Source organism: Equus przewalskii, chromosome 15 (assembly GCF_037783145.1).
Source record: "Equus przewalskii isolate Varuska chromosome 15, EquPr2, whole genome shotgun sequence".
NCBI classification, from domain to species: Eukaryota; Metazoa; Chordata; class Mammalia; order Perissodactyla; family Equidae; genus Equus; species Equus przewalskii.
The window spans coordinates 1,330,231-1,400,816 of record NC_091845.1 but is presented as its reverse complement, the minus strand read 5'-3'; the positions used below and the strand labels follow the sequence as shown (position 1 = coordinate 1,400,816).

At 49.5% G+C, this 70,586-nt stretch overlaps 1 protein-coding gene and 1 long non-coding RNA gene across 4 annotated transcripts; one reads left to right on the top strand and one right to left on the bottom strand.

Annotated features, from left to right (window-relative positions):
- The first annotated feature begins 21,922 nt into the window (after positions 1–21,922).
- Positions 21,923–54,266, top strand: PRR20G (proline rich 20G). 2 transcript variants are annotated; one of them, XM_070576445.1, is made up of 5 exons: positions 21,943–22,176; positions 34,331–34,538; positions 47,377–47,855; positions 48,584–48,642; positions 53,531–54,266. In XM_070576445.1, the coding sequence occupies exons 3-5, from the start codon at positions 47,593–47,595 to the stop codon at positions 54,145–54,147; spliced, it is 939 nt and encodes a 312-aa protein (XP_070432546.1). In that variant the 5' UTR covers positions 21,943–22,176; positions 34,331–34,538; positions 47,377–47,592; the 3' UTR covers positions 54,148–54,266. The 2 variants fall into 2 exon arrangements, with proteins under 2 accessions (XP_008537697.2, XP_070432546.1); XM_008539475.2 differs by lacking the exon at positions 34,331–34,538 and having other exon boundaries at positions 21,923–22,176.
- A 1,997-nt stretch (positions 54,267–56,263) lies between these two features.
- LOC139076083 (uncharacterized) lies at positions 56,264–70,377 on the bottom strand. Of its 2 annotated transcripts, XR_011527310.1 has the most exons (4): positions 70,091–70,377; positions 69,565–69,714; positions 64,479–65,371; positions 56,264–56,345 (listed from the first exon to the last, which is right to left on the bottom strand). It is a non-coding gene; the product is annotated as an uncharacterized lncRNA (long non-coding RNA). The 2 variants fall into 2 exon arrangements; XR_011527308.1 differs by lacking the exon at positions 56,264–56,345 and having other exon boundaries at positions 64,343–65,371.
- Between the last annotated feature and the right edge of the window lie 209 nt (positions 70,378–70,586).

Sequence of the window (70,586 nt, the reverse complement as noted above, 5' to 3'; positions counted from 1 at the left end):
ACTTTTGTCAAGTTCAATTGAGGTTTTTTGTCAAAAAATTCAATTAGAATTTTGGTTTAGAGAGGATTGACATCTTTACAACTTCGAGTCTTCCTGTCTAATAGAAAGGTCTGCCTCTCCAATTGTCCTATCTTATTTGATGTCTTTCAGTCAGGCTTTATAGTTTTCTTCACGGACTCCTTCACCTTTCTTAATTTTTTAGGCATTTTTATATTTTCAGTTACCATTGAGAATGACCTCGGCTTTCATCATAGTTTTTGCTGTTTACATTTTATATAAAAGAGAGGTACTGCTCTCGACGTGTTCATTTTATAACTCACTGCCTAGTCAAGCCACTTCCTGTTCCTCCTGTTTTTATATTTTCAGTCAATGGCACCATACTACCATTTTCAATGATAACGTTTTCTCCTCCTTTCCGACTTGTATGCGCCTTGTTCTGCGCACTTATTTAGTTGCGCCAGCTGTTCAGAAGAATGGTAAGGAAGTGACTGTTTGCTCTAAGAAACGGTTAACTTGAACCAGCCCTTAGTGTTGAACTTCTCCCTCCTTCAGCCGGGTGGGAGTGGTGGTGGGGGTGGGGGTGGGGGTGGGGGAGGTGGGAGGCCAGCCCGAGGGCTTGCTCAGCATTGGGGGGATGGGCTTCCGGACGCTGGTCTCTGCACTTTTCTCCTCTCTCCTTTCAGCCACATTTTGGGTTTATTGCCTGAGGTACTTATTCCAGCATTACCCTGTCTGATAGGGGAGCTATTAGCCACAAGTGGCTACCTAAATTTAAATTTAAGTTAATTACAGTGAAATAAAAGTTGGAATTCAGTTCTTCAGTTGCACTCGTCACGTTTCAAGGGCTCAGTCGCCACAGTGGTTCGTGCATCCTGCCCTGGACAGGACAGACATGGGGCCGTTCCCTGACGGCCGAGTGCTCTCCTGGAGCCGCTGCAGACGGTGCCAGCCCCGCAGCACGCGCTGCCCCCGGGAGTGCTCACGGTGCCTCTGGGCTCTCCACACCGCTCACTTCGGCTGGGCAAGAAGCACTCTTAAAGTTCTTACAGACTCCACGTCGGGTCCCCCTGAGCTGCCCTCACCTTCATCCCTCAAGCTGGAAAGCCTGGGGGAGGTGTTTGGTGCTGCTTTTCGGCGTCCCCCGAAGGTTGCCCCGCTCTGCTCTCCGGTCCTGGGGGCAGGGCAGTGTGGCCGTAACAGCGTTTCCTGTCCATGTGTTCCTTCAGAAACTTGCCTCTGCCCCATCAAGTGGTGGAACCTAATCTCCCTGTTGTGACTCGCTTGTAAGCAGTAGAGTGTAGAGGCCATGCTGGGCGACAGGAGGCCAGGTCTGCCTCGGGCAGTCGAGTTTCTCCTGGAGCCGGGCCCCCTTGGCAGCCCGGCAGCCGTGTTGTGAGGCAGCCCAAGCTGGTCTCAGGGATGAGGCATGAGGAGGCCCCGAGGCTGCACGAGGGGAGGTGCCCACTGCAACAGCAGCCGCGGCTCCAAGCCAGAACCTGGCGACCGAGCCTCCCCTGAGTTCCTGCCCCACAGAAAAGTGGGAGGCAGTAAGGTGACGGTGGTGGTTTTAAGTCACTAATGATGTGGATTAAGGCTGCCCCAGCTAGAGAAGCCCAAGGTGACCTGGCCTACATGCCAAACTATACGACCCAGTGAACTTTTTTTATGGTATGAATTAGGACTGCCCCAGGGAGAGAAGCCCGGGGCATCCTCACCTGCATGCCGATCTATATGGCCAGATTCGTATCTAAAGTTATATGACCGCACAATAACCAGACCCCATCTGCACTGAAATCATTTAATGACTTTTTACATCATCTTTTCTTTTTTTTCCAGTAAAAATAAGTCACGTACCCATGCCTTATAAAATTAGCCCTAACCCTCAACTCAGGGCAGCAGCAGGAGCTCTGACTGCCCGTGGGTCCTGTCCCCACACACCAGCTCTGCCTGCCCATGGGTCCTGTCCCCATGCCAGCGGGAGCAGCAGCAGCTGCTCTGCCTGCCCATGGGCCCTGTCCCCATGCCAGTGGGGACAGCAGAAGCGGCAGCAGCAGAAGCTCTGCCTGCCCATGGGTCCTGTCCCCATGCTATTCCACACTATTCTCTAAATAAAAGAGCACTACTGCCAGATCTTGAGAGTCTAAGAAATCTTTCTTTCGACTCCTCGGCTCACCGACCCCGCATCAACTAAGTGTTGGGAACTGGAGCAGGAGGGAGATGGGCGTGTGTGTGTGGGGGAGCTGGACGTCGGTTCCTGGAAGTTCCTGTTCTGCCCAGGGAGGCACGTGCCAGCGATCCTGGGCTCCCTTCCTCGTCTTCCACGCTCATTAACGGGACTCTGAGGCTGCTTCTGGTAGAGCAATAGCCGTGGCGGTTTTCTGTGAAGGACCGCGTGGCTCCTCTCTGCGCCTGGCGTTGGGCCCCTACCTGTTGCCACGGCAACAGTGACTGGCACCGCTGCCGCCATCCAGGAGCCCAGGCCTGCTCCACGTAGATGCCTCCTGACTCCCCGAATCTCTCCTCATTTCTAATTCTCAGCTGTTAGGATTCGTGGGTCTTCTCCGTTCCTTTGTGATTTCAAGAAGAAATCGCTTCGATCTTTTGCCTAGACTGTTCGGATTGGTGTCAAAATCACATTCGTCGTGGGTTTGGCTGCCGAGGCGCTCAGACCGGCTGGGGCTGACACCCCTCCTCTGTGGCTTCCTCCAGGGCGAGGCAGCACTTTGCGCCTTAGTCTCTCCCTCAGCCAGCCACGGGGCCCCTTGGGGAGGGCCGGGAGAGAGCAGCCTCCTTGAGCGTTCCATCACTCAGCACCGGTGTGCCCCTCATGAGGACGCTGGCCATGGTGGATGTGGAGGCGGAAGAAGAAAGCCATCCTGGGAGGGCTCAGAAATGCGGCGGGGATAACAGAGAAGCCGGGATTGGAAACAGGTGAGCTGTCGGAATGCGCACTGGTGCAGCCACTATGGAAAACAGTATGGAGGCTCCTCAAAAAATTAAAAATAAAACCACGTATGACCCAGAAATCCCACTTCTGGGTATTTATCTGAAGCATACGAAATCACTATTTTGAAAAGATTTCTGCACGCCCACGTTCACGCCAGCATTATTCACAATAGCCAAGGGATGGGAGCAACCCAGTCCATCACTGGATGAATGGATAAAGAAGATGTGGTATATGTATACAATGCAATACTATTCAGCCTTAAAAAAGAAGGAAATCCTGCCTTTTGTGACAATGTGGATGGACCTTGAGGGCGTCGTGCTGAGGAATGCATCAGACAGAGAGAGACAAATGACGTGTGATCTCACACGTGGACTGAAGAGGAAATGAGCGAGTGGAAATGGAGAAGTTTGGTGTTTGCGAGAGGCGGAGGCTTGGGAGTGGGTGAGACAGGTGAAGGATTTAATAAAAAAGGGAAATAGGCCAGACAGAGAGCAAGCATGAGCCAAGGGGAGGGTAGGCCAGGGGAGCAGGAAGCCAGGACCACCTAGGGGTGGGGATGGCGCGTCCATCCAACCATCTGCTGACTAACTGATGGATTGATCCATCACCCTTCCTCCACTTATTCATTCTATGTGTGTTTATTGAGCACCTACTGTGCGCAAGCCTCTTTCCTAGGTGCTGGGAGATAGCAGACAAACCCCCTTTCTCATGAAACTTATAGTCTGGTGAGTCAGTGAATAAAGCCCGACATAGAAATGCGAGTGCAGGGGCCAGGGGGGAGACTGCGATTTTAAACAAATTGGTCAGGGTGGACCTCACTGTGAAGATGAGGCCGGACAATGCAGAGGCAATGAGACGGAGGGGGCAGAAGGGCAAACGTCATGAGCGGGGCATGTTCAGCTTCTTCAGGAAGCAGCAAGGAGCCAGCCGTGAGCGAGGCAGAGAGAAGTGGCAGGAGGTGCGGCCAGAGCGGTCGGGGGCCGGGCTGGGGCTTTTACAGAGGGTGAGATGGGGGAGCAGGAGAGCAGCATGAGGGGACAGGGGTTTCCAGTTTGGTGGCCCCTGTGTTTCCTCCGCTTCTGGTAAGGCCCCCAGTGTTTGCTAGAGAAGGCTCCGGGGAGGCTGCATTCGCTGAGTGCATGCCCTTGCTGCCCACCCACACCGGGCAGGTGAGCTCACCGTGGCCAGGGAACCTGTAGGGACTAGCTCTCTTTTATGCAGAAAAGCTGGACAGAGAAAGTCCCTCATGGGCATTGTCGTGGGAATCGTAACAGGAGGTACTTCACACGAGGTGACAAGGACCACAGGGAGGGCACCAGGCCACTACCGTCCCTCATGTGCACATCTGGACAGATGTGCAACTAGCTGCAGCCCTTGGTGTTTGGCAGAAGACCGTGGGGGAGAGAGACAGAGACAGAGATGACAGAGAGCGCGTGAGAGAGCCGTCAAGGGCTCCGGGGGCCCGTCCTGTGCTCCTCCTGCAGGACTGCTAGTATGGGGCGTGTCTTCCCTGACACTCAGGCCCCACCAGGCTCCTCTCCTTTGGGCCCATCTGCTTTCTCCGATGTGGCTGACAGTGCAAGGGGTGCTGTGGACCTCTTCGCGGCCTTGCCTGGAGGCTCATCCTTCCCACGACCAGGGGAAGCCCAGCCTCGGGGGGCCAGGGTCCTTTCCCGGCTGCCGCCGACTTGCCATGCCGGCTTGGGCAGCTCTCTGGGCCTTCAGTTCCTCCTCTCCGTACTGGAGCTGAGGGTGGCCCGCCTGTCTGGGCATCTTCCCCTCGCAGCACGTAGCAGGGCCCAGGTGCCCTCTGGCTCTCTGTTCAGGGCGCAGCCTCACTCCTGAGCGGCCTCCACACCTGTCTACCCTTCCATGACCTGGCTTTGACTTTGACTCCGTGGTCTCTCTTTGGTCTAACCAGACTGTGTGGTCACCCCTTGATTTTAAACCTCCCGTATCACTCTGTTTTAGGTGTTTTTGCTGAAAAAGAGCATTACCTTTGGATTTTTATTTCTTTTCATGAGGGTGTTAACCCACCCGTGTGAATTGGTCAGAGCCACGTGTCCGCGTCGGGTGCCGTGCTGGGCTCCCGCTTCCTCTGCTTGTGGCCTGTCTTTTTGCCCCTGACCTTCACATTCTTTGATTTTCCCTCTGGTCACTGGCAAGGTCTACGTCTTCCGTTCAATTTGCCGGTTTATCTTTATTTTTAAATGGACATATGTGGTAAAAATGAACATCAAGAATAAATGCATCACTATTGATTCCTGTCTGTGTAGAAAGAAATTTGCGCATTTCCCTGCTTCCTCCCCACAGTTTTCACAGGTATAATCCAAGATTTTAGATCCAATTTTCACTTTTTTTTTAAAGATTGGCACCTGCGCTAACATCTGTTGTCAATCTTCTTTTTTTTTTCTTCTCCCCAAAGCCCCCAGTACATAGTTGTAGATTCTAGTTGTGGGTCCTTCTAGTTGTGGCATGTGGGACACCACCTCAGCGTGGCCTGATAAGTGGTGTCATGTCAGTGCCCAGGATCCAAGCTGGAGAAACGCTGGGCCACTGAAGCGGAGCGCATGCACTTAACGATTCGGCCACGGTCCAGCCCCCCCAGTTTTCACTTTTAATCTGTTTATTTATTTTATCATTATGCCTCTTCTTGTTCCAGAACAATTGTCACTACTTAAAGTCCCTTCTTTTCCAACTTAACCGTCCCATCCCAGCGCCTTGACTAGCTGGAGTATCTTTATCAGCCAAGTTTTCAGGAATGTTGTGACTTATGCATCTGGGATGAACTTTCTGTTGCTCTCACACATATGAACAGTAATTTGACTGGACATTGATTTATTTTTAAAAATTTACCTTTAACTTTTTTTTTTAACAACTGTTGCCAATCTTCTTTATTTCCCCCTCTGCTTTTTCTCCTCCAATCCCCCCAGTACATAGTTGTATATTTTAGTTGTGGGTCCTCCTAGTTGTGGCATGTGGGACACCGCCTCAACGTGGCCTGATGAGCGGTGCCATGTCTGCGCCCAGGATCCGAACTGGCGAAACCCAGGGCTGCCAAAGGCAGAGTGCACGAACTTAACCACTCAGCCACGGGGCCGGCCCCATTCCTTTAATTTTTTGAATCAAAATTCGGAGTGCACAGAGTTTAGTGTCACCGGTCATTTTGCCTGAGAGGCAGTGGTCCCCCCGCCGCTCCTCACTGCCTGCTTCCCCGGGAAGGTGCTTCCAGCCCTTGTCGCTGACCCTTTGGAATTTGTCTCCTCGCCTCTGTAGGACATGCTGATATCGTTACCTTTGATTTTAGGTTCTGTTCCGGGCAGTGTGTGTTGACACCCGCTGTGGCGGTGAGGGTTTAGCGCTCTTGCACACAGACCGTGTCCCCTCCCCTTGTCGTGCGGACATGCACATCCCATCCTTGTCCTTGCAGTGGGGTTAGTGCCACACTGAGACTTTCCACAGGGCTAAACTGTAACCTGTGGTCTTCTTCATTTCCTGCACAACTTTTCTATTCCCTGGCATTAATAACTGTCGGCTTAATTTTCAATAATCTAGTCATCATCTAGTCTAGTGATTTTCTATAATCTAGTCATCATCTAGTCTGTTAATTTTCTATAATCTAGTCATCATCTAGTCTGTTAATTTTCTATAATCTAGTCACCATCTAGTCTAGAGATTTTCTATAATCTAGTCACCATCTAGTCTAGTGATTTTCTATAATCTAGTCATCATCTAGTCTGTTAATTTTCTATAATCTAGTCATCATCTAGTCTGCTAATTTTCTATAATCTAGTCATCATCTAGTCTGTTAATTTTCTATAATCTAGTCATCATTTAGTCTGTTAAATTTCTATAATCTAGTAATCCCCATCTATCAATTTTCTATAATCTAGTAATCCTGTAGTCTGTTAATTTTCTATAATCTAGTCATCATCCAGTCTGCTAATTTTCTCTGCACTGTCACGGACCCATGTCCAATGGTCCTCAGCTGAGCCCTTCTCCTCTCAGAATCTTTGAGTCCCCAGCATTTCTACCATGCCCCCCTAACCCATTGTCCCAGAAGTCTGGGGGCCCACCGTGGCCTCTGAACCCTCCCGTCAGCACTCCTTTCACCCCGTTTTTGGGGCATGTTATTCTCCCTCCCTCTGACTCTGCTGAGAGAGAATTCCAGGTGGGAAATGAGTTTCCTGGAAATGTTGACGACGACATTCCCCTGGCTTCCAGCTTCCAGAGCCGCTGTGGGCAGTCAGTGCCAACAAGATGCTTGACACTTTGTGTGCTTTTTATATTTGTCTTGTTTCGCTGTACTCTCCCTCTCCAGAAGCTTTTGGGGCCTTCTCTTTGTCTTCAGTGCTCTCAGGTTTCACATCGTGTCTTGACGAGGGTCCATATCCCTCCGGTTTGTGGGTCTTTCCAATCTAGCATCTCCAGACCCTCCATTCTGGGACCTTCTGTGGGTTGTTTTCCCATTGGTAATTCTTCTCCTCTCTCCTCTCTGTTCTCTTCTGGAACTCCCATCATTCAGATGTTAGGTCTCCCAAATTGGTCCTCTAAATTTCTGATCCTTTTTCTCTCTCTGCTCTTCTTAATGGCTTTCCTCAACTGTATCCTCCAAACTCTTCTAATGTTGTCATTTCTGCTATCATATTTTTAATTTCCAAGAGCTTTTCATACTGGTTCCTTTTGTTTAATAAAATGCATAATGACCATTTCCTTTTGTGGTGAGAACAGTCAGGAGCCACTCTCTTAGCAACCTTCAAGTATGTAATACAGCGTTATTAGCTATCATCACCATGCCGTACCTTAGCTCCCCACAATTTTTTCGTCTTATAGCTGGAAGTTTGCACCCTTTGGCCAACATTTCCCCATTTACCCCAGCCCCCGGTAGGCCCCTCTGCCCTGTTTCTCTGTGTTTGAGTTTTCTAGATTCCATATATAAGTGAGATCATCCAGTATTTGTCTCTCCCTGTCTGACTCATCTCACTTAGCGCAATGCCTTCAGGGTCCGTCCAAGCTGTCACAAACAACAGGATTTCCTTCTTTCTCATGGCTGAATAATGTTCCATTTAACACAACATGTTTAAAAATTGTCTCAGTGTCTTTGGGACGTTGAGCCAGTGCAATTCAAAGGGTGTGATCATGAAAGTGTGTGCTTGTGCCACGCCTTCACTGAGGGTCCTCAGGTGGTTTAAAAAGTGTCCCATGACAGCTTTACCTCACATTTCAGCAAGAGTGCCCAGGCCCAGGTAATAATAAAACCTTTCCCCTCCGCACGGGGCCGTCTGTGGTGAAGGGACAGCAGAGTCCTCCTTTGGGTGATGTTTCTCTCTTCTTCCCCCATTTGGGGTGGAGGAGACGCAGGGTGACAGGCGCTGCAGTGAGACGTCATCGTTGCCTGCCTGGGCTGGCCGGCGCTGAAAGGCGGCTCCTTCCCGAGGAGCCTGAGATGCTTCTTTGCAGGCCATCCCTTGGGGGCCATTCTCTCAGGACAGGCCCTCTGGCTCCTACTGGGCAGGACTGAAAACAGCTTCTGGCTGTTTCTCTCTCCCCTGAGGCCCACATCTGGTCCATGAGAAACACTCACTTGTTCTTGCTCCCTCCATGTCTCGGCGTGGCTGCTGCCCTGTGAGAGACAGATGTGCTCGGCCTTTCTGAGACCCAGTAGGGCCCACAGGGCACTCCCATGGGAACCTGATTGCCCTTCCTGAAAGAGGGTCTCCCAAATTGTGCAAGCAATCAGGTCATCCAGGGGACGGCCCCAGCCCTTGGGAACTGCGGGACTGGCTGGTGACCCAGGTGTGGCTTTGTGTGAAAGTGTACGCTGGTTGTGCCTGGTTGGCGGGGGAGAGACAGACACATTGCTCAGCAGAATGAAGCAGAAGACTGTTGAGGCTTCTCTGGGAGACCAGGAAGTGGGGGGGCACCCAGAATGGAGAGAAGCAGGATAAGTGGGGTGGGGAGAGGGCTGAGTAGGGACAGGGCCGTCTAATGAGTGGTGCCAACCTACTTGCTGTGGTGCCAGGTACGCTTCCTCTTCACTTCCTGTCACCCAGCCTCAGCCCAGGGATCTCAGTCTGTGTCCAGACCGTCTGCTTGCGAGGAGAAGAGCACATCATTGGAGCAACCTAACAGAGTCCCTGCCACCTCCCCTGGCTCCTCTAAGGGAGGTGGGCATACTCTCATGTATCAGTGAACTATGGCTGGGTGACAAATCATACCATACCTGGTGGCCTGAAACAACAAACATTATTTCTTACAAGCCTCTGGGTTGGCTGGGCAATTCTGATGACCTGGGTGGGCTCACGCATGCATCTGGGGCTAGTGAGGGTCAACTGGGCAGCTCTGTTGACCTAGGTGGGGGTCTCTCACATGTTGCATGGCTGGCTGGCTGGAGGCTGGTCTAGGATGCATAGGACCTCTCTTCAGGGTCCTCCAGCAGGTCAGCCCAAGCTTGTTCATGCAGCAGGTGTTAAGTGTTCCACAAGATCAAGTGGAAGCTGCAAGACTTCTTGAGGCCCAAGCTCAGATCTGGCACAATGTCAATTTCACTCCATTCTATTAGCCAAAACAAGTCACAGGCTAGCCCAGAAGGGGAGGGGAAATGGGCTTCACATCTTGATGGAAAAAGTACAAAGCCACCTTGCAAAGGCGTGGATCCAGAGAGGCATGGGGAACTGGGACCAGGTTTGTGTCCATCTGCCACATCTTGCAACCTATAAGCAGAAGGGCCTGTGAAAACCTCAAGCTGCTGCTGGTCAGGGCCAGAGGCCATTGCTTCTTTGCCATCTGTGGGGCTTCCACCAGTGTAGTCTCCCGGGTGGGAGGCACATTTTATAGCAGAAGGAGGGCAGGACTCATGTGACTGACGCTGCGAAGCAGCCGCAGAGCTGAGGAGTCAGCAGGGCAGCCCTGCAGCAGCCGGACTGCGGGGCAGGACCAGGGCCCCGCGGCCTTCCGACGCGGGAGGACCGCCCACAACATGGCGGAGCGCCCGCCCGACCTCAGCCCTCACCAACACCGTCAGCGGGGGGGAGACGAGAGTGCCAGAAGAAGGGGGAATTCCTCCTTGGGCCTCGAGATGTGCTGGGCAGGGAACCGAAGGACTCAGGGCCCAGATGGTGTTTTCATCTCGTGTTCCAGCTGGCGGCTAAGGCTCGGGGAGAGGAAGGAACATATGGAGGTTGAACAGCTGGCTAAGTAGATGCAGTCGAAGAATGTGATTTTGGTTTTCTGGACCGTGGCTTAAGACGGGTTCTTGGCCAGGACTAATATTAACCATCTAATACCGTGCGTGTGTACAGAGCTTCACTGTCTCAAGTCACCTTGGTCAGTACCTGTGTTGTCCTCACTCCACACTAACCGGGGTTGAGGGCAGCTGCATTTTACCCATTTCGCAGATGGAGTCAGAGAGGAGAGGGCCCCTGCCGTGGAGATCTGAAATCGGCGCTCATCTTGCTCTTTCACGTGCTTCTAGTGAGAGTGGTGTGGAGCCAGGCTTTTCCCTTCTTGTGACCCACAGAAAAAAAATTTACATCCAGACTCAGGATATATATGTATGTTGCGTGTGTGCCGCACTTGCGCATGTATATGTGTGTGTGCGGGGGGCATTCGTGAAAAAGACAAGAGGGACATGAGAGGTGCCAACAACAGGGAGGACAGTCCACCACGTGCCCAGGACGCCCCTGTGTGAGGATGGAGAATGGGAGGTGTGTGCCGTGGGCAGGCCTGGGCGGCAGAGAAGCCCGCGTTCCAAGCTGCGGCCTTTCTTCGTCCCTGGTTTCCTCTCTGCCGCCTTCCTCCTCTGGTCAGGAGTCACAGGGTCCCTGGCCGGCCCACTCATGCGGGGTGTCGTCCTCTCGCCTTCGAGGGGTGGCTGCTGTTGTCGCCGTCCCAGAGTCCCTTCCTTCTGCTGCAACTGGCTCGTTGGTTTCATGACGCACCGAGGGGTTGGGGCCCGCGGTTTGGGCAGCGGTGGCTGCCCGGTCTCGCCTGCTGGGCTTGCCTTTCTCGTGGTCCCCTTCCTCGCAGTGGGTCCTGCTTCCCCATCATGGAGGTGGGGAACTTGACCGGGGCTGGAGAATGGAGCTTCCGATTCCCCTGGGCGTAGCTGGGCCCTCCGAGGCCGGGCGAGTTCCACCAAATCTGACCCTGGGTGTGCGCTGTTGTCTGTACCCACCAGCATCTGACATGAGGGTCTCTGACTGGTGAGCTGTGGGGTGTGTAGACGCCCAGCATCATGTGGCTCCAAGAGGCGGGGCAGTGTAGGCGCTCAGGCACAGTGCTGTCCCGCTCTCCAGGGAGGTCACCCACGCCCCGCGGAGGGGCACCGGCAGTGTCTGGTACCGGCAGTTACACCGGCTCTTCAGGGGTTGTCACTTTTGACCCCTCCAATCGGTTTCTGGCTGGTCCTCGCCTGCCGTGGCTGGGTGGGCACGTCGGGGCTGCCTGCCGTGCAGCTGCAGAGCGCGTGCTGGGCTGGACGGGGTCAGGTGGGGGGACGCTGGGGGCTCTCTCAGCCACACCTCCCCTGAAGGGGCCCTTCCACACGGCATCTCCCCGCACCCTCCCTCCACTCTGATGGAGACCGTGGACCTTCTGTGACAGGTGAGGAAACTGAGGCCATATGACCTGCCCCAGTCTGCAGCTCGTCAGCTGAGCACAGCCCCTCTGACGCTGCGACGAGGCTCTCCACGTCACTGGTGTCCCCCAACGTGTGGCGGCACCCAAGAGACACGTGAGGAGAGCCGTGGGCCCAGCATGGAATGCTTCCAAATTCCACAGTGAGCAAGGTATTTCCCTACAAATTATCTTTCAGGTCTTCTAATGGCTTCAAGCAGAATGCCTTGATTTGGTGCTAGAGTGTTTTAACACCTTTATAATACTTGCTAATCTCTCTTCTTCTAACAAAGAGGGAGTGGGCCTCAGGCTGAGAGTCTTGCCAGGCAGCGCTATCAAATTAGGGCTTAATAACATTATTTTGACTTCATTGTGTTTTCTTGTTCTCATATTATGGAAATTGAGGCTCCTTTCCGTTTATGAAGCGATATAAAGTTTTCTGTTAGGTATACGCTAAATACAAATAAAAGAAATAGAAAAATAAAAGAAAATTCAGGTATAAATTAAAATTAGCTAGTGTTTGAGGAAACATAAGTCCAAGAAAGTCTGAAACCAGAGTGAAAGGCAGGATGGGAGGAGGGCTTGGCAGGGTGCCAAAGTCCAGAGGGCGTGGTGACCACAGGCCAGCAGCTGCCTCTTCGAAAGCCAGGGGACAGGTGGCACCCAGGGACCACTCCCAAGGCACTAACCAGCCCACCACCACTGGTCCTCAGGGCTTCCTGACCGGCCCCTTCTCTGCCACCGCACTCCTGCGTGTGGACACAGCCTGGCTGGAGGGTCTGGATGTGGCTCCTTGTTTCCAGGACCTCTGGCTGCATCCATGACTGAGATCCGGGGGCCAACGAAGGCATCTCTGTCGTTCCCCCGCCACAGCCTGGGAGTGGGTGGGCCTAAGGCTTGAATCTGGGGAACCATCCATTTTCTCTGGATCTCTGGACGCTGGCTGTGGTCCTGGCATGCTGCCTGTCTCTTGCCCAGCCCAATCCCTCAGTCAGAATCTTGATAATTAGGGAGGAGCATTGCCCATCACACGCCCAGATCTAGACTCGGCCATACTCCGCTGCTGTTGTGCCCCCTTCGCTCAGGCCTGGGTTCATCAGGACCCCTCTGGGTGCTTAGACAGAGGTACTGCTATGGCTGATCTAACCAGGATGGAGTGAACCTGTTGGTCACTCACCCAAAGCCATCTCTTCCAGTCACCAGCTGCCTCCCCCGGAGCAAGCCCCTCCCCACCTGGGTTTTGCTCAGTGTTGTTAGAGCCCCAGATCTGTAGGTGTCCACTCTCCTCCATGAAGCCCTGGGGAGGGGTGGGTCTTAATTAGTCTAAGCCAATCACAGAAATTCCATTTACCTAGCCAGTGATTGGCTTAGGAAGAAGCAGCTGGCCTGATTCTGGCCATTGAGATGTGAGGTTGCATGTGTGATGCCTGGAATTTTGGCAGCCATCTTAGGCTCATGAAGAACATTAGCCTGAGAGAAATTTGCTGAGAATGACAAAGCAGAAAGACCGAAGGCTCTGGGTCCTAGGGCTTCTTCTTGGGTAGGACAGAGCCTTTTATATAAGCGACTTTTAGTTGGGTTTTCTGCTACTTGCACCCAAAAAGCAGCCCAACTAATACACACAGAGAGAGTGGGCGGTAGTACACTCAGGGAGCAGGTGCCAGCACCCTGGGCCACTGTCTGTGGCTGTCGGCCTCATCTCTGTCCCGTTCTCTGTGAGAAGGCCAGTGTCGTCTTCTCTCCTCTCTCCTGCAGCCTGGGGCATGAGGCTGGCTGTGGGAAACTCAGTTGGTGGGGGAGGCCTGGAACCTGTTCTCTCCTGGGATTCCAGCCCTGACTGTGGCCCCAGGAGTCCAGGGCTCTGGCTCCTTCCGGCACACAGCACAGCCTGGGGGCCTCGGCACCCCGCATTCCCTGTCCCCCTGCAGGGGCCTCCTGCCTCTGATGCTTCCCCAGCACGGGGCGAGGCCAGGATGCCCAGACCTGAACATTTAGTTTCCTGGTCACCATTTTTAAAAGTGGTTTTACAGCACAAAGTTTTTCTATTTCCTTGTAGGTTACTGCTCATGGATTTTTAACTGTTTCTTTAAAAACAGTTTTTTCCCCTTTGCTTTACTATTTTTCATTTGTTTTACTAGGTCTCGGGGCAGGAGATCCAGTGAGCCTGCTTTATTTTACCGTCTTTCCCCGAGTTTCAGCCTGGCGGCCTCTGTGCCTCCTCCTGAGCTGGCCACCCTACCCTGAGCCCCTCAGGAGGAGCGCCGGCTTGGGCATCTCAGAGGTGGGCCTCCCGCAGGCAGCAGGCTCCTTGCCAGCACCAGCCGGCGAAGGTGACGTGTCATCACAGCAGAGACCACCTGCCACCATCCCTGTGCCTGTGGCCCTGTGGCTCCATGTGATGGGACGGTTTTCGTGTGTTCTTGCTTGTTGTGAAATGCAGCAGGACTCGTGGGTGTAGCTCAGCATCAGCTTCACTGTAGTAAAAGGAAAGGGAGCAGCGGGGCGCCGAGGGCCGGGCCAGGCCGGAGTTGCCGAGTCAGGCGCACCTGGGCATGAGTTCTGGGTCCGTGCTTCCTGGCCGCGTCTGCAAGCGTTAAACAGGCTGTTGTGTAATTAAGGGACGGACACGGGCAAGCTGTGTCGTCTCCACAAGTCTCAAATCCTTTCTCTGTGGAACGGGGGCAATGATCACATTGCTCCTTTGGTGCTGTAAGAGGAGTAAAGAGATTGTGCGCGTGGGGCGCCTGACACAAGGCTTGGCCTGTATCCAAGTTGGGAATTGTCACTATTTAGAACAAGATTTAAAGAAATGCAGCCCTCAGGTACACTGATGTGCGTAATGTGTTAATTTACGATGTTTGTCAGTAATCATTGCTTCGTTCAATCCTGTGTTCTCACAGACTTGAGCAAAACCACACAGGTCTGGGCCAGAGTCTGGGCGCCCCCTCCCCCCGGCGCTGGGCCCACAGCCGCAGACCCCACCAGCCCCAGCTCAGTCTCTCCCCGGGGCCCCTCTTTCCAACTGCCCTGTCCTGTCAGCGTGACCCTCATCTCCCACCGGGAGGATGCTCTGCAGACTTTTCTCTTCCTCTCCTGCGTCTCCCGTGACGCCACACCCAACCCCCACAGCCTGACGGGCGCCCCCACTCTCAAGGATGGCAGCCTGGCTTCCCAGCGAGGGCGGAGAGCAGGGGCCACATCTCTTCTCTCCAGCCCAGGGCTGGCCATGCTGAGGTGCCTGAGAAAAGCCTCCTGACGGAGCCCGTGTGGGCTTCCTGACTGCCTGCTCTACGGTTGTCTCCCCTTCACTCCCCGTCCTCTCGCTCGTCTGAGTCTCCGTAGTGCTCATCTCCAATGGACGGGAAATGTTTACCATCTGTTTGTCGGTCGCCTGTTTGGGTGCAAGGGAACACCCGCACCGCGAGGGTGGTTCATCATCTGTTTTGTGCTCTGCTCTGTCTCCACCACCTGCAAGTTTCGCCTGGCACGTAGTAGGTCTTCAGTAAATACAGTCTGGGTGAACAAATTCCCCAGACAGAGTTCACCACTATGGACTTTGGTTACTCCTTGCAGACTGGACTCCTCCAGGGGGTCACAAGTACGCACACACTTTATTAAACGGGATAAAGTGGGGGCCAACGGAAAGAAGGAGAGAGGGGAAAGAGAAACAGACGGAGAGGGATAAAGAACACACACACAGAGAATTGTACCAACTAATTGTACCTAGTGACAAGTCACAGGGGCCAGCTCAATACCTTTTTACCTGTCTGATGCCCTAATCAAAGTCTGCCTTCCTTAATCCTGGTCGCCATCCCTCACATTGATCCCAAACCAGAGAATAGAGAGGAGCACACGCCTGGGGGCAAAGAGAAGGCAATTAACAACCCCCTGGCTTCACTGAGAAGCTGTCACCCAGCAGTTTGCCCTAACGCTGCAGAGTTCTTTTTCCCCTGGGCTATTTCTCTCCTCACCTTTCCTTTCTGCAATTCATGTTTGGAACAGTTAGGAGGCCAGGAACTTATAAAAAGACACTATTGGATTACACCAGGGATTCCCAAACTTTTGGAAGTCATGGAACCTTGGTTTAAAAAAAAAAATCATTCATGGCAAATAGAGACTTTTATGGTTATACTTTGAGGTAGAAAATATTCATTGGGCACTTTCCATTCATAGTAATCCTATAAGGTTCAGAGAGGTAAAGACAGTTGCTAAAGGTCACACAGCTAAGCAGTGGAGCTGGGATTTGAACACAAGTCTTGGCTCCAGGCACAAGGCTCAGGGCTCTCACGTCCAGCACTGCCTCCTAGGCCATGGGAATGCTAGCGAGGCCCCAGTGCTCTCACGTGTACCAGCCCAGGGCTCCTGGAGGACGGGAGGCAGAGACCAGGCAGGCAGGGCGTCCGCCCTTCCTGGCCAGTGTAGAGAGATCCTGCCCATCCCTCAGGTCTGACTGCAGGGTCAGGCCTAGCCGTGGAGTGGCTGTCGGAGCTCGTGTCCAGAGAGGCTGAGGGGTAGCACTTGGTGTTCCCTTGCCGGGCTGCACTTTCACACTCCCATCCAAGTTCCATGGCTCTTCTGGACGGGGCATGGGCTAGGGACTGGCGTGTGGGCGGCAGAGAATGGAGCCTGAGTGATCTCAGATGCTTTAGTCAATGGGATGAGGGAGGGGGAGCAGAGGCAAAGAGGGAGGGGTGAGCTGGAGCTCAAAAACCAGGCGGGTGGTCCAGCTAGGATGGATTCTTAAGAGGCAGCATGGCCGCCCTCCCTGGCCCTTCGGTTTGGGCTTCTCTGGTGGCTGCTGCCGACAGCCCAGGGTGAACTCCAGGGCTGGTTGGGAGGTTCCCCCAGCTGCAGTTCAGTCCAGGTCCTTCCAGAGCAGCAGCCGGCCACAGCAACGCTCCCAGGCAGCCCTCCAGTACTGCATGTCCAGCCCCCCGCCCCCAGTGGAGGGCTGCGGTCCGGCCTGGGGTGTGGTGCACCAGGCATGGCAGGAGCAGGAGATGGGGTGCAGTGTGGCGGAGGAATGTGGGGCCACATGGCCATGGCATAGAGGACCTCCATCACAGAAGGGTCCCTCCTTGGCTCTGGAGACGTCTCTGCCCTTCAGCTTGGGAGGGTCTGTGTGTGTGTGTGTGGGACGAGCAGAATGGAGGCCCCGCAAGCACCTGCTGCAAAGACCCTGTGTGAGGTCTGTGTAATTCTTTAATTTCTTGCCCCCTCCCACCTGCGAGTGTCCCGGTGGGTGTTCCTCAGTGGTCTGTAGCCTCCGTAGGTCAGCATCAGAAAGTTGTGGCGCTGTGGACAGGCAGGATGCAAGGAGATTGCAGAGGTGGAAGCCAAAGCAGCTGTCACGGGCTGCGTTCTAGACCCACAGGTGTGCCCAGCTGTGGCGACGAACCCAGATCAACCACGTGGGCTGGGAGGACAGTGTGCTAAGCGTCAGCTGAAACCAAAGGCTGCTTCCTTCCCTCCAGCCTGGAGCCACACCTTTGCCCTGTGACTTTTACGGGTTGGTCTGTGGGGGTGTCGGCAGGGCAAAAAAGGATGTGGACGAGAGGAGCCTGGGAGTCCTGTAAAAATGGGAGTCACTGGGGCCGTGAAAGGACTGTCCAGGGGAGCGTGGCGGACACAGAAGAGCCCGCTGGTCGAGTGCAGGGACAAGGACGGATTGGAAGAAACGCCCCTTCCCCAAGACAGAGTCCCAGCATCATTTTCTAGTTACACAAGAAATATACCAGTACACTCTCTTTTAAAAACAATAAAAAGCTTCCAGATAAACCCAAAGTGCCCTGTAGCCAGGCTTTAACCCTCGTGCACACCCCAAGCTACTCCTGTGAAATCGATGAGTTTCCCCCTAGATGGTTAAAAATGCTTTTCTGCGCTGATCCATGTAGATCTAGGTTGAGTTTTTTTTTTTTTTAAATTTTTTTGAGGAAGATTAGCCCTGAGCTAACATCTGTTGTCAATCCTCCTCTTTTGGCGGAGGGAGACTGGCCCTGAGCTAACATCTGTGCCCATCTTCCTCTACTTTATATGTGGGACGCCTGCCTCAGCATGGCTTGACAAGTGGTGTGTAGGTCCTCACCTGCGATCCGATCCACCGAACCCCGGGCCATCGAAGTGGAATGTGTGAACTTAACCACTGCACCACCGGGCTGGCCCCTAGGTTGAGTTTTTAAGCCGTTGCACAATATTCTACTACATGATTATGGGAGATCTTAGCTATTCCCCGGCACTGGTGGACGTATGGTTGTGCCACCATTGGCGAGGGGCATCCTGGAAGCGCCTTCTCACACACTGGCCAGGGCTTCTCCAGGGTCCACACCCACACCCGGAAGTGGAAAGCTGTGTCCTGAGGCATCTGTGTTTTCACAGGGCACGAAAGTAACTCATTTCCTTCAACCTCAACAGCTCGTGATATTATCAAGCCCCTTTTTGCTGATTACATGGGTGAATTAGAGGCTGTCTCGTGGTTGATTTAATATGCATTTCCCTGATTACGGGTAGGGTTTGGCATCTTTCCTTCTGTCAGTTGGCCTATGTATTTCCTCTTCAGTGAATTCATGTCCTTTGGCCACTTTCCTGTTTGGTAGCTGTCCTTTTCTTACTGAGGTGAGGTGTTGCTTATATACTCTGGATGCCGCAGGACAGAGTTCTCTGTGCAGAGCAGCATGTTGGCGGCCTGTTACAACAGCTAACAGGACTGGCTGTGTGGGGCTGCAGGCTCGTCTGTAACTGGACTGTCTGTGGTCTTTTCATTGACGGCTGCACCTTCCCCACCGAGAAATGGGCACGGTGCACGTTATGGTCATGGTGGAGGTGGGGCTGTAGTAAATCCTTACTGGAGGAGTAGTCATTTCCCGCTTTGAATCCACCTGTAAATGGATACCCTATGGGGAGAAACATCAATTCTTGGGCAGCCCAGTAAGCCACCCCCTGCCGGTCCTGGACTGTGCCAAACATCCTCCTCTCATCATCCTTCCGTGAGTGGGGAATGCAGCATGAACACCCAGAAACAAGTCAGGCTGGGGACACAGCATCAGTCTTCACACAGGGGAGGGGGCATCGACGTCCTAGCTCAGAAGTGTGCACTGAGTGGAGTGGAGGTGGTGCAGTGAGGGGAACACTGAGCCCCAGTCGCAGAGGGGCCCCCACACCCCTGTGGCAGGAGGCTCCAGCAAGCATGGAAGAGCCCCCCTGATGTAGCACAAGGAAGACTGTGCAAACTGTCAGGGGACAGGCTCTTCTGCTCATAACTCTTCCTCTTGGGAACCAGACCCCAAGGCAGAAATGGACTTGCAGGTCATCTGGTGGGGAGTGCCTTGCCAGACCGGAGCTCTGCGGCTGGAAGGGGCTTCAGACTAGTGCCACACTGAGGTGCGAGGGCTGAGCCACTTCACCCCTGTGTTGCCCGGGGAGGCTGAGCCTTGACGGAGGCAGCTCCTGGAGAGGGCTCAGCTGTGGGTCCTCAGCAGCCAGCTCTCCCCATGCCTGGGGACTGAGAGCCTGAGAGCTGGGGTCCCAAAGGGGGCCGCGCTCTGGCGCTCCCAGCTGGCTCAGAGCAGACCCGAGCCTCCGAGTGCAGCCGTGGAGACACCTGATCAGTGCCGCAGCCTCTTGGCCTTGGCGCCCCCGTTTCCCCCTCTCTTCCCGGCTTCACCCTGAGCCACCCCCTGCCGGTCCTGGACTGTGCCAAACATCCTCCTGCCCTGGGCTCTGAGGGAACGCCCCCTCCCCCATGAGGGCGAGCTCCATCCCTCGCCTTCCTCCATCCCTTGGGAGTTGGACTATTTCCTTCTCATGGGACACGTACTCTGATCACTGAAAATGGAAAACATTCCCCAAGTAGCTCGTCCTTCTAATCCTGCCTTGTGATTGTCCCCGTGTCACCACCACCAGACCTGTCTCATCATTTTGCAGATTCTCTCCCTGGGAGGACAGAAGCTTGCTGAGGGCAGGCATCTTCGTCTCCCTTGTTCCCCACTGGGTCCCTGCTAGAACAGGGCCTGGGCACGGTCACTGCTCGGCGGGGCTTGCTGGCGAATGGACGAACACTCAGAGGGCAGAGCGGGCTGAGATCAGACTCAGATTCTTCTGTGGTGGAACATAGCCATGCCTTTAGGGAGGCGGGCTCTGCGGGATGGGGTTTCATGAAGGACACAGCCATGTCCCTTTGGGATTGGCCCCAGAGTGGTGAGCAGGACCCAGCCTACGGTACGCCTGCAGTAAAATGCTGACTAACGGAAAGTCAGACTTGGACACTGGGTGCAGCCCCAACAGCTACACCAGCTACACAGCATCATGTGCAGATGGCGTGCTTCCACAGCTGGTCGGGGAGGGAGGCGGGTGCACCACACTCCCAGGTCCCTCCTTCGTGCCACTGCTGATAAGACCTGAGAAAAAGATTCTTATCTCATCCATGGCAAGGACAACTACAGAGCACTCGCTTTTACTATTTGAGGGGAAAGCCAACTGTGGCACACTCTCTCATGTCTCGCCCCCAGTTATTCAGTCACACACTCGTCTAGGTGTTGCCGTGGAGGTATTTTGTAGGTGTAGTTAACATCTACAGTCAGTTACTTTAAATAAAGGAGATTATCCCTGATGAGAGCCCTTAAGGACAGAACTGAGGTTTTCCTGAGGCGTAAGAAAGGTTCCAGCCTTTCCTAATGGCCTGCCCTACAATTTCAGATTTGCCTAGCCAGACCCCCACAAGCATGTAGGTCAATTCCTAGCAATAAATCTGTTTCTCTCTCTGTCTCCTTCTCTCTCTCTCCATATATATACTGGTTCTGTTTCTCTGGTAGAACCCTGACTGAAACAGAAGAGTAACTGGAAAAAATTTAACTTGGAGAGGAGACTACGAAGGATTTTCCTCTAGTCAGTACAGAGAGTTTTCCAAGTCATGTCTCAGACGTCTGGTGGTCAAGACACAGTCATAAGGGCCAGATCAGGATAGACCTAGTTATCTGTGGCCCAGCCAAGGGTGGCCAAGGTCATAGATCTACATGGTGCAACCAGTATAACAGCTGTTCAGAACACAGTTGACCAGCACATGATGACCAAGGACACAGTGTAGAAGATAAAATGAAGAGGGACAATTGTCCTGGACATGGCTGGCCAAGAAGGCAGTCACAGAGGAAACGGTCATTATCCATAGTTTCCCAGGCCCTAGGTGGCCAGTCCACATTGTGAGGACAAAGCTAAAGAAGATTTGCCGTCCAAAACTCTACGGCCAAGAACATAGTCCTTGAGGAAAAAGCTAGGAAAGAGAGTGTAGACATGATATCACTGGCTGTGAACAAGTCTTGGGGACACACAGCCAATGCCAACAGTGTAGACAGCTGTGCAGGATGCTCATGGCCATCATATCCTTGGGAGAAGTTTGTCCTTGAGATGGGCACTGTGTGTACTTGTGCTAGAGGTAGGCTGTGGTTTATTTTTCTTATTTATCCAAGAAGCTATTTTTGTTCATTAAAACCTAGTTACTCGCTGTATCTAGCCAGGATCCTGGAGTGCTCGCTTGGTTAATTTAAGCAAGCAGAGCTTTGACGAAGTAATTTTATTGTCCTTTGGGATTGGCCAGCTTATGCCAAGCCTCACTCTATCTGTTGAAATGGAGTTAATTTTCGCTGAAATTGCTTCTTAGCAGACAAACACATTCCCCATCATTGAGGGCTTATGCTTCTGCAGCTCTATTATTCCTTAATTTACACACTCGGGCAGCACAGGATCCATGCCCGAGACAGATAGAGACTCCCTGCAGGGTGGAGGGAGGCAGAGGAGGCAACGGCAGCAGCTGCTCAGCCCCACATACCTGGTTAGAATTAGCCATTAGATATTGGTCATTAATCGCCCAATAATGTGCATAGCCAGAGCACCTGTGTGCCCAGCTGTGTGCCCAGGGCAGAAGAGGATGCAAGAAGGTGGCAATGTGATCCCTGTCTTCAAAGAAGTCAGTTTCTTTGGGGAAGTGAGCCTTAGACACAAGGCTCAGAAATGACACAGGACAAAATTAACTCAGGCTGTGGCTCTGGTCCAGGATATGGGAGAACGGACCTACCTTCTGATGAGTCGTGAAGAGTGGGACAGCCTGAAAAAGGAAGAAAATGGTGCTCCTGCTATGCAAGAGGCCTGAAGCTTCTGGGGAACTTCAAGGAGGGACTGCAAGAGTGGGCAGGGGTGGGATGGACGAGGTAAAGAGATCCAGAGGGGCACAAAGGCACTCGATGTACTTCAGAGAGGTGGTCAAGCCAGAGGCAAAGGCCAGGGCTGGGGTCAAGGCCATAAATAATAAGCCAGTGTTTGAGTCATAAAGAGGGTCAACGATAAGATCGAGGCTGGAGGGAGGGTCAGCTTGGGCCTGAAACCTGTGCCCTGGCCAGCACCATGGAGAGCTCCAGCAGGTGCAGGTGCAGGGAGCTTCCACAGCCAGTGCATATCAATATTCAGGTCCCAGTTGCACAAACAGAAATGTAGAAGCTGTATTCTTTAATTCAGCCTTGGCTAGAAAATGTAACTGAAGCAGAAGCTGTGGGCTTTGCCTAGCAGTTAATGAAGAACTTTGAAAAAAATGGGAATCTGTTGACACAGATGCTTTGAGAAGACAAGCGGTAAGCTAGCCATTCCATCTTGTTAGACAGATTAGGGGAACGCGGGGGAATATTTGCACACCAATTACCATAAAATTTAGGTTCAATCTATACTTATTTTATGGCTTGCCTTCAGAAATTTGAGTTTTTGTCTACATCTGTTTGCTAAGAAGATCCATTTTCCTGTAGTATTGAAACTTTTGTCATAGTAGTTTCAAAAAGTGTTGAGTTGTCACATTGAGATTAAAAATGTTTATTAGGAAAAATTACATTTGTTAAAATGTTTGCACAAGGAAAGCATTCATGCAAAGTATGTATTTACCTTGATGATAATTAACCCACTATTTCCCTCACTAACCCAGCCAACCATAGCCAACTCAAGATGTATAAGACAGTGTCAAGTGCCTTCCTGCTAGGAACACAGGAAGATGCACATTTCCACATAAAAAGTGTTTGCAAGTACAACAAGATGACTCTAACATGTTGACTTTTAAAGCCAAAGCATAATCTTTGTTCATGGAGTGGCACAGGCTCCAGGCTCGGGGATCACACGCTTGATCCTGCCCCAGACAGAGACTCTCCCTGTCCGGGACCCTAGGCAGGCATTAAACCCCCAGCCCTGGAGCCCTCGCCCCTGTGGGCCGTGCAGTTTTAATTTTACTCACTTTCACTGAGTTGTCTCTCCATCTGTCACCTGAAAGCTTGAGGTTTTACTTTAAAGCTTAGCTAGGTTCTTAAAACGTAAGTAAATATTTGAGTACCTCTACACTTTTGGGGTGCATGTGGGGGGTCTGCCGCTTGACTTTGACCTACAAGTCCAATTTTTAACTCCTGGCTGGTTAACTACTTGGATACTAGTCTAGACTGTGAGGCTTCATGATGCCCAGCACAAAATAAGACTTACTAGTTGTTTGACAAATTGGTGAACAAATAAATGAATGAATGAAAAGTAAAAAAATGAAAAAGCAGGTAAGTTTGAACTTTATGCTTCCACCAGAGCACCATGTCTAAAGTTCAAGAGATGCGTCACGGCGTCAGGGAGCAGGAGGAAGGCAAGGCGTTGGGCACTGATTTAACCAAAATCGTACGCAGCTTCACCTGGCCCAGAGGCTGCCTAACACACAGCTCAGCCCAAACCTGGACGATGCGACAGCACAAGGGGGAGTTTGTCCAGCTGACTCTGGGGGTCTCCTCTTGTACTTGAGGGGAGGAGAGGCAGCCCGACCAAGATTCTCTCCAGGTGGGGATCTAAAGTGAGAGCAATGGCAGTGTGCCTCTCGGGACTGCACTACGAGCTGTGTGGTCTTGGGCGGATTACTTCAGCCTGAGGGTCTCTATTTCCTCAGCGTTGAGGTGGGGATCAGTGAGAGAGCAGCCTTATCAGGGCACAAAGATGATTAGACATTTTGCATTGCATTCGGCACCGAGAAGGTGCTGATGCAGCCCTTAGTATTGTTGAGCAAGTCATACTTTCTGCCTCCCACCAGGAGCGGGGGTCCTGGGCTGTCAACCCATGGCATGGTTTGTGGGTGTCAGGATTGCCAGCAAAGACACACAGGCACTGGATGGAACAACGCTTTACTCAGAGGAGAGACAGGGCAAGACCAGCTTTGGTAGTGGGCATCAGTCCCCCATGGCCAGCAGGTCTTGCCCCACAGCCAGCTCAGGGTGATGGTCTGTGTGCACCCCTTTTGTGCTGCAGGTGAAGGACCCAGCTCCCTCCACATTGGGAACAGATACAGCAGTGAGGTTGGCTAGGGGCCATAAGATACATGCGCTTAAGCAGAACAAAGAAGTACACGTCAAGCCCGGAACAGGGAAAGACACTTGCAAACTAAGGGCTGTGCCCAGCGCAGGCTGTGAGGGCTCCTTCTCTCCGTAGAAGGCAACGTTGCAGTTCTGAGGCACAATCTTACACCGCCGGGAAAGGGTCAAGCAATCTGGGCGTGACTGCCTTTCCCAGCAAGTCTCAACATTGGTACTGAGGTCATGGTGATCATTTTTCCTTGACTCCATCCTTCTTCCCACCTGCTTTATTAGGAAAGTCTCTCTCTATGAAAGCTGAGTCCCAGCCCTTCACTCCAGAGGTGGGCCCCAGCCACCCTGGCACTTCCTTCATCTCTTCTGCTTGTTTTGTTTTTCAGTTGGTATTCTTTTTTTGAAATTAAAAAAAATTATTTTTGAGGAAGATTAGCCCTGAGCTAACATCTGCCACAAATCCTCCTCTTTTTGCTGAGGCAAACTGGCCCTGAGCTAACATGCGTGCCCATCTTCCTCTACTTTGGGACGCCTGCCACAGCATGGCTTGATACTTGGTGCATAGGTCAGCACCTGGGATCCGAACCGGCGAACCCTGGGCCACTGAAGCAGAACGTGTGGAACTTAACCATTGCGCCACCGGGCTGGCCCCTGGTATTATTTTCTGATCACACAATTAATATATATTCATGGTAGATAACATAGAAAAAATCCCTGAACATGCAGAAAAATGTAAAGAACAGAATTAAAATCATTCATAAGCTCATCACTACCGCTAATATTTTGGAGCATCTCCTTGCAGCCTTTTTTTCTACATATATGTATTATAAATAATCTTGAAATTACATTATGTATAAAGTTTTTAATGCACAGTTTTCCTTAACATTACAGGTGTGACATGTCTTGATCACTCTAGTGACAAATTGTAGCAGGTGTGATATTTTGAGTCTCGTGTTCAGGTAGACACACAGTGGTAGCATTTTTCATTTATCTATTTCTCTACTTAATTCCACTTACGCCCCCTTCTTCAGATGGCAGTAACTTTGAGGGCGTCATTTCCAGGGAAATTCAGTCTCTTGAGATTTAAACCAATCATTCCCACTCCTTCTCTGTTCTTTCTGCTCCTACTTTGACATCTAAGTTTTGTTCTCTTCTGTTTTTCAAAAGCAAAACTCTAAAAGCCTCAGGAGAGGGAGCCGGTGCTGCTAACCACAGACGGTCCCCCGACAACTGGCCAGGAGGGTGCCCTGTGGCGGTGCGGATTCGGCAGAGGTGCGGTTCCCCAGGAGGCACCTGCACCGTGCTTGTCCGCCGGCTATTGGCAGAGTCGCGGGAGGGTTTTCAAATTCCCGAGGCTGGGCCACACCCCGACCATGATGTCAGACTCTCTGGGCTGGCTCTTGGCTTCAGTATTTTTTTTTTTTAAAGATTGGCACCTGGGCTAACAACAGTTGCCAATCTTTTTTTTTTTTCCTGCTTTATCTCCCCCAACACCCCCCGCCCCGCCCCGTACACAGTTGTATATCCTAGCTGCATGTCCTTCCAGTTGCGGGATGTGTTTTTTAAAAAATTATTTTATTGAGGTCACATCGGTTTATAACATTGTGTAAATTTCAGGTGTACTTTATTATATATCAGATTCTCTACAGACTGCATCGTGTTCACCACCAGAAGTGTAGTTTCCACCCATCACCACACACATGTGCCCCTTCACCCCTTTCCCCCTCCTCCCACCCCCTTCCCCTCTGGTAACCACCGTCTGTTCTCCTTATCTATGTGTTTATCTTCCACATATGAGCGAAATCATACAATGTTTGTCTTTCTCTGTCTGACTTACCTCACTAAGCATAATATGCTCAAGGTCCATCCATGTTATAGCAAATGGCATAATTTTGTCTTTTTTGTGGCTGTGTAGTATTCCACCATGTGTGTGTGTGTGTGTGTGTGTGTGTGTGTGTGTGTGTGTGTGTATATATAAAACCACATCTTCTACTTTTTAAATCTCTCCAGATGAGCTTGAGAACCAGCGCTATGGACCTATTGCTGTGCAAAGTGTGGACCAAGGCAATGAGCATGAGCCAGGAGTTGCTAAAATGCTGAATCTCAGAATCTTCACTTTAATAATACCCCCAGGTGGTGTAGATACACATTAAAGTGTGAGAAGTTTATAGGAAAAGTGATAAAAGTGGTGGAAACCATTTATATGGCTCTTATTCCCTTGTCTATGTGGATGGTATAAGAGGGACAATAATTGGTTTTCATTATACCTTTTAATGCTTCTGGGAACACAAAACCAACCTCATGGTTCCTCTACGTGTATTCTTCCACATAAACTTGGGAGCTACTCTGTCAAGTTTGAATTAAATATTACAACAATTTAAGAAGAATTGGCATATTTGAACTAGTTAGGCCTTCCATTCAGGGACGTGGATGTGTCTTCACATGTTTACCTTCTCTAATGTCTATCATTACCTTGAATTTTTTTCCTTTGACTAGTATCTGCAGCCTTCTAAAAAAAAGTCTTTGGCCAAAAAAAAAGAAGACTAAATAAAGTTTGTTTAGAGAGTAACAGCCATGAAAGCACTACATATTTAAACAAATGGAGGCAACTAAAGCTGCACTCAGAGGAATATTCAAAGCCTCAAGTACTTTTAGTAGTAGACGAGGAAAACCTAAACTAAAAATTTGATTTCAAAAGTCTTTAAAGAAAGGCAGCTGAAGAAAGTAAGAGGAAGGAAATAATTGCATTAGAAGCAGAATTAAAAGAACAGAAAACCAGAAGAATTGAGAAATAAACCCAAGATCCGAATGTTTAGTCTCTAGGTATAATAGTAGATGTGTGTGTCTCTTCTTTCACTCCTACCAGTTTCTGCCCCACGTGTTTTCAAGCTCCATTGTTCGGTGCACATACATTTAGGATTTTAATGTTTTCTTGGAGAACTGACTCTGTTATCTTGCAGAATGTCCCATTTTCTGTTAATAATATTTCTTTTTCGTTTTTTTTGAAGCCTATGTTGTCTTATGTTAATCTAGTTACTCCAGCTTTTGATTAGTATTTCTAATCCTTTTGCTTTTTTCCTTTCTATGTCTTTATATTTAATGTGGATTTCTCACAGACAAAATTTAGTTGGGCAAGACCTTGTTATTTAAATACATCAGAAAAACACTTCACACCTCTGGCCAAACCAATCAAAGTGAAACAAAACAAAATTTAAAAGAAATTAATAAAAGAATGTCATTGCCCAGTTTGAGAAAACTTGATTTTAGGAAGAATTCCCTCCCTTCTGATGGGTGGAAAGAGGGGAGAACCTAGAGACCTACAGATTCATGGTGACAAAATTATTTTTCCTGTGAGAGTTTTAGTGATACAGTATTTTTTAAATCGGTGTGAGTGGGCAGTTATAAATCCTAGCTATCACTGATAAAGTTATTTCTTAGGTGGTTTTTCCTCTAAAATTGTATCCTTCCTTCTTCTGCCCTCATCACCCCCATCAGAGAACATGATCTCTTACATATTGTTGTCTCATTTTATCACTCATTGTTATGACTTTTTGAATTTTGTCATATTTAAATTTGATTTAAATAGGCATTTATACAAAGTGGTTATATTGCCTCTCACCTCCCTACGTCATCATCTCAAGATTTCACGGTCTTTCTAAACCACACTTTCTAAAATTTCAATATCTCTCTACCAAGATGTATCTGCTTTATTTTGCCTTTGTCATACTTAGTGTACTCTATGTCTTTACTTGCATCTCTCGATTTTCGCCTGTCTCGCCCACATCAGAACCCAAGCTCCATGAGAGCAAGGATTTTTGTTGATTTTGTTCACTGGTTACATACCACTGCCTAGAACCATTCCTGGTATGTAGTAGGTGCTCAATAAATACTTGTTAATGATGAATAAGTGAGTTGCTTCAGATGAGAAGTTAAGCTGTGGTACAATAAGTATATTTGGTCTTTATCCCAGTTCCTCGCCCAGATCTTCAAAAATTCCTGCAATTTCCTGAGTGACAGGAGTGTCTTTTTATGCTAATAAGGTGGTTCATGGTGGCCCCTGGTAGCTTCTAGGGTGGGCGTTGGTCACCAGAAAGAGCAAGCAGACGGTAGAGGGTGGAGCTTTCAGCTGCACAGCCCCTGGCGGGCTAAGGGGCCTGGAGATGGAGTCAACTGTGCAGCCAATGGTTTAGTCAGCCATGCCTACGCAATGAAGCCCTGGTCAAAACTCTGGACACAGCAAGCCGCAGGCGTGCTGGGGCTTCTGGTTGGTGAACACACTGGTGTGCTCGGAGGGTGACGCACTCAATTCCATGAGGAGAGGGCACAGAAGCTCCCATCCTCCCTTTCTGCCTGCCCCTGTGTCTCTTCATTTGGCTGTTCCTGATCTGTCTTTTACAGTAAAGCTGTGATCTAAGTGTACCACTTCCAACGAGTCATTGAGTTGTTCTAACAATTACCGAGCCTGAGGGGGTCATGGACTCCCCTGCACTGCGGACGACTGGCCAGAAGTGCATGTGGTGTGTGAGGTCCTGCAGCCTTGTGGGGGACTCCGCCCTAACCTGCCGGGGCTGGCACTACCTTGGGGTGGTTAGTTTTCGGATTGTATTGCAGTACATGCACTTGGGGTAGAAACAGAGCATAAGTTAAAAAAAAGTTAAGTTAAAAAACAGTAAGCAGATTTATGGAAAAATATTGAGTTGTAATGGCAGATAGATGTAAGGGGTCAAAGAAACCCTGATGGAGGTGCCCTACAAGTAACTCAGTTCCTGGAGAGACCCCCACGAGACCTGTGATCAAACAATACAACGGAGGTCCCAACGTGTCGACGGCAGCTCGTTAGCAGTAGAGGAAATTAAGCCATGGGAGAAAAATTTTTTTAAGACATTGGAATGAGAAAGGCATTATTTCTACAGACAGAGGAAACACGTGTGTTAGAAACTCATACCACATTAAACTCTATGTTGATAGATTTGAAACCTTGAAAACTGGAAGATTTGATTTAAAAAAACATAAATGATCAAAACTGACTCAAGAAAAAGCAGAAAGATGGAATACAGCAAGAACCAAGAAAGAAGATGATAGAGTTATATGAAAGAAAAAATGGCCTTCAATGACAGCCCTCAAGTTTTGATGTGTAGGCGGTTTTTTTTCAGGCTTTGGGTAGATTCTCGACTGCCCAAACGTCCAGTGAAATCTCTCCCGGAGGTGGGCTACAGGAATTATTCTTTCCTTGTTTAGTTTGAATTTATCATCTTTTGTTGTCCAAACTATTGATTGCCTTGAGTCCCAGGCACGGCTGTTGGGCTGGTTCCGTCTTGCTGGCGGGGCTGCATCCTTCACCAGAGAGGAGATTGGTGGGGCCCCATGCTGCCTCAGAGCACAGACACTTCATAACAGGATTCTCATGAACCGACTTCTTTTAAAAATGTGCAAATACACAAGGAATGCATTATTGTTACAAGAAAATAAGGAGAAAGACAGATATCGTGAAAGGCCTTGGTCTTAGGTATATGCTGTGCGACGCTGTGCCTGGAGTTAACACTGTATCGTGCTCTTAAAAATTTGTGAAAAGGGTAGATTTCCTGTTAAGTGCTCTTACCACGAGAATATAAAAAGGATATTAAAGTTTGTGAAAGCATTAAAATTTTTTAAAAAGCTTTATTGAATTCATATACCCAAACAAATAAATTTATTTTGAGAAAATGTTTGTATTTCTAGGAAATAAAAGACATGTGCCTAGAAATCAAAATAAAGCTGTATTTTTTAAAAAAATGAAAAAAAAAGAGAGAGACAGAGAGAGAGTCCCTGGAGACTCGCTTCTTCCTTCTCAGCAGCGACCCTCCCAGCGGGAGGCGGGGTCGCGGGGCGGGCGCACCCTTCCCAGGGCCGTCTGGGGCTCCGCTTCCTGTGGTGAAGATGTGGTCTGCAGAGACCAAAGCTCCTTTGAGCACCGAGTTGACTTTTTCATTTTATAATTATGCTACATCTCAATAGCTTTTATCTCATTTTGCTTGCTTTTCCCTCTATAAAAAGTTGTGGGGGATTTTGTTTATTGGTATCCCAGCTAAGGTAAAAAGCATTTTGATTAGATGTTAGCTTGGGTCCTTATTTTATGCCTCAAGAGAAAACATAAAAAGGAACAGAACATCGCAACACGGCTGCCCTTGGCCTGAAGACACCCACCCTCAGCTGCCGGGGGAGCTTGTGATGTCTGGCTTTGATTCTAGAAAAGACCCTGGCTGTCCCCTGCTCACCCTCAGAGTTGCTCAAGCTGCGGTGTTTGCAGAATCCCACCTGTGAGAGAGGGGCTGAGATGGGTGCAGGATGTATCTGGCACAGAATTAAAACAGCCTGTGAAAATGGGCTTTTCTCTGACAGCTCCATGTTGGCTGAGGGCCCAGCCCCAGGCCACGGTGCCAGGAGGACACTCTTAGGCCAGGTGCTAGGCTATCTGCGGCAGACACAGAACCCCTTCCTGATGTCCATTCTCCTTTCTCCCCGCTTCATCTGGAGGGAAGTGACCAGCTCAAAAAGCTTTCCCAGTGCTTGCAGTGCAGCGCTCATGCAACACAGTAAAACACAAGGGGAGAGAAAGGAGGCTGATTCTGCTGGCCTCCCCTTTTTCTCCTTTTCCTGCTTGAAATACAGATACAAAGCTAGGGCTCTGGCAGCCATTCTGAGGACATGAGTACGTGAGTCAGAGCTTAAGAGAGGCGGAGGGCTGGCCTGGTAGCACAGCGGTTAAGTTCATGTGTTCTGCTTTTCGGTGGCCCGGGCTTCGCCGGTTCGGGTCCCGGGTGCGGACATGGCACCGCTTGTCAAGCCATGCTGTGGTAGGCGTTCCACATATAAAGTAGAGGAAGATGGGCACGGATGTTAGCTCAGGGCTAGTCTTCCTCAGTGAAAAGAGGAGGATTGGCAGCAGTTAGCACAGGGCTAATCTTCCTCAAAAAAAAAAAAAAAAAAAGAGAGGCAGAGTGAGGACCTATGTAGGCAGCTCCAGCACCCCGGCCCTGGCGACCCCACCTTGGCCTCCCCGACCCGGCGTTCCTATCCTCAGACTTCTTTTAGGTGAGAGCAAAATAACTTTGCAATTTCATCAGGCCACTGTCTGGGGGAAAACATAAAAAGGAACATTTTGTATTTCTAATTCCTAAGAAATACAACATCCGTGCTAGACTTGCAAAGGCGTAGAAGGGAGAGTTCAGAATTGCCTTTGGGATGGGAGATGGGAGGGAGGGAGCTGCAGGACCGGCTGCTCTCTTCCCCTCGCCAAGTGAGGGGCCACAGGGGCCGACTCTGAGAGGCTGGCAAGCACCCCTCCCGGAAGTGGGGGACACAGGTCTGAGCTGACTCACACGGGAGCTGTCTCCAGGAGAGAAGCAGGACCGGCTGGCTGCCCAGAGCCGAAGCGAGATGGGACCCCTCAGCGACACGGAACTGAGCATTGTCCCACCACCACCGTGTCCTGCAGGCCAGAGGAGGGCTCCGTAGGGAGAAGCCAGACTGGGTCACCTGGAGAGAGACTCTGCCCAAAAGGACCACCTGCAGAAGGAGGTGGCCCGACAGTTTGAGTGGCATGTGGATGGCCAGGAGGGAGGAGAGGCAGGAGGAGGACGGAGAGACAGACAGACTCACTCGTGCGGGAAGCTGCGGGTGGAGGCCCTTGGGGAGGAGGTCCAAGGAAGCTTCAGGGGCTCCCCCGAAAGGGACAGCCAGCCGGAGGGCACGCGACACAGGGAGCCCGGCGCCCGCTGCCCTGCAGCCTTCCTCAGCCGTGGGGACCTCTGGGGATACAGGATCTGGCGTGCAGAGAGGAGGAGAAGCGAGGAGAGAGTAACCAGCCTTCCCTCCCTGCCAAAGGCCTGACTGAGACAAGCGCTAGAGGAGTTTAAGTCAGACAGGAATCGGAAGTTTTGGTGTCAGACCGGACCAGACTGTTTCTTCCCTGTTGGGGACCAGAAAGCCTGTGAACCCTGCCAGAGATTTCATGGCGGAGAGGGCACAGGCGGAGGTGGGAAAGGACGAAGCTGCTTCTCCCTGCCCTTTCCGAGTGGAGTGAGCTGCCGGGGGCCCGGTGTGACCTGTCGGAGGGAGCAGCAGCATGCCACCCCTCCTGCCTCCGCCTCTCAGTGTCCTGCGATTTCTGTTTCGTTCTCTGACTCTGCCGTCAGTGAGGGGAGGCTTTCCCAATCATGGCAGACCACCAAGTAAGAGACAAACATAGAGGATAAAATAAGTCCCCTGTGCTCCACTGCTCAGAAAGGTCATCTTCGTCCATGGTCTTGCCCATGTGATTACAGGATTGTGATGACACTTTCGGTGTCCCAGAGAAGTGCTCTCATATTTGAAAGACTGGTGCGAGATACATCCACACAGGATTTAATAGCAGCCAAAATGGGTCCATCACTGTCATCCATCTCCTTCAGCTCGTCCGGGGGCTAGTGGGTAAGCAGAGTAAAATGCTTAGACGTGGAGGGCGTGGCATTCCTTGTCCCCTCACCCTCCACAGCCGAGGAGGGCGCGTGCCTCTTTCAGGCCAGGCATACGGGGGTCCCAGAGAGTCACTATAGAAACTGGGGGGTTGTGAACAGGCAACACGGGGTCTTCCTCTGTGGCTGGACACTAGCCTGGCTGTGGACACTTGCACTGCTCTTGAATTGAAGCGTCAGATGGTTCTGAGGTGGCCGACTCTCCCAGGAGGCTGGCTGACGATGCTCCCAGGAGTGGGCAGGGGCAGGGAACCATGAAAGCAGGCTGCAGGGCAGCTTGTCAGGGCAAGGATGTTTGATGTCTCCCATGTCAGTGGACACTAGGAAGTAGAAATGGCCATGAGCCTCCTCAGAAGGACCCCACCCAGAAGACTGCCTGCCGGGCAGACATGTCCCCCCACAAAGAGACTGTGGGCGTGTCCCCAGAGGACAGGAGCGGAGAGCAGGGGTGAGGCAAGAAGGATGCGCATGGCCCATGTCAGGGAATGATGCAAAGGCAAGGTCCCCGTGGGGGTGTCTCTGAAGACCACACAGCGAGCTGCCTACGACAGTCAGGAGGGAATCACAAGCAGCACCAGCAAAAGAAAAGGCCTTCGCCCCCTTTCCACTTACCCTGGAGGTTCAGAAAGGCAGAGAGGTCGATGGAGCAGGGGGGTGGGAGCAGACCATGGCAGGTCCTGGGCCTGGCATCGTGCCCAAGGGGGTGGGGAAGGAAGTGGCTTAAGCGGTGCATGAGATCAAGTTTTGATTCAGAACGGCTGGATTTTTTCATAGTTGAAGATGAGACTTTTCTCCTTCCTGAAAGTGACCAGATGTGGCCAAGCGGTGGGGGAGGGAGCCCTGAGGATCGTGTGGCCAGGCAGGAGAGGAACACAGCTGACCCCCGACTGTTGCTGGTGCAGTGCAGCCCCACAGTACGCCGGGTGTGCACGTCGCTTCTGCTCACACGTTACACCACACTCCATACAGTGTTTTGGATCTTGCATTTGAACTAACAATATATTGTGAACATTTTTCCATATGAAGATTTCTACCACTTCTTTGTCAATGCCTAATTGACTAATGTATTTAATTCCCTAAGAAAAATTGTGTATTTGGAAGGATTCTTTTTTTGAGGAAGACTAGCCCTGAGCTAACATCCGTGCCCATCTTCCTCTACTTTACATGTGGGACGCCTACCACAGCATGGCTTGCCACGCGGTGCCATGTCCGCACCCGGGATCTGAACCGGCGAACCCTGGGCCGCTGAAGCGGAACGTGCGCACTTAACCGCTGCTCCACCGGGCCGGCCCGGGAGGATTCTTTTTTATCTAGTCTTAGAAACTCAATCTCAGATCAGCAGCCATCACACTAAAGTCTAATAGAAATTAAGAATAAAATGTGAGTATTGGTTTTCAGCATTTTTATTTAACATTTTCTTGCAGTTTCTAGCTACTTCAATTACATATGAACCATAAATATGAACCATATCAGGATACGAACCATAAATATGGTTCCATATGAACCATAAACGAGAGGTATGATTTTTACACATGAAGAAACAAAATTATAATTATTTTCCAGTGATGTGTTTATATATGTATGTTTCCCAAAAATATTTTAAAAAACTGGAATTAATTAAAAGGCTTCAGCTTAAATAAAGATAATGACTCAATGGAATGGATTTTGTATATAACACAAATAACCAGTTAGATAGTACCATCAAAGAGACCCCATTTATGACAGGAACAGAGAATATTCAAATGTTTGAAAATAACATTTACCATAAAATTTAAGAATGTTATAAAATTTATTTTTGTATTTTGATGGAAAAAACAGATGGAGAGCTTTATTTCTGGATAAGAACACCTAACATACTTTTCAGATGTCATGACAACTAAGCATATGAAAAGATACTAACGCCATTTTTCATTTGGGAATTGTAGATTAAAACAGCAAGATATCATGTCACGCCTATTAGAGTGGCTAACATCTGGAACACTGACAATACCAAATGCTGACAAGAATGTGGAGTGACAGGAACTCTCACCCTCTGTGGATGCAAAATGGCACAGCCACTTCAGAAGACAGTTTGGCCATTGAGACAGAGCTAAACGTAGCTGTTACTGTACGATTGAGCATTCCCACTCCCAGGTATCTGCCTAAGTTTTCTCTGAAAACTTATGTCTACATAGAAATTTGTTCATGAAGGTTTACAGCAGCTTTATTCCTAATCGATCAATCTTGGAAACAAACGGGATGCCTTCAATTGGAGAATGACCAGATAAGCTGTGGTACCTCCGTGCAATGGTATGTTATTCAGCAGTAGAGGAAATCAGCTATCAAACCATGAAAAGACATGAAAGAATGTCTTAAATGCTTAGATGCGCATTGCTAAGTGCAAGATGCCAGTCTGAAAGCTACATGCTATGTGATTCCAACTACAGGACGTTCTAGAAAAGGCAAAACTATGGGGATGGTGAAAACAGAAGTGGTTTCCAGGGGTGGGGGGAGAAGGCATGAGTGGCAGAGCACAGGGGATCTTTAGGGCAGTGAAGTCATTCTCTAGGACACTGTAATGGTGGGTACAGGACATTATACACTTGTTAAAATACATAGAATGTACAATGCAAAGAGTGAACCCTAATGGAGATGATGGGCCTGTTAATTGTGATGTCTCACTCTCCAGTCATCAATTATAGTGAATGCACCACACTAATGCAAGATGTTAATAATGGGAGAAAATGTAGGGGTACGGGAGGTGGGTATTTTGGAACTCTGTGCTTTCTGTCCACTTTTTCTGTGAGCCTAAAACTGTTCTTAAAAATAAAGTCTACTGATTAAAAGGAAAAAAAGGAGCTATCAAGCCACAAAAAGGCATGGAGGAACCTTGAATGCATATTGCCAACTGAAAGGGCCACACACTGTATGATTGAATTACATACATTCTAAAAAAGGCAAACTGTAGAGACAGTTAAAATATCAGGATTGGGGGTTGGTTGAATAGGTAAAGCACAAGAGATTTTTAGTTTGGTGAAACGATTCTGTGTGATACTATAATGGTGGATACACGATACATGTGTTAAAACCCGTAGAACCTTATAGCACAAGAATGACCCTAATGTATTTAATTTTTTTTTTTCTGAGGAAGATTTGCCCTGAACTAACATCTGTGCCAATCTTCCTCTATTTTGCATGTGGGTCGCTGCCCCAGCATGGCTGCTGACCAGTGGTATAGGTCTGTGCCCAGGAACCGAACGTGGGCTGCTGAAGTGGAGCATGCTGAACTTAACCACTAGGCCACAGGGCTGACCCATATATTCAAATTTTAAAGTCCCTTAGGAAATAGAGAGATCCCAACGTGGAATGCAGAATTTAACAAAACAATTTAACTGTATTACAAATGTATGAACAACCTCATTGAGGGGTATGGAGAAAAAGGCACCGTCCTAAGTAACTTTGGAAGTGAGTGGAAAATGAAAAAATAAAGGCAAAAAACTTCGCATAAGCACTACACTCTGGGAGATAAAGTCGTTTCTCATGGGGATATAGGCTAACGATTCTAAGGCTGTCGTACGTGTGTACTGGGGTTCCACAGTCAAGTGCATGGCTTGTGGGTGGTGGGAGCTGATGTCTTCCCACTGCTGGAGCGGGAGGTTACAGGGAAGCAGAGGGAGGGGACCAGGATGACCACCTGGTGATGGCTCACAGCTGGAGACATCAGTGCGAACTCGTGTTTAGTTGATATAGATATAGATGGTTAGATACAGAAATACGGACAGGCGTGTGTGCGCAGGTTTGTATACACACATACACACGTTTCCCAGCTCTGTCAGCTGAGTGGTCTGACTGTCAGCTGAAACAATGACATCTCATTAGCAACAAGCACAGCCAGAGTGCAGATCGAGGTTTCTAATACAATTCTCCAATAAAAGGAACCAGAACTCATTGGAAAAATGGCTGATTGTGGGTTTGGGGTAGGAGAGATAGAGGAGCCTAGACCACGCAGTGCCAGGAAGTAAGGAGGTGTTCAAAACCGAAAACCTGCCGTGATACCGATGGCAGTGCTGTAAAAGGACACAGGAACCAACTGAAGGAGCCCTCGACGGCCAAAGGTTCCCGCCTTTGAAAACAAAATGAATAATGTGGCATTGGATTATAACCCAAAGTACAAAATAAATATCCATGAGTCCGTACCAATATAAATAAATGACTGGCTAAATGAATACATGGAGGAGAATAGACAAATCTCCCATAGAGATATCGGAACAATCTCTGTAGACACACAGCCTTCACGGAGGGGGAGCACCATTCTCGTTAAGCGTGGGCTGTGCATGTGACTCCTTCCAACGAGCATAGTGGAAAAGAGGGGAAAAGGCTAACTTCACAGTGGAGAACCCTGACGGACACGACCTCAGCCAGGTGGTCAAGGTCAATACCAACAGTGATATGTCATGTTGACAGCAGGCTCCTCTGATAGCATGTGATAAAAATGGCACGTTACCTCTCTGGTCTTCGTTCAAAACACATAATCCCAGCCTAAGCCTGAGGAGAACCTCAGACAGATCTCAACTGGGGGATGTTCTGTGAAATCACTGGCCAGCGCTCCTGAAGACAGTCGAGGTCATCGGAAACAAGGCCTGAGAGACCGCCCAGCCAAGAGGAGCCTGAGGACGTGCGACAACCAAATGGAACGTGGGAGCCTGGGACAGAAAAACACCGTTAAATACAAACTAAGGCAATTCGAATCAGGTACGGACGTCAGTTAACAATAACGGATCAATATGGGTTCACTCATTGAGACAAATGTACAGTGGCTGTGATGAACGAAGGTCATGTGTGAGTAACGGGAGCTGGGGTGAGGTGTGGGGAGCTTCTGTACTATCTTCGCAATCTTTCTGTAAATCTAAAACCGTCCTAAAGTTAAAAGTTTATTAAAAAAGTATGTCAACTCTTCCCCAGCCAATTTACTAATTTCAATGTAACTCAAAATGCCCAGTAGGATTTTTTTTTCAAAATGAAAAACTGATCACGAAAGAGACGTGGATGAAACAGCAGGAACAGCGAGGTGTATTTTGGAAAAGATAGGCGGGGGTGAATTTCTATAACTCACACACACAGAGCCACAACCTTAAAACAACGTGGTTCTGATGCAAAAACAGACAGATGAAATGGAATGCTTGACCCGGAAGCAGACTTGAGAGCGTGTGACAATCTAGCCTCTGTAAAGCTGGCCACTCCGATGGGCTGGCAAAGCAAAGGCTCGCCATACTTGCGCATTTGTACCAGGCATACAGTTGTACAAAAAGCACCCTGTTTTATTTAATTTTTAAAATTTGACCTCAGCTGCAGAGCATGAAGCCACTCACAGTCCTCGGATTGTGGTCCCCTCTCCTCACCGCTCTGCGCAGGCTCTGCCGTGTGTCGTTTGCTCTCCCTTCGTCCTGGACGGCCCCCGCCACCTCCCCTCTCGCAGGGGCACCCAGTCCATGGTTTGGTTTACTTGTTTAGAAATGCAAGCACTTTAGGTAGTGTTGCTTTCCGTGTGTGTTTTCAGCTTCCATAAATGGTAATGTCCAACAGGTCTAATTGTATGTCGTCCCTTTTTCACCCAACAGTATGTCTTTCAGGATTTGTCCGTGTTGCTGTCCAGATTTCTAGCCCGGCGCCCTGGATTGCTGCGTAGGGTTCCAGAGGCCACGCCGCCATGCTTATTTGTCCATTCCCCTCATGAGGAGGGTACAGGTTGCCTCAGCCTTCCCAGCGCCTTCAATAAGACCGTGATGAAAGAACCTGCTCGTTTCTGTGTCTCGTTCACACTTGACCTTCACCAGGTTAATACTCAGAATGGTGGGTAGCGCTGGGCTATTCACACTTGTGCTGAGTATTACCAGCTTGCTCTCCTGAGTAAACACACAAGTTCACACCAGCCAGCAGTGCACGGGGGCTTCTGCCACCTGCATCCTCTGCAACGTTTGTATTCTCTGATTTTCTCGTTGTGTGATCTAATGGTGTATGTCGCATCGCATGGATGTGGTGCTTTAATTGTGTGACTGGAGAAGTTGAGCATCGCGCCCTCTGTTCTGATTCCCATTTCCCCTTCAGAGTCTGGCCCCTCATGTGTTTTGCTCATGTCCTCTTGGACTGCCTGCCTTTCTCTCATTGATTTACAGGAGCCCCGTGTGTATTCTACATCGGCCCTTGCGCTGAGAGCTGGCTTTCTGCCTTACTGTGGGGACCAGTGGGCTACGGTTTATTCAAGACAATGTGGGGAGACTAGAGGGACCCCCACAGCACTCCCTCCTTGCCTCTCTCCATGCGAGGGGCACAGTGCTCTTTGACTCGGGACCGCCACTGCCCAGTCCCCCACCATGCACTGAGGTGAAGCACAGTTGGTGGCTCTGGGGAGTTCTCACTGTTTTTGGTGTTGGTTTGACAAATCCATTGACCTCCCGCTGGCTTTGGTGGCACCTCCCAGACTATTTTTGGGAGCAGTGGCCCCATGCTAATTTCATGTCTTTCTAGAGCCAGAAGACAGTGTGCCACACACCAATTTTACAAGGAAAAAAATTAGGAGAAAAACATTTGAGTACTCTTTATATACGTGTATTGAAAGTATATTAAAGTGTTTTTTAGGGAAAACATATAATTATTGTGTTTGCTACATCTAGCAGCTGAAAGCCGCTCTTCTTGTTTTCTTCAAGTCCTTATCATTTTCCTGGTTGGTGGCAGACCAAATTACCACTCAGCAGCCCTTGCGTGATGGCTGTCACATTAAACAGAACCCAGTGTCACAGCAACAACTCGAAGGCTTTTGCACCGTGGGCTGTGGAAGTGATAGATCAAAATCTGAACGGTCAAGGAGTAACCCACAATCTATCTCCCGTGTCTGGATTGTCCTGTGGCTCATTATTTTTCTGAAGAAATCTACCATAGGAAGTGAAGCTTGTGTCTTCTCGTGAGGGTATCCACGGCCACGCTCCGCCCAAATCTCTGGGGGTGGGACCCAGTGGGCATCAGTGTCTTTAAAAGCCCTTCAGGTGATTTCAAGGACAGCCAAGATTGAGAACCAGCGCCGGCTCAGACCACTGGTTCTTAAACCTGGCTGCACATTGCATCACCCGAGAAGTGGCAAAAGATTGTCTCCTGGGCCCCACTCCCAGACGGTCTCATTTCATTGGTCTGGAATGCAGCCTGGGCACTAGGATTTTTAAACGCTTCTTGAGTGGTTCAAACGCGCAGCAAAGTTTCAGGACCACAGCTTGACTCCTCCCACGCCTCAATCTGCCACATCGTTGTACTTACCGGTTTAATTCCATCAGATTTGTCAGCGCCCCCTCTCCAATAGACATTACTTATTTTTTGGACTGAAAGCTTACTTGGATTTTTCGTATGTTTGTCAATTATTCACCATTGCTTCCTGTATCTCACGCCTTCCTTTAGGATTCCTTTTTTTATTTCATGACATTATCCCTTAGAACTTCTTTTAGCAAGAGTCTGGATGCAGCTATAAATTGTCTGCATATTTTTTCTTAAAACTTCTTTATTTTAGCTTCTCTACTGATGGTTTACTGCGCTGGGAAATCGGAGCTGACACTTATCTTCTCTCTGCTCTCTGAAGGTGCGATTACGTTGCCTTCTTTTCTCTGCTGTTGCCAATAAGAAGCCTTTGTCGGTCTGTTAGTGGTTTCTAGGTTACGTTTCCTCTTTTCTGGTCTGGTTGCTTTTATGCTTTTTCTCTTTGCCTTTGGTTTTCGGTGGTTTCCCTCACATAACATTTGGGTGTACATTTATTTTGTTTATCCTGCTTGCAATTCCTGGTTCTTCCCTCTGAGCATTCGTCTTACTCCCTTCCAGAGAATTTTCAGCCACATTCTCTTTGAGAACCGGCTTCTCTCCTCTCATCTGTGGGTGGGTCCTCTCCGTTCCCCTTCCACGTCTCTGAACCTCTCTTTCATACTTTCATCTCTTTGCCTCTCCCATCTGCAGTACCTTTGAATTCTGTGTCATATTCGCTTAATTTTAAATTTCAGTGACTACACTTACTTCTAGAAGTTGCATTTGCTTCATTTTTGAATCTACATGTTTTTGTTTGCTTTCCTATTTCCCTGTTTTTGCTTGTGCTTTCTATTCCTTATTTTATCTCGTTAAAGATTTTAAGCACATTTACTTTATACTTCAGATTGATTGGTTATTTCAGTTTCTTGGTATGCTAGTCCTTTCTCCTTATCTTTTCAGCTCACGCTCCCACTCAGAGACTTGCTTCACCCTCTCCTAGACGGCAGCCCTTGTCTTTTAGAGAGCGACTGAAATGGCAGGACGCCTAGGGTGTGCTCTGGAGAGTGGAGGGTTGGGGAAGTGCGCGTGGGCGTGGGAGAAGTCAGATGGTCTGTGATTTGTAGCTCTCGCTTCCCAGCTCATCTGCGCCCAGGATTTTTGTTTCCTCTGGAGAATCTCACACTCTGTGTTGTGGAAGTACTACTGAGAGCATATTTTTTGTTTTCTTCAGCCTGTTAACCTCATTAATTTCAGGGGTACTGGATAGGATTTTTAAAAAATTGGTGTCTTGTCTTTGGGGTTTCTGCAACATGTGGCTGGTATAAATTGGGACCTCTAGAGCCTAGAATAGTTTTGCCTAGAACCTAAGTTGACCTAAGCTTCTTCGTTGCTTCTCTGGGCTGCTGGGCAGATTCTTTTCAGCTCCCCTTTCACTGAAGGGCAGTTTTTCCAGAATCCCAGATTTTCACTTAAGTCTTACTCCTGGCTCTCAAGTGTGGGGGTGCAAGGTCAAGTCCCTATTCCAGAGAGAGAACATTAAAACCTCTACCTCTGTCCTCTAAGAGTTTATTTCTGAGCCAATATTTATGAGAGCCACCATGACTTCAATTATTTTATTAATGATGCACAGGGATTCCTTTTATTTAAAAAAATTTTTTTAATTATAATTTTTCTTTTTGACGAAGATTAGCCCTGAGCTAACTACTGCCAAACTTCCTCTTTTTGCTGAGGAAGAGTGGCCCTGAGCTAACATCTGTTGCCAATCTTCCTCTTTTTTTTTTCCCCAAAGCCCCAGTACATAGTTGTATATCCTAGCTGTAGGTCATTCCAGTTCTTCTATGTGGGATGCCACCACAGCATGGCTTGATGAGTGGTATGTAAGTCCATGCCTGGGATCTGAACCAGAGAACCCCAGGCCACTGAAGAGGAGCATGTGAACTTAACCACTAGGCCACCAGGCCAGCTCCCATTATTTCAAGTTATCCTCAGAAAAATCCCTGCAGCATGCATGCCATCACCAATCTCTATTGTGCAGATGGATGAATTAAGGCTCAGCATAACTAGGTGACTCACCCGAGATCATATACACGGAGTGGCAGCGTTGGAATTGCAGCCCAAGCATGACCACCCGGACGTCTGCAAGGTTAGCCCACCGTATAGCACCTCCCTGAACGATTGGTGCATTTGCCTTAATGACAAATGTGTGTGTGCGCTATTGAAGTGGCTGAATGTTCCAGAATAATCTTCCAGTACAAACCTCTTGTGGGATAGGAAGTCAGTCCACACCCAACATCCGGGTTCTCCTCCACACCACCGGCACTTGGTTTGAGCCATGTGACGGGAGCTAGCCAGTGACATGGGAGTGCAGGTGGAGCAGAGGCCGTGTGTTCTGTTCGGGTGGCAAGGCTGCCCAGCTCACCTTGACCTGAACGCGGGGAGACGACCTGGACGGAACAAAACTGCCGGGATTCGAGCCGGGGGTCCTGTCGCGGCAGCTCGTGCTCGTTACTCTGACTACCATGTTTCTTTCCCACCGCTTCCCTCGGTTTCAGCAACGCTTTTTTCTGCTACTTTGCAGAGAAAATAGAAACCCCTAGATGGCAACCCCGGTGACAAACCCACACACTCGCCTCAATCGCAGATTCTGCTTATTTCATCTCTCTTGTATATTCAATCCCCTTCTCTTAACAACCTTCTTCATTTCTTTTATTTAATTTAAACATCTTCACCGTGGTTATGTTTTATAAAAAAAGCCCGTGGCTTTTAGAGATACGTAATGAAATATTTATGGTTTAAATGGCATTGTGCCTTGGATTCGCTTCAGAATAACCCAGTGTTGAGGGAGTAGTGGGCTGGAGATGAAGTAAGATGGGCCGTGTGTCAGTGACTGTCAAAGCTGGGTCGTGGGTACATAGGGGTGTCATCATTGTCTTCCACCCACCTTTCTGTAGATATATTTGAAATTAGCCTAATGCACAATTTTCCTAAAATGGTACACAAAAATTAATAGAAGAAGAAAACCTTTTTGCGAAATTGTTTTTTGAAAACTGGAGAAGAAAATATGTTTAATACAACCTGTGAAAGACACATGCCTCTTCATTTCACCCTCTTGCTGGTTAATCGGCCCTGGGGACCCCGAGAGTATTTTTGTTACCTTGCTGGCTTTGAAGATGGAGGGCGTGGCCACGGGCCAAGGAATGCAGGAAGCGTCTAGAAGCTGGAAAAGGCGAGGACACAGATGCTCCCCTGGAGCCCAGAAGGAGCCCGCCCTGCCGCCTGACGTTAGCCCGCGAGGCCCACTTTGGACCTCTGACCTCCAGGACATCTTTTTCGGCCCCTAAGGCATCATTTATTGGTTTAGAGAGCACCCATCACATAATTGGGGTGCTTTACGATATAGAAAACATCCCAACAGAACTCACATAGTTAAGTACAATCAACAAATTACAGAACCAAAAAAACTGGCATGAAGCAACAATCTTTCAAGTTTCTAAGATGCTGAGAAGTGGCAGTTAAAAAGGTGATTCCAGCAGCAGGAGACCAGACAGACGGGCAAAGCTGCACAGGAACCACAGCCCCAAACGGGACATTTGCGGAGGGTGAGTGACATGTGAAATGAAATTTCACAAAGACAATCAACTTGTGTTATTTTAAGTTACTAATTTGTAGTAAATTTTACTAAAAATCGTTAACTAACATGCACATTTTCCAATTGAATCAAAATATGATCTTGGTCTGATATTAATTTCCCTTATACACGTCAGCAACACAATGAAGAGGTTAGGATCCTGGGCTCTTGAACAAGAGAGTCAGGTTTGCATCCTGGTCTACTCACAGTAGATAAGCTACTTAATTGTCCTGTGCCTCAGTTTCTTCATTTGTAAAATGAGACCAACAATAGCACCTACGTGTGAGTACACGACAAGCACTGGGAACAACACCTGGTGCACGGTAAGCACTCAGTAAATTTAGTTATTATTGTTGGCTCTTATGTATTTCTGACCTATTTTCATCCAGTAAGTTGTCTGTTCCTTTGCCAAGACCAGGCTTTTTTTTTTTTTTTTTTGCTGAGGAAAATTTGCCCTGAGCTAACAAATGTGTCAGTCTTCCTCTATTTTGTATGTGGGTCGCTACCACAGCATGGCTGCTGATGAGTGGCATAGGTCTGCACCTGGGAACTGAACCCCGGCCGCTGAAGCAGAGCATACCAAACTTAACCACTGGGCCACCGGGCTGGCCCCTATACCATACTATTTTGGTGGGACGGAAAGGTGCAGCTCACTATTGTTCTTCATAATTTTTCGTGGCTTTGTTTCCTAAACTTAATTCTCCGTATAAAACATAAAACCATTTCATCCAGTTTCATGAAAGAAAAAACAAACAGCATTGATTTCAACATATGGTGTTGGAACAAACTGGATAGTCATATGTAAAAATACAAAACTTAACCTTCATCTCACACCTCATACAAACATGAACACAAATGGGTCATTGAGCTAAAGACAAAAGCTGTAACTATCAAACCTCCAGAAGAAAATATAGGAAAAACCCTTCCTGATCTTGGAGTAGGCAAAGATTTCTCAGATGGGACACAAAAACATAAGTCACACAAGAAGATATTGACACATTTTATGTGGTAGGCGCTTGTGATTTGCCACCCAGACTCGTCCTCTGAAATAAAGGCTTTATGACCCCAGCTGCTAGAATTGTCTTCGGCAGGTAGCTCTCAGCCCCCACCGACAGCCATGGGGTCCTACAGTCAATGGAGGCATAACGTGGGGACTGCCCAGTCCCGCTCCTTACTTTTCACATCGTAAAAGGCACTCCTCACAGACCTACTGCACTCAAATTTCCATCTCAGATTTGGCTTCCTGGGAATCTCCATCTGAGACATTGGGCTTCATTAAATTTAAACTATTCTGTTCTTTGGTAGACACTGTTAAGAAAATGAAAAGGCAAGCCATAGATGGGAGAATATATTTGCAATACATATAGCCACCAAAGGACTTGTATCCATAATATATAAAGAACTCTTACAACTCAATAATAGAAAGTCAACTCAAAAGTAAAATAGTAAAATTTTTGAAAAGGTCTTTCACAAAAGGATTTATAGGTATGGTCAGTAAACACATAAAAACCCAATAAGGATGGGGAGTATATAAGGTGAGCATGGAACATCTTGTGGAGCAAGAAAGTATGGTGGTGCTCAAAAATAAAACAAAAAGCCACAATGATGAGGGTATGTCAAAAGGATGCAAGAGCCAACTGAAGAGCTCCCAGTGGCCAGAGCTGGAACCTTTGAGTAACAAAATAATTAATGCAGTATTGGATTATAACCCAAAGAATAAAATAAATATCCAGGAGTCCATACCAAGATAAATAAATGATTGAATAAATGATACCTGAGGGAGAAGAGACAAATCTCCCTACAGAAGAATTTCAAGTAATTTACACAGACACTCCCCTGCCCCGAGGAAACGAAGCTCAAATCTCATCTCCTTAAGTGTAGGCTGTGCACCGTGACTTCTTCCCAAAGAGGACAGCGTGAAAAGGGGGAAAAGAGTAACTTCTCAGTGGAGAAACCTGACAGACAGACACGACCTCAGCCAGGCGGTCACGGGTCAACACCAGCAGTGATGAGCCATGTTGATAGCATGCCCCTTGATACTATGTGATGAGAAGGGCAGTTTGCTTTTGTGGTCTTCATCCCCAAAATACATAACCCCAGTCTAAGCATGAGAAAAACATTAGCCAAATCCCCACAGAAGACATCCTTCAACACACTTGACCAGTACTCCTCAAAATTGTCAAAGTCATCAAAAACAGAGAAAGCATGAGCAACTAACAGCCAGGTGGGTCCACAGCTAACTGTGTGTGGTATCCTGGATGGGATTCTTGAATTTGAAAAGTACATAAGGTAAAAACTAAGGAAATCTGAATCAAATATGGACTTCAGCTAATAACAGTGTATCAATATTGATCCATTAATTGTGATGAATGTACCATACTAATACAAGATGTCAGTAACAGAGGAAACTGAGTGTGAGGTATATGAGAACACCGCACTATCTTCACAATTTTTCTGTAGGGTTAAATTATTCTAAAACAGAAATATTTACTTAAAAAAAAACCCCATGTCATTTGTCATCAAGGAAATGCAAATTAGAGCTACAATGGGATACCACTCCACAGACACCAGAATAGCTAAAAGTAAGAGATTGACAATACAAAGTGCTGACAAGGATGTGGAACAACTGGAACCCTCATACACTGCTGGAGGGAATATAAAATGGTACCACTACTTTGGAAAATAGTTTGATGGTTTTTATAAAGTGAAACAAAGACTTGACATTTAATCCAGAAATTCTATTTCTAGGTATTTACCCGAGTAAAATGAAAGCATATCTCCACTCAAAGACTTGTGTATAAATGTTCATAGCAGCTTTATTCATAATATCCCCAAACTGGAAACACGCATGTGTCTATCCATTAGTGAATGGATAGACACACTGTGGTATACTCATGTGATGGAATACTACTAACTAATAACTACTAGCGAGGAATGGATTCCCACACATCCTACAACACGGATGATCTGTAAAGCATTATGGTGAGCAAAAGAAACCAGACGTAAAAGAGCACATACTGCGTGATTCCATTTCTATGATATTCCAGAAAAGGCAAAAACAATCTGCAGAGATAGAAAACAACCAGCGGTTGCCTGGGCCGGGTCGGGGCACTGACTGCAAAGGAGCCTGCGGGAACTGTCTGAGGTGATGAAAGCGTCCCATATCTTAATTGTGCTGGTGGTCACCCAAGTGGATGCACTTAAAATGGATGTGTTTTATTGTGTGTAAATTATACCTCAATAAAGTTGATTGTTAAAAAGAGTAAAGAAAGAAAAAATAACTTTGAGAGTCTTAGTGGAATTGCAGTATTTATACACTAATTTTAGGAGATTTCCTAAACAACACTATGGTTCCAATCCTGCGTCCTGGCGTGTCTCTATGCTCTCTTCCCAGACCGTTGTTTTCATTCCCATCGCTTTAAATGCCAATGACAGCCCTCTTCTCTGAGCTCCAGACCCCAAATGGCCACTTGACATTCTCACACTTAGTGGCTTAAAAGCTCCTTTAAGCCAACGTGTGCAAACCAAGCTCCTAACACTCCGCTGGGGCAGGGTCCCAGCACCTCTTCTGTCTTAACAAAGGGCAGCGCTGCAGCCTCCCCCGAAGGGCGTGTGCGGCCCTCATGGCTTTGCTTCTATCCCTGTCTGGTTCTCTCACGCTGGGGCGTTGCCTTCTGCACCGCCTGCAGCCTGGTCTAATCAGGCAGAGTCCCTCAGGAGGCGCCTCTCCCCGTTTCATCCGGGCACCCTCGGTTTGCTCTCTGTTTCACGGCCAGGCGGATATTTTATCATAGCACCTCCCTTTGCCTGAAAACCTCCCATGGTTTTCCATCGCCTTAGAACAAGACCAGAAGCTGTGGTGGTCTCCCCATCTCATCACCAGGACCCCCTCAGTATGGCCCCACCTCCTCTGCATTCCTGGTGTGGCCGGCTCCCTTCCACCTCCACCTAGGCAGGGCTCATCCCTTCCCGCTTCCCCTCCCTGCCCCTCCCAGCCTGGTTCACTCTACTAATCCTACCGATTTCAGCCCAAATGCCCCCCTCCCAGACCTAATCAAATGCTCCTGTTGGTCTCTCTCCTGGCAGGCACCTCCCTTCTCGGCCCTTGACCCAGCTGTAATGGTGCATGTTCTCTGCAGTGATTAGATCAATCAAGCAAGCAAGCATGTGCGTCTACAAACGTGTCGTCAGGCAGGGCCCATTTGGCAGGCAGAACACGTTAGCCCAACAGACTCCTTCCAGGTCAAGCGAGGCCCGCCCCATCCCGGCTCCACCCATCCTCCGCTTCCGCCCAGCCCAGATATGTGCCAGGGTGACTCCGACAGTTTTAAAGAGGGGCCTGGGGTGGCAAGGAGCAGTGGGCTTCCTGAAGGGCTCTTAGGAGCACCCAACCTGCCTGGGGAGGCACGTCTGAAGGCTGAGATCGGAGCCACAGTGGTGACGCGGGGACGCCTCCAGACCCCCAGCCCCTCAGTCCTGTCTTCCTGGGAGGGTCTCCTGGCAGTGGCCCCGAACCTCTGGGCTTCCAGAGCCAGCTGCAAAGAAGTCGACAGCAGGGCGAGCAGGTATCAGTCTGGGTGTCCCTGGGGAGGGGTAGCTTTCGTATTGTCCACGTGGGACAGAATCTCCAGTGCCCTTGAGGGGAAGGGCCAGGGACAATCCCCTGAACCCCGCCCTTCCCACTTCTGCTCCCCAACTTCCTTCTCTCTTCCCCGCCTTCTTGCCCCTCCCCTCTAGGAGGGGTAATTCCTTCATTTGGCCAAAGTTAATCTTACTTCTCCCACCTTTGCCTGGAGGATTTCGGATACATTAGTGAGCTCCCCTCTGGGCCAATCCCTCCTGGCTCTTCCTGGAAACGGTTTAACATGTGGCAGTCTCCCCAAAGCCCAATCTCCCTCCCTCCACACCGCGTGTCCCCCTGAGCTGCCAGCGAGCGAGCGTGCTGCTGGGCTGGGCAGCAGGTTCTGAAGGCACGGTGGGTGCCAGGCGGCGGGGTTCTGAAGGCACGGTGGGTGCCGGGTGGCGGGGTTCTGAAGGCACGGTGGGTGCCGGGCGGCGGTGTTCTGAAGGCACGGTGGGTGCCGGGCGGCGGGGTTCTGAAGGCACGGTGGGTGCCGGGCGGCGGGGTTCTGAAGGCAACGTGGGTGCTGGGCGGCAGGGTTCGGAAGGCACGGTGGGTGCTGGGCGGCAGGGTTCTGAAGGCACGGTGGTGCCGGGGAAGGGCAGTTGGGGCTCGTGCTGGGAGCCGGGGTGTGGTCTGAGCCCCGACTACTTGGTGGCTTCTCTCTGGCAGATCCCACATGGAGGAGCAGAGGCCTCCCAAACGCCTGCGCACCGGGGCTCCTGATCCAGGTACTGTCAAACGCCTCTCACTTCCCATTTGATCTTTTCCTGGTTTTCCCTGTACTTTTGGTATTGACATAGTTATACAACTTACAGATTCAAATAAGGCCGGTTATGAGAAACACAGCCCCTGCTCCTTCTGAGTTTCCCATACGTTAGACACAGCCATTTTCATCTGTCAAAACGGTTCTTTCAGCGTTTACTTCCTGTTCTCTGAAATCAATGCTTACAGTACTCCCAACTTTTTTACCCTTTTGGCCTTTTGTTCGGTCTTCTCTCTCCCGTAGGAGAGTATTCGGTTCCAGCTCCCACGTTCCCACCACCGTCACCGCGCTGTCCGCACACACGCCCTGCCCCCGACTCACACGCCTCCCGCCCCTTCTCCCAGCAGAGCCGGCTTTCCGGAACCAAGCCATCTGGGACACCAAGGTTACTTTCCCCTCTTGCATAACTTCGGAATTTTCCAGGACTTGATACTTGGCCTATTATTTGCTTATTGACCACTAATTCATTCTCAACTCTTCCCCAATTGTTTAAATTCAAACACAGTCAAGTCCTCTGTCAATTTCGTCTTCTTGGGGCGTTGCTGTCACAGCCTCGCAAGGGGCCCAGCTAGCCTGGCTGCTCTGAGCTGCTCCTAGCTGTCACCCTGGGATGCACCTTCACCATCGTGTGGGAACACCTTTCTCCTTTGGAATGTTATCTCCTGTGTTCTCTCTCTGGTGTCTTTCTCTTTCTTGGTTTATTCTTTCTCTTTGGTGGAGCAAGTCCTCCATCAGCCTCCTGAAAAAACATGCATCCAAAAGAAATTATTTGAGACTTTGCAGGTAAAATACCTTCCCTCCACCTGCCTTGATTCAGGAGTGATTGTTTGAAGACACCTTTCTATTGTCTTCTAGATTCTAGTATTGTTTTTGATATGTCTGATTTTTCTTTTTCTTTTTTTTTTTGGTGAGGAAGATTCACCCTCAGCTAACATTGTGCCCATCTTCCTCTGTATGTGGGACGCTGTCACAGTGTGGCCTGATGAGTGGTCTGTAGGTTCACGCCTGGGATCCGAACCTGTGAACTCAGGCCTCTGAAGCAGAGTGTGCGAGCTTAACTGCTCTGCCACCAGGCCAGCCCCGACATGTCTGAGTTTTTGGACATTCTGATTTCCGAGCCTTTTCATGTGACCTTGTTCTCTCTCTCTCTCCGGGAGCCTGTAAGGTCTTCTCTTTTTCTGCCGTGCTCTGAAAGTTGATGATAACAGGCTTTGGTGATCCTGTGCCTCTAACTTTCTGATATTTTATCCCTCTTATTTTTCATCATTTCGAGTTTTTGTCCTCTTTTCTGAGAGATTTTCTCAGCTTTATCTTCCAAAACTTCCATGGAGATTTTCATTTCTGCTCTCATAATTTTGATTTCAAAGAGCTGTTTTTTTCTGAATGCTCCTTTTAAAAAGTACCCAGTAATGGATTCCTGGGTACCATTTCTTCTCTTCTCTCTCTGAGGAGATTAGCGGTAGATTGTCTGAAAGACTCGTCTGTGGTGTACATTGTTTCCTCCCATTGCTTTTTCCTGTTTGATTGTCCCATGTGTTCGTCTTTCCTCTGATGGTGGCTGACCCCTTTGGCTGCCCATATTGAGAAAAGGACCCTGAAGAAGTGAAGAGTAGCCCTCAGCCTCTGGGTGGGCTTGTTCCCTGGGGTTCCACAGGACGTACATGGCTGGGCTCTCCAGCGGGGAACCCCAAGTGTCGGTTTCTCAGGACGTTTCTCTTAGGCTGCACAGGCCTCCCAGGGGAGACCCCTCAGATGGTCTTCAACACCAGCTCTGCCGCCAGTCAGGTTTCCACAGGTGTGCGTCTAGTGTGGGCTGTCTGTCATGTCTGCTGCTCAGTTATTCTCTCTGTTCAAACACCACACTGTCCTCATTGCTACAGCGGCACGCTTCTTCGTGATCTACGATAAAAGTACCCCCACCTTGTTCTTTTTCTGGAAGGCATTAAAATTTGATAGGTACTGTCAAATTGTTTGCCAAAACATTTCCCTCCATACATAGAGTGTCCTAAATCTTTTGATCTTTGTTGGTTTGACAGATGCCTAACAATGTCCCAATCTTTTCTTTAATTTGAATTGCTTTTTATATGTGAGGTTTAGCGTCTTATATGCAGATGGACCATTCACTTTTCTTCTTTTACAGATCGCCTGTGATTGCTCTTTGCTATTCTGTTCTATTTGGTTGTTTCTCTCATTGACTTTTAAGTGTTGTTTGCATTTCTGGGGTTTGTCAATTCAGACTTTCTTCAATTTAGGATCTCTCAACTCTCCCCCCAAGTCTGCTGCTGCGGGGGCCGCATTAGGTCAAGAAAGGGGAAGGTGGTGTATTACTGTCATGTGATTGGAAAGCGTGCTCTGCTCCTTGGTCCGTGAAGCCACCCCTTGCTTCTCTTTGCGCCCGTGTCTGGTCATCAGTCCGTGCAGGTCACTCTGAGCCCTCTAGGTCGTCCCTGCAGGGCCTGCCAGCCTGCCAGCTCTCCCGCAGCCCACTGAGGCCAGTCTTGGATCTCCTGGAGCCACAGTGAGCTCTGAGCTGGAGCCTGGACAGCAGATGTACACGACTCTGAGGGGCCCCGCAGGCCTCTGAGGACTTGAACAAAGCACAGACTTTGCCTGTCCTGGAAGGCACACGGCTCGGATATTTGATGCTCAAAACCCCCAAACTTAGACCTTTTCATTATCTTTGTCCTCCATTCCCAAACTCTCCTTGCCCAAATATGGGCAATGACTAGTGTCCCTTCCTTTCTGGTTTGTCGCCTGAGTACGGAGAATGCAGAGTCACGGAGCCCCTGACAGGACTGTCAGTGCGTGGCAGAGCGTGATGCCCGCAGGGGCCTGCGGTGGGCGTGCCGCTCTCTCAGCCCTCACCTCCTGCTGCTGCCTGCTGCTGCTCGGCCCTCTTTGTGGGTGGATGTAAGGTGTTAGTGCGAGTTTGAGATTCCTAACCGAGAACTGGGAAAACAATTCGCCCATGAGAAGATCTGATCCTGGCTTACTGATTTTTTTCTTAATGATGATTGTGGAGGAAGAGAGCAGCTGTCAAAATGCTCTCCATTGGGTCCACTGTGGCGGGTCTGTTGGAGCTGCTATTTATTCCTGAGTCCATTTGTCCCAGTTCTGTCCCCCACAGGACTCCACCACCCCTTGGTACACGTCCACCCCTGCTGCACCTCCTCCCCACTGTCACTCTCGGGCCGTCTCCCCCACCACGGGCAGATGCTGTCTGCCCCGGCACCGCCCGTCTGCCCCGGCACCGCCCTGGAGCTGCTCTCGCCAGTTCCAGGAACAGCCTTGCCGTGACCCACCCGAGTGGCCTCTCCCAGGCCTGCCCTGTCACTTAGCCAGCACCTTTGGTGGCTCGCCCCTTTCAGATCTATTCTCTCCCCCTCAGATCCAGGCGTGCCCTCCTGACTTTCCTCTCTGTCAGTGGCCCTGGAAGGTACTTTTTCTCTCCCTTTCATTTAAAGGTAGGTAGAGGACCTTAGGGATCTGTCAGAGGCCTTCTCTGCTCCTCTATTCCCTTGGGCTGGTCTCGTCAGCCCCCATGGTGGTGAAGACCAACTGTGTAGCTGACCCTAACTCCACTCCAGCCCAGCCCCCCAAGAGCCCCAGACTCATCTGTTTCTCTCATCTTCACTCGGATAATGTACCCCTGATTGTCATTGGGCACAATACTGAACACTTGTGTGTTACCCAAACCGGCATCTTCTCCTTGAGCTCTACCTTGGCAAATGCTTCCTTCCCCTCCCGGTTGGGGCGGGAGGATGGCAACACTTCAGGGTGGTCAGGAGAGTGCCCTGCGGACAGATGGGCTTGGATGCTCTCTTTCCTCCATCACACCAGCCGGCTGCACCTCTGCGCCTTTCCCAGCTCCTTCAACCCCCTGGAGGAGGACTGCGGGCCTGCCCAGCACTCCTGCCTCCAGGCACATCCTCCCTTTCTCCGCCCTCCCATCCCCATCCTCCACTCTCTCATCCTCCATCCTCCCGTCCTCCCCCGCCCTTGCTCTCCAAGTCTGCATGTGACTATGTTGCTCCCTTCCTCAAAATCTTTCAGCGCTCCCCTTTGGTCTTAGGATAAACTAAAACTTGGCTTGGCTTAAAGAGGTCTTGATGAGCTTCTCCTTCCCACTGTGCTGCCCTCCAGCTGGTCCAGGCTTCTTACAGTTCTGGAAGCCCTGCTGCCAGCCTCTCTGTCCCACCCAGAATCCTCTCCCTCCTACCCCGCCCCTGCCTTGCTAAATCCCATTCATCCCTGAGGTCCCGGTTTGCAGGTTTATGCTAACTCCTCCAGCCGGGCTCTCTGACCCAGCCCCCACCCAAGCCCTGTTAGGATGCTCACGTGAGTGGCACTAATCTAAGTTACTTGTAGTAACTCAGTCCTCCTAACTCCCCAGGGGTTGGTACTTTGCATCAATTCGTGACAAAGGCAATTGAAGCCCAGGTAAAGTGCCGGGCATTCTGGATTCAGAATGACCTCCCTCTGGTACCCTAACTCCCTCACTTCCTAACTTGTCACCCATTAGTGTCATTACAGCTTTTGTTTTGTTCTGTCTCTTCTGTTGAAGTTCAAGCTCAGTGAGGGCAGGGACTGTCATTTTTACTCAACTTGAATCTCTCTAGTGAACTCTAGACTCAGTCTACCCATCAGTGAAATGAGGAATGCAATGCCTAGCTGACCAGGTGGTTGTGAGGGCTGAATGAGACGACCGGTGGGAGAGCTGAGCCTGGAAAAGGCCCTCGGGCAGCCGGGTCTCCCCTGGGCCGCCCTACCTCTCCCCCGTTCTCCTGCCCCCAAAGCTTCCTGGACAGCCCCTGCTCTCCTCTGCTCACTGTCTGCGTCTCTATTTTGCCTAGGTGGGCACCGTCGGGAGCCAGGCCGCTCTGGTGTGGAAGGTGAAGACCCTGTGGAAGCACATGGCCCTGCAGAGCCAGGCCATCCCTCGAAACCCTTTGCCTACGTGAAACCCATGAGATGTGAGAGCCCAGCTTTCACAGAAGCTGCTCGTCTTGCAGAGAGAGGCCGAGGCCGCCACAGGGCCAGAAGCCCAAGGACAGAAAGAGGCCGCCGCAGGGTGGCAGGCCTCCCCCGGGGCCCCAGCCCCCAGGCGGGGCCAGGACACATGCTGGGGCCAGATTTGCATGCAGAGTTGGACCTTGGTGACGAGCCCACCCACCGCATGGAACTGGAAGCCAGGCAGTCCTGGTCCTTCCCCTTTACTGATGCAGTGACAGTGCACGTGCAGGGATGTGTGCTGTGGGGCCACAGCCCCCACACGGCCGTACTTGGCGTGAGACGCCAGGGGCAGCCCGACGCCTCTGGGTATTGGGCTCTCATGGGGTCCCCGGCCTCGGCCGTCTCTCCCCACATCGGGTTCAGGGCCTCGGCTGGCTCAGCTTTGTTCTTCATGCAGACGTCTTCTGGCACCTATGTGTATGGGGTCCCAACATTCTTCACCCACTTTGCACGCTGAGCCCCCTAATAACTTGCCGTCAGCTTCCGTTTCTCTGACCTGGGTGTTTGCTAAATACTCCTTTTTCTGCAGCCCAAACCTGAGTTCCCCCTCAGCCCCCACTCTCCTCTCCCACCGTGGTGGACCTCTAGGTCGTGTTGTCCAGCTGGGTCTGCGAGCCCCCTCCCAGGGTCCTGGCAGGTCCCACGCCCCGCTGCTCTCCCCATTTTGTGTTTTATCATTCATTTAGTCCCTCAGTGCTGGCTAAAACAAGTCAGCAGCGTCCACCTGCCCTCCCTGTCTCAGCCCGTTCGGTCTGCGGTCACCAACTACCACACAACGGGTGGCGTGGAAACCACAGACATCGGGTCTCACAGTTCCGGAGGCTGGAAGGCCGAGACCACCGGCAGATTCGGTGTCTGCTGCCACCCCACTGCCTGGTTTATAGACCGCTGTCTGCTCACTGAGTCCTCACACAGCTGAGGAGGTGAGAGCTCTCTGGGGTCCGAGGGGTCCTTTCATAGGGGCACTAACCCCATTCATGAGGCTCCACTCTCATGACCTAAGCACCTTCTAAAGGCCCCTCCTCCATCACACTGGGGGTTAGAATTTCAACAGGAATTTTGGGGCACACAAACATTTAATCTGTAGCATCCGCCCACCACCATTTTTTCATTTTGGTGCATAACCACCAAATTTAAGAAAAGAGAACACAACGAAAGAGTGAAAAACGGAAAAAGTTACATCCAAGAAAATAGAACATTCAGAAAAAGACGCAAAGAGTGTGATTAACATCCTCAGAGAGAGAGGGGGTGATATGATGTCGCTGGCACAATAGCACGTACCTGCATGTGAAGCCAATTAAAGATGCTTGAGATGAAGAGTAAGGTTGTTGGAACAAAACGTGTTGTGATTTGAGTTGCAGAACGGGCAGGACTGAGGAACAAATCACTAAACTAGACGTGTGTGCAGAGGGAGCCCCCAGAATATGGCAAAAGAGGGGCGGGAAGTTTGAAAGTCCGCATGGAGCCCAGCTCCCAGTGGGATATCCGGCAGGAGTTCTGCCAGGAGGAACAGAACATTCGGATGAGCACAACAGAGGAAACAACCAACGTCCCCACATGAAGAAAGACATGAACCCTGAGCAGGATATGAGAATGACACACATTTGAATGAAGTGTGGTGGAGAGAAAATTCCCAAAACGACCTGAGAGATGAGCCCTACGCGGAAGCACAATTAGCCTGCCACAGACTTCTCTCGGCGGCATCAGTGAGTCCAAGGAAGCCGTGGGATGACATCCTCAAAGCCTGGAGAGTTAATAACCCTGAGTCTAGAATTCCATAACCAGTCAGAGATGCTCCTGTACTCCAGACCAGGTGGTGCACGAACAGATGGTCCTGGAACTCCTGCAGCCATTTCACCAGCTCGGGGAGGAGGGGGTGGTCAGGTGGGAGTGGGGGTGGTGTAGGGAAAGAGGAGAAAAATAGCCTGAATCCTGATCAAACTCGACCTGAAACTTGAGTTGTGTTGAGTATTTTGTTACCTGCACAGTGAAAGCACAGGTGTTTCTCAGCCAGGAAAGAAAGGTCTCGGGAGGAAGAAGTGGATGCAAGGAGGATCAGTAAGCAAGGAAAGTAGAAAACTATTATTGAGTCTAAAGTGGGTTTCTGGAAGAAAGATGAATAACATGGAATTAAAACTCTGGAAGATGTTGACATAGTAATTTGGGGGGAAGGAGAGTTCAGAAGGAGCTAAATATTACTAAAATTCTTCTCTAGTTCCTGGAGATGTTACAGATGATGCATAGGAGGGAGCAATGGAGCTGTGGACATTTTTAAGTACGTGTCCCCATTGGTAACCACTAACTGAACTGAAATTGAATGTAAAGTTTCAGGTTAGGAAAAAGTGGATCAAAGAGAATTTGATGGATCAAACAAAAGGCATAGTGGGTTAATGAAACAAGGAGAAAGCGTGACACATTTAAGATGCTAAATAAGGAATAACTAACCTGATGGCAGCCTCCTTGTGGGTTCTGGCTTCAATGGGAATATTTTAAATGTGTTACCATTAAGTAGGGCGTTTCCTGTAGGTTTCTCATAGATATGCTCGATCAACTTGAGATCCTTGCCATTCTTCTCAGAATTTGATAAAAGGTTTATTACAAATTGGATTTTGTATTTTATTAAGTAAGCTTTGACTGGCTGATTTTAAGATTCATCTGTAAGAGAAAACGAAGAGAATTTTTCCATGAAAGATTTTTTCTTGTGTATTTCAACTATCCTCTTAAATAAACCCTTCTCTTTGGCTTTTATTGTAGTACAATTTTTTTATTGAAATTTTACAGCTTTCATCTTACCAATGTAAGATGAGTTTACTATAGCCAGAAAAAGAAACATACAAGAAGACAGAGAAAAATGTCCAATCTCTCTCCTCTCCCTTCCTATCGTTCTTTCCCCGTAATCATACAAGCCACTACAAACATATGTGTCCATTAAAGGTATTGTGTGTGCCTTGATTTTACAAAAATGGGGCACAGAACCCACCCAGGGTCTGAAGAAGTGACTGCAGGGCCAGTCAGCTCCCGTAAGTGTGGCAGGTGTGGGGACTGGCTCCTCGGTGAGGCCCATTCTCCGTCTGAAGTGGGCGGAGGTGACTTGGTTTGGAAGCAGTGCGCGGACCGCCACGAGCATGTCTGTGGTAGGAGCTGTTCGAGCCTTGCCATTGTGATGTCTCTTACTTGCCCTGCCAGCTGTCGAGCTGAGGCAGCTTCTGGTCAGCCGATGCCCCGCCCCCTCCCTGGTGGCTGGATATCTCCCTGCAAGATGCACACACCCAGTTTGTGCAGTGGTCCCCTGCTGATGAGCTGTTTCCAGGGTATTTCTACCACCAAAATGCTTCACTAAACATCGTACACGGAGCCTTAAGTATCGGTCCTTTTAAGTTTATAAAATAAATTCTCAAAGTGAGATTCTTCTGTCAGATGGTATGGCTATATTTTAATAGATATGAAGAAACTGCATTCAAATTAGGCTGTATCAACATCAATTCCACCAGCAGTGTACGAGGGCACCAATTTCCCCCACAGTCTTCCCAGCAATGAACGTCAGGACTCTATAATTTTTGCCAATCTCCTGAGTAAAAATATGTCATTATTGTTCTAATTTGAATTGTCTTGACTACTAAAAAGGTTTAGCACATTTTTATACATTCATTGGCCATTTTTACTTCTTTCTCTGTTAATAGCCAACAACTAGCCTTCGTACAATTTTCTATTGGGTTTTAAATCTTTTTCTTACCAATTTGTAGGAACTTCTTGTATATTAGAAATTGTGATAATTTTTCTTGCGTGTTGCAGACATTGTCCCCGTTCCAACAGTCCTCTCCGGAGGGTCGGACTTGCTGGGGCCGTCTTGTGCCTGCTGTGTGTCCAGCCTCAGCTCACAGCCCACCCTTCCACGTGCCCAGCCGTCGGGCTGCTCCTCCTGCAGGGGACTCTGCTCCCTCCCCAGGCCAGAGGGTCCATCCGACAGGGCGGGTGGCCCACCTTGCACAGTGTGGAAAACGTTTTCTGAGTCATTTCAAGGTCCCCCTCTGCCACTTCAGAGTCAGGTCAGAGTCCAGGGTGCTCCGGCCGCAGTGCCACAGTCCGCCCTCTTTTGAGTTATATTCACCCTTCTGGGAGACTTGCCAGCATCCAGGCCTCAGGAGGCTTTTTTCTTTTCCATTTTTATGTCCCTTCAATTTATTTTGTTTAATAATATGTATATTAGAGTGGTGACTAATTCATACTGAGACACATGTTGAACTTTTGTTAATGGGATGTTTATCCGCAGACTTGAAGACCACTGATCTCTCTATATGATATATGTGTCCTCACTTAGGAAGGAGAAATTTATTGCAACAATAAATTTACATCAAGGTATTGAAATCTCCTAGCCGCTCACTGTCACTGGAGGATATGCGTCTTCACACCTTCATGTTAAACAAGGAGTCACAAAGCCTGTCTCACACCTTAAGGTCACCTGAGGATTGCGACATCTTTCGGGTCCTGGAAGGACACTTGTGAGAAGACTGGCATCAGATGCTCTAAGGGACATCAGTAGCTGCTGGCCTTCTTGACCCACTGCTGTGGGGCCTCCTCATGTCACTGTGTCACCTGGTCTTCCTCCAGACCGTTCAGGGCTGCACAGGAGGACGCCGGTTTCCCTTGCGCCCCGTCCTCAGGCGGGCGGGGGACCCCACTCACACTTGCCTCAGGCCCCTGTGCCGAGACATTCCCGAGCCCATTTTAAGGCCACGCTCTGCTCACAGATGGCAGAGCTTCTAGCTTAGGGCTCACTTTTCCTGCTTTTCCCTCCCAGCTCCACCGACCTCTGGCTGTGGGGGGTAAGACCCACCCACATCCCACACCCTCACTGTCCTCCCCACTGTCTCCCTCCTCCGGCTCACAGGATCTCATCTTGTCCCCGGGCAGGGTCGGGAGAGGGGCCCAGAATGGCCATGGATTCTATGCCTCTTCTTTGTAGCAAAACTTTCTCCACAGAATGCTTTAGTGCACTGGATTTTGATAAACAAAAATTAGGATTTTAGGACTCAATGTTTTTTCTCGACTATGGATTTCAAGAGTGTATTTTGAAAGTTAAAAAAAATGTGCACACCCAAACAGCACAGAACCATTCCTTATTTTCAAATTTGGAACAGTGCAGCAACCCTGCCGCACTGACGCACTGTGAGGGCAGAATGCTGTTAACAGGTCCTGAATGTGGGGCCAACGACCGGGGTAACAATTAGGATCAGATTTAGTGACTCATAACACTCACTGAAACAAGTAACACTGTCTGAAACAGACCAGGAGCTTATTTATCTCACATGAAAGAAGCTTAGAGCTATGCAGACCAGATCCTATATGGCAGCTTCAGTTTAATCTTGCTGCTCCATTCTAGTGTCACCTCATAATCCAAAATGGCTGCTGGAGTGCCAGACATCATATCCTAGTTCCAAGAAGTAGGAAGTGGGAAAAAAACAAAAAAGCAACCTCTGAGTCAGCTCCCTTAATTCAGCCTTCTTGGAAGTCTAGCCCAAATTCTTTCTCTTATACCTCATTAGCCTGAATTTTGTTACATTATCACACCTGCTTGCTGCAGAGGAAAGGAAATGAAACCTTCTAGCTGAGGCCATGGTTATTCCAAATAATATCAGGGTCTGTCTTAAGGAAGAAGGGGAAAAGGGATAGGGGGTGGCAGATAGCAGTCCCCAATATAACAGAAAAATAAATTGCAGAGAAAATAAACATCTGTTAATACAGACGTAAAAAGCATCCCACCACAAACCATTTCGTCAGGTCCCCAAAATCGTTACTCATATTTTTAGTAGAAGTGGGTTTGTTGAGCTGTTTTTAAGAAAGTGCCCTTTTACGACATTGAGTCTTTCTGTCCGTAAGTGAGGTATCCAGAAGCGCACACCTCCACTGGCGCACGTGCGTAGAAATGTGGGCTGAATCATTTTTGGAGGGAGGGTTAGTTCTTCAACGGCTTCCTCAATTTTAGTGGGATTGCACACACTATGAGCGGTCGATTTGACTTTCTGTTTCTTCCTGCGTCGAGCCCGTGCGCGTGCCACGTCCCAGCCGTTGCCTTCCACCACCCGGTTGAGCGGTTCCCAGCCTCGGTGAGCCCCTGGAACCGCCTGGGGAGCTGGGAGGCAGGAAACGGTCACTGTGTTTTCAGTGGTCTCCGAGGTGCTGATTTAACTAGACGGGTATGTGGCCTGGGCAGGAGACTCACGTGTGGCCGAGGCTGAGAACCTCGGCTCTAGTTTAAAAACCCACTCCCGCGCCACGAGGAAGGAGGGAATCGTCGGGAAACAAGCAGTTGGGGACCAGAGAGGCAGAATTCGTCAATTCGTGTCCAGCACACCCAGGGCTTGGACGCCCTGGCCAACCAGGACAGTTTTCTGTGTCTGTGTTGGAAGTCCCTCTAACAGACCTGGGTGTGTGGGAGAAAAGATCACCTCGCGGTCAGGTCAATCCTCACCCTGCCACGCCACCCAGCTGCTTTTCACACTGCACCTGTTTCACTCGTAACTTTGTTCCAGAAAGAGAAGGGGTCCACGGACTGAAATAAACGGCCGAGGTGTGCGATCCTTGTGTTTCAAATCATAAATTAATAAATTGACATTTTAGTTAAAAGAAAAAAGCAGCGCACTCCTCGAGGCTCATATCTCAGCCTCCTGCACTCTCACCCCCTCACTCCCAGGCATCGCCCACTTCACCGTCCGCTCGCAAGCCCGCATCTCTCCCCTGTGGGCTGACTCGTCTCCACTTGCTCCTCCCAGGACCACCTCCTCCATCCGACACACGGCAAATCCTGCCAGCTCCAGGGCTCCACTCCAGGCTCCCGACACAGATCACGGATGCACTACCCTGAGGATCACCCGCGGGTCCTCTCGGGTCCTTGTGCGATGCGGCCCCTCGGCAGCCTCAGACACGGGGCCATTCCTGCTGCCTGGAGGGTTTTCCTTCTCGTGGAATCTGGAGCTCATCTTCCTCTGGTTTCTCTCTTATTTCTTTTTTGAAAATTGAAATATATTTGACATATAATATTGTGTAAATTTATGGTGTACAATATGTTGGTTTGAGACCTTCATCTATGGTGATATGACTGCCAGGGTGCCACTGTCAGCACCTCTATCATGTCACGTAATTATCCTTTCTTTTCAGTGGTTGGAATACTCCAGATCTAGTCTCTTAGCACGTTTGATGGTTGTAACACAGTCTCGTCTGTATTCACGACACCGTGCATTCGAGCTCCAGGACACATTTACTGCTCTCTGTGCATTTGTCCCCTTAAACAACACCTCTCCTGTCCTTCCCCCCCTGGGAACCGCCATTCTCCTCCCAGTTTTTTTGGGTTTGGCTTTTTCAGATTCCACATTTAAGTGGAATCATATAGGATTTGTCTTTGTCTGACTTCTTTCTCTTAGCATGATGCGTTCAAGGTCCATCCGTGTTGTTGCAAATGGCAGGATGTCTTTCTTTTTACGGCCAAACAATATTCCGTTGTACATATACACCACATTTTCTGTATCCATTCATCCATTTTATTCCTAAAGCAGCTGCTCTGCGTCTGCCTCGTAGCTCCTTCTCCGTCCAGGTTCCCCGTAGAGGTTGGTGTCCTTAGGATTCTACCCTGCTCTATTCTTCCCTCTAACTGCTCCCAGCCGCCCTTGGCAGCCTCCTCCATATACGTGGCTTCAGCTTCTCTCTCTGGAGATAGAACCAGGCACTGGCCCTGTGATGACACCCACGTTCAGACCTGTTCTGGGATCCTGAGCCCTCGCGCGGGGGGCAAACTTCATACCTGCCCTTCGACCTCCCACGGGCACCTCAGCTGTCGCCAGTCTGCACCCCAGCCCTTGCCTCTCAGCAGTGAGTGGTCGCACTGCTCACCCAGCTGCCCCGCAGAAAACCTGGCTCCTCTCTTCTCCCTGTCTTCCAAGCCTCAGAGCCCACCTCCAGCTTCTCGCATCTTGACCTCCTAAACAGACTCTAGCCCGTGCGCGTCGCTCCTCCCTCACAGCCAGTTCCCCAGGGGCCGAGCTCACGGCCCCTCCCAGGAGAGAGGGGCTGCTTCCTAGCGGACTTCCTCCAGTCTTCTCCACAAACCGCCTGTGGTTCACTCTTCAACCAGGAGGTCGTTCTAGGTACAGGATTTGGTATGTCATTTGCTGCTCAAATCCTTCATTCTTTCCTCTTTGCTTCGGGATCTGTGCCACCATCACCAGCTCACCAGCCTCGTCTCTTATCAGAGCCCCACATCCCATCTCTCCTCCAGCTATTGGGGACTCCTTTGGTCCCCACAAGGAGCACTGTTCTCAGGGTCTCTGCTCACGCTGTTCCCTCTGCCCTTCTGACCTCTGTGGGCCTTGACATGGGCGACATTCCTCCAGTACGACCACTGTGACCGCACGTCCAGGTGGGTAGGCGGGCAGTGACCCCACGTCCAGCTGGGTAGGCTGGGCTGTGACCCCACGTCCAGGTGGGTAGGCTGGGCTGTGACCCCACGTCCAGGTGGGTAGGCAGGCAGCCCTCCCATGTGTCCCTCAGCAGCTCCTCTTACACATTCAGGTTCCCACTCTGGGTCACGACTTCCTTAAGCTCTGCAGGAGTAGCAGCCCCATCTGTGAGGTTCACAGCTGTGTCCCAGCGCCTACTTAGTACACACTCAGTAAGCACCTGCCCTAATACGTGGAGGAAGCTTGCTGAGCCTCGTTTTCCCACCTGGGTACACAGGGTGATGAACCTAGCTCCTAGGGCCATTTTGAGGATTCAAAGAGATAACTAGCTTAAAACGCAGTGCATAGACAGAAGCTACCCTTGGCCTGCTGACATCACAGCGCAACCCTTAGTCTCACCCCAGCTCCGACTCTCCCTTGGGCATCATGGGGCTCCCCTGAGGCATCCTGGAGGCCCCCATGCCTCCCCCCCAACCCTTTGCTAAACAAGCCCCTGCTCCTTTGCCTTTTCCCATGCGCTGCTTCTCCCTTAGAAATTCCGGCGTGTTTTGGAGCTGGCTGGCTCAGACCATGAGCAAGAACCATCTCATAGTGTGGAGCCAGGTGGACACGCGCTACCAGGTCCTCGTCTGGAGCAGAGCTCGGTCTAGGACCAGTCCTCTGGCTAGAACCAGCCGCTTCTGCAGGAGCAGGACATGCCGTGGACTCAGGCTGCCGGATCTCCCACCCAGGGAGCTGGAGGATTTCCTGCTGCTGGGGGCACAGTCCTGACTTCCAGACCTGGACAGACACCCGAGCCACAGCCAGCTCTGCCTCTGGGTCCAATAAGGAGCGGTTTTTCCTTGCAGGACACCACTGCAAGGCTTGTCGGGGCACCTGTGGCTTCTAGCCCTGGGAGGGGGGCACAGATTCTGGCTTCCGTGTTCCCCAGATGGGACCTCCTCCCCGCGCTGCCTCAGCATGAGGAAATCGCCAGCAAGGAAAGAGAAACAGTAGGAGCCAGAGGAGTGAAGCCTGGCACCGGGGAGCTCATTCCAGGCGTGTGCTCATTTTCCTGCTCACTGAGGGCAGTGACTGACGCTGCCTAGTTGTCTTGGCCGTCCGGGTGTCTCGTTCATAAAGCGTCTGCTCAAGTCGTTCGCTCATTTTTCCATTAGCTGGTCCTCTCATTCTTCTATAATTTTGTTTTCAATTTTCAGTCACCATCGTGCAGCTGTGTTTTGGTCCCGGGCAGGTGCACACAGTTTTCGTGTCCCCAGACACAGTGCCTGGTCTCGTCTCCGTGCTTTAAGTTTTGCATGGATGGTATCAACCTGTGTATGTCCTGGGCGCCCTGCTTTTCCACTCGCCCTTCTGTCTCTGACACTAACTCATGCCGTCAAATTCCACTGTGTGAATTAAACAAGGTGTGAGTGTCCACAGCTTTTCTTACGAACAGCAACTCTCTTCCCTTTTCTTTTGAATTATAGTTTTCCAACAAACACCCTCTCACACACCTTCTCAGCATACGTGAATGAGAGTTTCTCTGGGGTGGATGCCTAAAAGTGGAACTTCTGGTAGCAACATAAGCATGTTTTCCACTTTTCTTAGCACATCCACACTGTCCTTCTACATGGGTGTCCTCTGGCCTACCCACCAGCACCATCTAACACATTTCCCAGAGCCTTCAATACTTGGTGTTGCCAACACCAAGTCTTGGATGATTTATTTCCAATTTCCCTGATGACTAGTGAAATTGGGCATCTATTTCCTTTCCTGTTCCTTCTTAAATTCCTATCCTCACCCTTTGCCCACAATACCACCCTCTGTGAAGTGACAATAATAGTATTATTTCCCTCACAGGCACTATTATTTAGGTGAGGCCACGTATCATACGTGTATATATGTTGTACCAAGGCTTTACTTGCATTATTTATATGCTCTATATCCTTAACTAATTTCTTAACTTATTTTACTTATCTATCAGTTACTGAGGGACATCTACTATATTCTTCCACTATGATTAGAGATTTATTCCTTTTTCCTTATACTTTTTGCCGATTTTTGCTTTTTAGCAAGTTAGAAGCTGGATATTGAGGCATACAAGTTCAGACTTTTTATATCCTTCTGGTGAATTCCTGGTGAATTTTTTATCTTATCATTATATATTTACTATCTTTATGCCAATAATACTTTTCCACTGAGTCTACTTTGACATATTAATATAGCTACATCCATATTCAACATTTATTAATAATTGTTTAGTTTCTCTCTTTTTCCATCCTTTCACTTGCAAAGTTTGGGTCAATTTGTTATGGATATGGTTCTTCTAATTAGCAGGTTAAAAAACCAAATTTACCTAATCCTAGAGTTTGTGTTTTAATTGCAGAGTTTCCTCTCCAGCTTCTATCGTCGCCTTTTGGGGGCACATATGGCTCTCCTGGCTCCTCTCCTCCACTGCCTTTCCTGCCTGCCTTTGGTATGGCGGAGTGGTCTCCGCTTTACCTTTGTTCGTCTGGAAGTTACACAGTGTATTAGGCTGAACCACGTGAAATTGCCGTTATGTTGGTCGAAACTGGTCAGACATCAGCATCTCCATTTGATTCAATCCAATCTATTCTTTTAACGCTTGCTCTTAATTTTTAGCACGCATACTTGACTGAAAGTCAGACTTGGTTGATCTCTACCATTCTCTTGAATCCCACAGTCACCTTTGAATGCGTTCACTCCGGTCTCTACGGTTTTCATGTTACACGGCATTATCATCTACTATTTTAGTTCTATTTTGTCATCACCGAAATCTTCATTCTTGATACAACTAATGATCACTGTCAGTATGTATTGCACTGCGTCCCCACGTTTCACCCCTGTTTGCTGCTCCTCCTCCTGGGGCTCCCCTCCTTCTGCCTCAGGTCCCCTCTGAGGGGGGTTCCAGCAAAGGACAGTGCTCTCAGCCCTTCTGAAACGCCTGTTTCACGCTCACTCTCGAGTAACCCCTTAGCTGGGTGAAAATTCTAGCTGGACGCCTGTGTCCTCTCAGCACTTTGAGGACGTTTCCTGTTGTTTTGGGCCACTCTCGTCGCTGTTGAGAAGCATCCTGTTAATCCAAACGTTCTCGAGCAGTACACTTCCGTTCCTCTCCGGGTTCTTCTGCGATTTCCTTTTCGTGTCTCGTGTTCTGAAGTTTCTCTAGGAGATGTCCACATGTAAAAGTTTCAAAAATGTTCTCTAGATTCATTGAGCATCTTCTCTCTGAGAACATATTCAATAAAAAAAAAATGGGCAAAATTTAATGTAATGGGGAATTCTAAGCTCTTATCGCTTCGTTTTCTCTTTTCTCCCCTGGAAGCCCTGTAGATGGGTGTGTATGGGGTCGTGCCATTCGGATCTGTCTCATGGCTGTGCCATACTCTGCACTGTCTCCCCGCTGAGGTGCTCACATCTGTTTTCTGCTTTACCAGTTTTTCTTTTCTTTTCTTTTCTTAAAGAGTGCCACCTGAGCTAACAACTGTGGCCAATTTTTGGTTTTTTTCTGCTTTATCTCCCCTAATCCCCCTGGTACACAGTTGTATATTTTTAGTTGCAGGTCCTGCTAGTTGTGACATGTGGACGCCGCCTCAACGTGGCCTGATGAGTGGTGCCATGTCCACGCCCAGGATCTGAACCAGCGAAACCCTGGGCCGCCACAGCGGAGCGTGCGAACTTAACCACTCGGCCACGGGGCCCGCCCCTAGTTTTTCTGCTATATTCAATCAGCTCTGTGATTTTGATTTGATTCTTAATAATCCATTTTGTTCTTTTCTAAATCTACTGTGAGAGCAGTTATTTGTTCTTTATTTCTTCTTTTTTCTTAAAGATTGGCACCTGAGGGGCCGGCCTGGTGGCGCAGCGGTTAAGTTCACACGTTCTGCTTCGGCGGCCTTGGGTTCACCGGTTTGGATCCCTGGTGTGGACATGGCACCGCTTGGCAAGCCATGCTGTGGTAGGCGTTCCACATATAAAGTGAAGGAAGATGGGCATGGATGTTAGCTCAGGGCCAGTCTTCCTCAGGAAAAAAGAGGAGGATTGGCAGATGTTAGCTCAGAGCTAATCTTCCTCAAAAAAAAAGAAAAGATTGGCACCTGAGCTAACATCTGTTACCAATCTTTTTTCTTCTTCTTCTTCTTCTCCCCAAAGCCCCCAGTACATAGTTGCATATTCTAGTTGTAGGTCCTTCTGGCTCTGCTGTGTGGGACGCCTGCTCAGCATGGCCTGACGAGTAGTGCTAGGTCCATGCCCAGGATCCAAGCCCATGAAACCCTGGACCGCCTGCCGAAGCAGAGTGTGTGAGCTTAACCACTCGGCCACAGGGCCGGCCCCTGCTCTTTATTTCTGACTTTTATAAGACTTATTTTGTTTCATTAACCATCTTGAACATTATTGCTTTACGATTTCTCTCAGATTTTTCAATTAACTAAGGTTTTCAGGGAACTAGTCTTCCTGTTGTTTTTGTTTTTGTTTTACCAGCAAAATTTCACTCACGATGGAATCATTCCTTTTTCGGGTCCGTGTCCCTATGTGTGTGGCATATTTAGCTGATCCGAAGCCAGGTTACATTTACTGGGGGAACTTCATGGCGCCAGGATTGCTACAGTGTGCTTTCATGGTGGCTTTATGTGGTACTGGGGTGGAGCGGGTGTCCCACCAGCCAGGAACAGATTCTGAGCTGGTTTCTCGGCTTCTGGTCCCCACACCAGGAGGCAACGTTTAAAGCCAGGCGCCATGTCCTCGGGAACGGAAGGCCAGGACTTTGGTTTCTCATTGGGGATTGTCCCCCACAATCGCGGCAGAGTCAGGCTGCCTTCTCCAGAGCAAGTGCGCAAGGCGGATTCCTTTCTCCTCACTGGGGTTGAAGGAGGCCTGGCTTTTCAGAGGCATCTCAGCTTCAATTCTTTGCCTGCTCTCCTCATCTCCTTTCCTTGTGGGGACACAGCACTCCAGCCTGGAATCCATGTGGTCCAGGACCGCGCGGAGCCGCCGGTGCACGAGCCGCATGCCTGCACCCTGCAATCACTTCCCTCTTTGCTCTGGCACCTGGGCACCTTCCCTTCTTCCTTGCCATCTGTGCCATGCATGGGCTGCATGGGCAGTACAGACAAGAAGCTAAAGGGACAGCCTCTGGGGCCAGACTCTTGGGTTCCAATCCTGGCTTCGCCACTTACAAGCTGTGCGACCACAAACAAATTCCTCAACCTCTCTGGGTCTCAGCTTTCCCAGTGATAACATGAACATAGAGAGTATCAGCCTCATGCAACTATCAAATGATTTAATAAATTTTAGGTGTTTGGAATTGCGCCTAGAACATGATGAGAACCCAATAGATATTACCCAATATTATTTCAAAAATGGGGTGAGGTGGTTCTATTTTATTCAGCATGCTCCGTGCTGCTCAGTGCTTCCTTGCCGCCACCACTTAATCTTTCCTGCTTGTTTTTGTTGTTTTTTTTTGTTTTGAGGAAGATTAGCCCTGAGCTAACATCTGCTGCCAATCCTCCTCTTTTTGCTGAGGAAGACTGGCCCTGAGCTCACATCTGTGCCCATCTTCCTCTACTTTATATGTGGGACGCCTACCACAGCATGGCTTGCCAAGCGGTGCCATGTCTGCACCTGGGATCCTAACTGGCGAACCCTGGGCCACCCAAGCAGAACATGCGAACTTAACCACTGTGCCCCCGAGCCGGCCATCCTGCTTGTTGTTTATGGCATGAACTGTGCGCACCAAGCTTTTCAGGGCTCTGGCTTTCTTTGTGGGAGGCAGGGTACCAAAGGACTTTATTGGAAGGAATGGTATTGTCTCACACTTTGACTTATTTTTCATTTTTCTTTCTTTTGTGAGGAAGATTGTCCCTGAGCCAACACCCATGCCATCTTCCTTCACCCTGTGTATGGGCTGCCACAGCATGGCTTGGTGAGCGGTGTTCAGGTCCATGCCTGTGATCCGAACCCGCGAACCCCGGGCCACTGAAGCGGAGTGTGCCAACCCAACCAGCACACCACCAGGCCGGCCCCTGACTTATTTTTTAAATTGGTTTTAATTGTCTTTTGATTTACAGATGTTCTTAATCATAATGTATCCAAATATATCAGTCTTTTTCTTTTACGTCAGCACTTTTTGTACTTTAAGAAATCCTTCCTTACCTTGAAATCAGAAATTCTCACCTATAGTTTCTTCTAAAATTTTTAAAATTTTGCTTCAGACATTTGCTTTGACACAAGTTCTTAATACACCTGGAATGGATTTTAGTGTATGGTTTAATTTTTCCCAAATAGATAACAGATTATTCCAGACACACTTATTGAGAAGCCGCTCCTCTCCGCTGGTCCTCCCCGGGACCTGCGTTGTGCGTGGAAGTCCTGCGCGTGCGGGGCTGGCTGGTGCGTCTGTCTGTTGTTTGGTCAGCCGCTTACCCTGCACTAACACCATCCGGCAGGGCTGGCCGCCTCCGTCTCCAGGGCCCTCCTAGGTGTCCCGGCCTTTTGTTCTTCCATCTTAACTTCGGAGGCAAATTGTCAACTTCCACAAAGGATCCTATTACGTTTTATTGGAGTTGTATTAAATCATTAGACGAACTGGGGAAGATTATATTACGATATGAAATCTCCCTATTCATGGATATAAGATGTCTCTTCATTCATTTAGGTCTTCTTTCATCCTTCAGGAAAATTTTACAAATTTCTGCATTGAAGTTTTTACAACTTTTGTTAGACTTATTTCCAGTTATGTTTGTAGTTTTTGTTGCTACATAGATAGTAGCAACATTTTAAAGTTTCCTGATGGTATATAGGGGTGCCACTGACGTTTGTATACGCAATTTGTATGTGGGTCTTGCGTTCAGCCACACGGCTAAAACCCCCTTATTATTACTAGTTGTTTTTCTCCAGATTCTTTTTGACTTTCTGGATGGAAAATCATATCATCTGCCAAAAAGAAGGACTGATTTATTTTTTCCCTTTCCGAGCCACATGTCTTCAACTTCTTTTTTGGTCTTATTTCATCAAGATCTTTAAGATATCATGGATTCCGAGTGGCGGCTCTGGGCGTTCTTCCTTTAGTCCGATTTTAAAGAGGATGCATCGACACAACTCTCCTCACCATCTACACATTTCCCTGGATGATCTCCAACAGGGATGACACCTCCTCAGCCACTTTCATCCCAGCTCTCCCCCTGGCCCCAGAGCCAGCTGACCATGCAAGACCCCCTGGGACATCACACAGAAGCTCTTTGCTCGCGTGTTTAAAGACGGACACGTCATTATGCCCACAAAGCTGCTTCTCATGCCGCATTCTCTGTCAATGCCTCTCCCATCCCCCTGGAACCTTGACATCATCCCCGCCTTTCCGTCTCTCTGGTCACCGACACCCATTACATTCTACCTCCAAAACAATCTTAGATCTGCCCACTTGCCTCGCTTCCAGCTGCTCATCTGCCAAGTGTTTCCTAATTCAGGTGACCAGCTCCTCTCTCCCAGCGGCAGCTCCAGCCCTCTAATTTGGCTTCTTTACCACTGCTGTGCCCTCTTCCAGGCTTCTCTGTCTTTTAGGTGAAGTATAGTTTCTAAAATATATAGAATACCAAATTGCTACTCTGCTTAAAAGCCTTTGACGGCTTCCCACCAAAGGAGACGGTTGCTCTTCTTGAAGTGACTGTAAAGGGGCTTACGTGAGCTGCCCCTGCTGGCTCCTCCAGCCTCGCCTCCCACCTTGTTCCCCTCCCTAGGGCACTCTGGCTCTGACATACTTTCCAAGACCTGACAGCTCTGGTCTGTTATTTAACCCCTGACATGTGCCCGTGTCTTATCATCTCACGTGCCACAAGCGGCAGCTCTACCCTTTGGAAAAGGCTGACAGAAGGCACAAATGAAACAAGAAGATGCGTGTGAAGGGCCAGGCATCTTGCCTGGCATCCATAAATATTGGCTACTGCCACTCACAGGAGTGCTGAGTGAGGTTCCCTTTTCTCAGATGCCCAAACTGAGGCCAGTGGGATGTAGGCAGTAACTCTGGGGAAGCAGGGATGGGGAGGGGTGGAGGTCCCTCTGTGGAGGTGAGATCTCAGTTGTGGAAAAGCAGAAAGGGCATCAGCCTCTCTGCTCATAGAGGGGCTTGGAGAGGGGCCTGGGAGTCAGTTAAAGACCCCTCACTGACCCCTACTCAGGGCCGGGCCACCAGGAAGGGAGAGCTTCCTCCCTGTCCCTCTCCCAGCACATGGGCCGTCCTTGTCCCCTTCTATCCCTTCCACTTCCCCTCCTAATTGCCAGCATTGTGATGGAATGGGCGTGGCATTCAAGTCCTGCAGACCTGGGCACAAACCTGGCCTGGGCTAGCCATGCACACGTGAGCATGCTACTGAATCCAGGGGTTTCCGGGGGCCTCATCCACATAGAGAGTCGCTGCGATAGCTGACAGTGGCTGGTGTTGGGGACTAGC

Coding starts and splice junctions, on each gene's coding strand:
- PRR20G (XM_008539475.2), top strand. CDS start 47,593: ATGTGCCAGGGTGACTCCGACAGTTTTAAAGAGGGGCCTGGGGTGGCA. Junction 47,856..48,583: donor GTCGACAGCAGGGCGAGCAG/GTATCAGTCTGG, acceptor TCTCTCTGGCAG/ATCCCACATGGAGGAGCAGA. Junction 48,643..53,530: donor CACCGGGGCTCCTGATCCAG/GTACTGTCAAAC, acceptor TATTTTGCCTAG/GTGGGCACCGTCGGGAGCCA.